The following is a 72,089-nucleotide window of genomic DNA, read 5'->3' on the forward strand; positions in this document are numbered from 1 at the left end:
AGTTCCTCTGCCCATTTTTAAATTGGATGGTTTGGTGGGTTTTTTTTTTTTTTTTTTTTTTTTGCTATTGAATTGCATGAGTTCCTTATATATTTTGGATATTAACCCGTTATCAGATATATGGTTTGCACATTTTTTCTTCCATTCCATAGGAATTTTGTTGATGGTTTCTCGCACTGTGCTGAGCTTTTTAGTTTGATCACTGTCTTCTATAGAAGCTGCTATAATTTCTCTAAGCACACCTGAGCCCTGAGCACATCAACAGTGTATTAGCAGAAGAAGCCAGCAGCTTAGCATGTAATCCCACTTTCCCCATCAGTCCTTTATTTGGAACAAGTAATTTAGCCTCTCGAAGTCCCAATTTCCCTGATCCTGGCATTTCTTCTTCACCTTAAGAGCAGGATCCTATCTTTTAAGTGCTTTAAACCCTTGGAACAAAATGCAGTCTCTCACTGACTTGGGTAGTTTGAAAAGAGGTGCCACTGAAAAAAATGTTAACTTCTTTAAAATGGTGAATATATGCTTGAAAATCAAGACAGTATTTTTTTTTAAGGCAGGGAGGAAGCAAAAGAAATTCCCATAAAGCTACATACGACCCAAAAGGTACTGAGAGACAATCCCTAGAGAAAGGATATCTAAGGCAAATGTCACTGCCTTCACACAATTTCTTCTATGGTTGCTTCCAACTCCACTCCAGCAACTGGAATATGGCCACAGATTTATAGAAGAACTCCTTTGTAGGAATGGTAATTAAAAGCCAACAATTAATATTATCATATGGATAAAGGCTGAGCTTATCTTGATAATATCCTGGGATGGATATTCAATGGCGTTCAGGGCACTTTGTTTCGTGCTTAAATTTGCAACTGACAATGTCTAGTGATCAAGAAAGTTTTCAAAAACAAAGCTGAGGAATGGATGAAGGCCAAGGAGTGAGTGGGATGATCCTTAGGTAAAGAGAAGGATGTGCTTGCTTCCTGGCAGCTGGCCTCCAGCTGATGAAACTGTAATACTGTAGGACAGTCAGGGACCTCAGCAAATCTGAGTGATCACCCCTTTGGGAAAAAATACATACATAATTAATTGAAATTCCCTTCTAAAGCAGGGTCAGAAGAAAATGAATGTTGTCAAAGGGGAGCCAACACCAAGAGATAACCTCAGCTAATAGAGGATGTGATGGCTCAGAAGATAAACAAAATAAAGTGTAGGAGAACTGCAAGAAAAACAAATGAAGGGAAATAGGGAGGGAATCAAACACAGGATGAATTGGAAGGAAGTGACTACTTGGGGACAAGCCAGGGGAAAATATGAAAAAAATAAAAGAGCTTACTTCTCTGGTGGAGGATGATGAAAATGGGGGAGACTCTGCAGGTGTGGGTGCGGGAGGAATATGGGAAATCTCTGTACCTTATGTTCAGTTTCACTGTGGACCAAAGACTGCTCTAAAAACATAAAACTAAATCTTTAAAAAAAAAAAAAAAAAAAAAAAGGAACTTAGAAAAAGCCAATCACACACAACACTGATTGCTGGGGTTGGAGGAGGAGTGTTGGCATTCATTAGAAAAGCATCTTATTCAAAGGCCTGGACCTTGATCTCTTTTTGATTTAGCAGTAGGGACAACTCTCTTGGGATTTGGGCTCAAGGGGAAGAAAAAAAAAAAGAAAACACAGAAACAGCCATGCTGAACAGAGAAAGGCCACAAACAGGGGAGCGGACAAACTACCACAGGAAGTCTCTCAAGAGGGTCCCTCTCTTTCTCTATCCTTAGAGTTCTACCCCTACTCCTTCATATCCTCTCCTTCATGTTTTGCCATGCTTCTTCATTCTTTCATGAGACTGTCCCACTGGTCACTTCTGTTACTTTATACTCCTCATCCAATAGGAAATAGGATAATAGCAATAAAAGCAAAGGTGGATGATAATATATATTATTATATATTACATGTATTATATAATTTATTTATAATATGTACCATTGCATATTATATATCTTAGTACGTATTACTATTGAGGATAAGCATATACCATTCTCAAAAGTCTTCTTTTGACTCCAGATCTGAGTTTTATCTTGGCACTTGAAGGCTCATAGTATTTTAAAGACATTCTAACTCTTGCTGGATCTCAGAATACCCATTTCTGAACTTGTACAATTTCTATGTTACCATTATTTTCAAGTACATATTTCCTACATTATAGTACAATGAAACTGTCAGGCAAGTTATAAATATAATGATACTTTGTACTTTTAAGTATTGTATTCCTGGAGCCAGAATTTCCCAAGCTTCCTTGCAAGCCAGACAAGTACTATGTATTTGCAATTTTATAGCTGAGAAAACTGAAGTATAGAGAAGTTACGAGCTTGAGCCAGTGCCTTACAGCAAGTCAGAAATAAAACTGGAATTTAAGAGAAATAAGTCACACTCAACATTGGATTTCCTGTACAGAGAAACATGAAATAAGAAGGAAAAATTACAAATCAGGGCTGTGAAAGTTTTTAATCAAGTTTATATATTTACCAGTTAAAAGCTAATATTTCATAAGCAATGACATTTAAGAGTACTACTAATAAAGAATAATGTGGTTTTATTTTCGTAATTTGCTTCTTGATTGCTGATGAAAATTTGTCATAAAAACATAAATGTTCATGCTTTTAGTGCAAGTGTGGAGAAAATGAAGTGAGCTTAAAAAACAATTATTAAATTTGTTTCATTCAGGTGTGGATTTACGCTGGCAGATTCCATGTTATCATCTAGCTTTGGGGGAGATGAGAAATCAGTTAAAATGATGTCTGTAATTTTCAAGGGTCCTTTAAGCTGCTATTAAAGGTAAAGCTGCATGCTTTAGATTAAAAAAGACTTTGCCAACAGTCAAAAACATAGGGCATTTGCTTCAAATTCCTAGATCTTATAGTTAGGCAAACCCAAGCATGAGATTGCTAGGCTAACTGGCATTCCAATCCGGAAACTGCTAGAGAACTAAAGTCTGAAGCTATTGTGGAAGGGTGGGGAGGGCAGGGAATAGGGATTTGGAATATGGAATTTGGTCTGGGGTTTGCTCCGAGGTTGTGTCAGACCCACCCAATCAGTGCAGTGTGGCATCGTCCCACCTGTCACCTTCCAGCTTTCACTAGTGAATTGCTGGGCTGCACCCACGAAATTCTGCACCTCTTTGTAATGCACAACGCCTAGCACTAGGCTGTGTTGATTTCTTGGAAAGGACATCAGATTTGAGGTGAGATGACCCACATCTCAATCCCGTCCGGGCTGAGTGGCTTCGAAGGAGTCACTTTGACCTTTTTGGACCCCAGTTTGTCTTCTATACAAGAGGGATAACAGTATCTCACAGAATTCTTTCTCTGTGTCACACTGATGCCTTCTGCTTCTATCTCCCTTTTGCTTCTAGCACTTAACTCCTGAGAGCTCTCTTTAACAGGCTATAAAATATATACTGTCATTGGAGCTGGCTCAGGTCACAGGCCTCTGTGCTAAGTTTAATGCTCTGCTGTTGTCTTCAAGTTCTTAATTTTCAAATACATAGCCTGAATTTTCCATTTTGCACTAAGCACTACAAATTATGTAGTCAGGGCTACCCACTACCTTTTTCTAACTTATGAAAAAAATGCCTGATTTTGGCATTTCTTGGAATTTACTTCATTCCAAATCATCTGCTTTGAGTATCCCTATGTAGCACGTAGTTATAAATTACTATTTTTGGTTAAAATAGTTTGTATTCAATATATGGTTTATACGTGTGTGTGCTTTCCTGATAAAGCAAAAAGCAATATTCTGACCCAATGATTGATTCCAGACTATTTAGATCCTGAATTTCTTTTTTTAAATTTTTATTATTATTTATTTTTGAGAGAGAGAGAGAGCAGGGGAGAGCATAGACAGGGAGACACAGAATTTGAAGCAGGCTCCAGGCTCCAAGCTGTCAGTACAGAACCTGATGCGGGGTTCGAACTCACAAACCGCGAAATCATGACCTGAGCCGAAGTTGAACACTTAACTGACTGAGCCACCCAGGCACCCCTAGATTCTGAATTTCTGGAGGTAATACATTTTGTATTTTTGTCCTAGTGCCTGGCACATTGAGAATACTCAACAAAAGGTAGTGGAACTTATGTATATCATATATACTCTATCAGTCTGTTGTGAGAGACAGTCTCTTTGGATGATGAAAGCATCCTTACAGGGTGATTTATGATTTTATTTCCTTTATTGTGGCTTATTGTTGTTAAAGGTATTTGATTTTCTTTTTTTTTTTTTTTTTAATTTTTTTTTTTTCTCGACGTTTATTTATTTTTGGGACAGAGAGAGACAGAGCATGAACAGGGGAGGGGCAGAGAGAGAGAGGGAGACACAGAATCGGAAACAGGCTCCAGGCTCTGAGCCATCAGCCCAGAGCCCGACGCGGGGCTCGAACTCATGGACTGACGCGGGGCTCGAACTCACGGACCACGAGATCGTGACCTGGCTGAAGTCGGACGCTTAACCAACTGCGCCACCCAGGCGCCCCTAAAGGTATTTGATTTTCAAAATACCAGTTGCTGTATCTTTCTTCAAGTACTTTAAAAAAAATTTTTTTAATGTTTATTTACTTTTGAGAGAGAGAGAGAGACAGACAGAGCACGAGCGGGGGAGGGGCAGAGAGAGCTGGAGACACAGAATCCGAAGCAGGCTCCAGGCTCAGAGCTGTCAGCGCAGAGCCTGGCTCGGGGCTTGAACTCACAAACTGTGAGATCATGACCTGAGCTGAAGTCGGACACTCAACTGACCGAGCCACCCAGGTACCCCATCTTCAAGTACTTTTTAATGTGTCCCCTTAAAATCTTTGACTCTCTAGGAAAAAATGCAAATATACTTACTGTTTTATTCCCAATTACAATAGAGTCAAACCTGATATTTTTGTTAAAGCAAGTTGGGTTGTTTGACTTTTGGGGGGTATGTTATATGGTGATGAAATGACAATCAAATGATTTTAGAGTACAAAGTTGGCTTAGCTCATGGGTTTCAGGTATACATTTGGGAGAGGTGGGCATTTCTGCAGGGGGAAGCAGTAGTAACAAATCAGAAGGCAGAGCTTGTATCAGTTGCCTATTGCTACATAAAAACTTGCTCTGAAACACATCAGCCTAAGACAACATTTATCTTTCCCATAGTTTTAGAGGGGGGGGGGGCGCAGGAATCTACGAGGAATTTAACTAAGTTGTCCTGGCTCAGGGTGTCCTACAAAGCTGCAGTCATCTGAAGGCTTGACTGGGGCTGGAGGATCTGTTTCCAAGAAGGCTCACTCAAGGCTATTGGCTGGAGGCTTCGGTTCCTCCCTATGTAGCCTTTCTACGGGGCTGCTTGAGGGTCCTTAAGATATGGCCACTGACTTCCACCAGAGCAAATTACCCAAGAGTCCAAGGTCCAGGTGTCAGCATGGTCTTATTCTGGTGAAGACTCTCTTCTGGGTTCATAGCCACCAGCTGCTCACATGGTGGAAGGGGTGAGAGATGTCTGTGGGTTTTGTTTTGTTTTTTTTATAAGAATACTGATCCCATTCATGAGGGTTCCATCCTCCTAAGCTAAACACCTTCCCAAAGCCCCACTTCCTAACACCCTTACATTGGCATTTGGATTTCAACATATGAATTTGGGGGAGGGGGCACAAAATGTTCAGACCATAGCAGAGATCCGATGTGGGAGGGGATTATTAGAAGGTGTGAGTATCAGAGGTGGGAATCACTGGGGACTATCTTGGATACTGACTACCACAGAGTTAGTGGGTAGGTATCAGCCTTTTCCCTGAGCTCCACCTAAAGTCAGCTGCAAAAGAGGGGCAATTCACAATGTTTGGCTTCTTAGGAGCCCTGCACAGCAGTCTAAAGGCCGGTTTCCCAGACTCAGGCTTATTTTCAAGTCCAGTCAATACATTTTTATTAGATACTGAATCAGGGGCTGCATTTTACAACCTTGGAAGAACAAGCATCCGTGTAAATGACGCCATTTGAAGCGGCCCTACTTCCTGCATTCTCTGTACTGTGTTAAGTACCACCAGGTCAGGGGCACAGGTTGTCTCAGAGAAAAATAAGCAAAAAAACCAATATGGTGTGATGCATAATCAAGCAATGGAAAGTGCAATTCAGATCAAACACTATAAGGATTTAGGGGTCCCTGCTGGTTTGGAAAAATGCAAGGCTTCCCGAAGGTATAGGTTGCCTGAGAACTGAATAAAGAGATGCCATGAAGAAGCGAAGGGGCCTGAGGGTAAGCGGGGAGCCCAGAGCGTGCCGGGAAGGGGCAAGAGGCTCATTCAGAAGTCTCAGAGGCTTCAGTGAGGCTGGCTTATACCCTCAGGGGAAGGCCAGCGGGTCCCACTCTCCCTTTAAATCAGGAAGTTGGAAGGAAACAGAACTATCACTAGAGAAGAGGCCAAAGCCACGGACACCTATCCGATACCCACCGTGTGCAATGCACTTTCTATGTGATTTTATTTGACCTCCAAATGACTGGGAGAAATAACTTCTTTACAGAAGTGGGTGTTGAACCCAGTGTTTTCTGCATCAAAGCACACACTATTTTCACAAGACACTCACTATCTCTGCAGGATGGATCAGCTAGAACCTGGAAAAACAGATTGGACTCCCTGGTGACTCCGAGTCAGAGGAGGGAAGGAGGACGCTTTGTAAATGGCATTTAGCCATTGGGTAAACTTCCCCCTTTCTGCCCACAATCCTAGAAGGCAGGCTTTGACTTTTCTAGAGACTTCATAAAGGCACAGCTGTCCACAACCTCCACCGTGCCTCCCATTGTTGAGACAAACCCATTCTGGACCAGGTCCAAATGTGCCCCATGAAGGAAGAGGGAAGGGTTCACTTCACACTCCTTTCAAAATGGAAGTGCTTGCTTTAAGCCAAATTAAGTTTAAAATTTTTAATATTTATTTATATTTGAGAGAGAGACAGAGCATGAGTGGGGGATGGGCAGAGAGAGAGGGAGACACAGAATCCGAAGCAGTAAGCCACATTAAGTTTAAAAGGCAGTTTTTCCATACGGAGATGAGAATGACTTATTTCTCACGTAGAGATGAGAGTGGTGTTTATTTTTATTTTTACTTATTTTATTTTAGAAGAAAGATCAGGAGCAGGAGAGAGGGGGGCAGACAGAGACAGAGACAGAGGGACAGAGAGACAGAGAATCCCAAGCAGGCTCCACACTCAGCACAGAGCCCACAACCCTAGGATCATGACCTGAGCCGAAATCAAGGTCCAAGGCTCAACCAATGAGCCACCCAGGTGCCCTGAGAGTGGTGTTTAGAGAAGAGATAACAATTATGTGGGCCAATAAAGTGAAAGGAAGGATCAAATCATAGTTTGGGAAAGAATAGAGAAGAGGCATTTGGTGCTTAGCGTAGTGAAGAAGAGTCAGAAAAGCCAAGTTCAAATTCTGGTTCCCTAAGATTTGTGGCTTAGATCAATATACGTGAGCTCATGGTCTCACCTATGAAATACAGATGATGGTGCTTCCCTCATTAGCATATTGTTTCAAAGGCGATAACATTAAATACTAATACGGATAGCACATAGTAAATGCCACATAAATTGTAGCTGCTTTCATTAAAATGACTTATCAACTACGGTCAGCTTTGGCTAAAAATGTAACATATCTGCTTTCTTAGGTAAACATCTGCTAATGGGGGGGAAGGTGTTCACCTAAGAAGGAAGATGATGCATTCTTAGTGACACTGCACACGGTGGTGGTGGGGAAGCAGCTTTAGAGTAGGCAGGTGCCATGAATACTCCCCAGAGTTAGAAAAACACACAGAACCAGGAGCGGTTAAAAATACTACCATCTTCTGCTCAGAGGGATGGCAAGATGGAGGAAGATGGGGACAGTGATGGTGTTTTGGGGTGTATGGACATGAGCGAGCCAAAGCTAGGGCAGAAGATTGAATGTACCGATAGGTTTGGAGGTAGTTTGTGGAGAATATGTGCTGTGCACATTATCATCAGGGTTCCACCTCAGGTCATCAGTGTCTTAGTGACAGATGCGAGAATGCAACACAGGCTCCCTGAAACCCGTGCCATTTGGGGGGAATATGGATGCTAAACCTCTCTTCTGACATTTCCTGGCTAGAGTTTAACGGAAGCAAAGCTATCTTTAGTGCCCAGTGGGAGAAAGTGAATTAAAGTCTCCCCATGCTGTTATTCATCAGTTTCTCTACAATTATCATTGTAAGACCAAGTTATCAAAGAGATTCCAAGACTTTCCTCAGTGGAGTGCCAACATGGGGTGAGGAAAGAGACTCAACACTTAAGAGAAAAGTTGAAGAGGTTAAAGCTTAGGGAGAGACAACTCAGCCTGAGAACTCTGAGGACCTTGCCTTGAAGAAGGACAGTGTGTGTGTGTGTGTGTGTGTGTGTGTGTGTGTGTGTGTGTTGGGGGGGTGTTCAGTCAACAAAAGGAATCCTAAATAGCTTTGCTTTTGCTGTGTATGTGGAATGAAATAGCTTTTCCCCCCTGTTTTTCTCCTTTTTTGGAAAAATTGATTCTAAAGATGACAAAGAAAATTATAAGCTTCCTAAGGAAGAAGGATTGGAAATTAGTCTCAAAACAACTTTGTAATTATGTCTGTGTATTTTAGGTGTTTTGCCTTAAACTAAAGGTAGCCATCATTATGCTATGATGTCAGCTTAGTTCTATTATCAACACAAACGTGCACACCATATTACAGAAGGTGGGTTCAGTTATGACTTATTTATTAGACTTAAGAAACATGACATAAAGGAATATTCCCGGAGATGATTGAGGTGAAGTACCTGAATTAGTCACCACTTGCAGTTCCTCTTCTAGTATGTGATTACGTAGACCAGGGAAAGAGAATTCCTTACAAAATTCTCCTCATCTAGGACTATTCCTTACACTTCTCATTTTGCAGACAGCTGAGAGGAAAACAGAGCAAAAAGAAAGCTCACTGCTCACCTAGTAGTGTAGGAGTATGAACTAAACTCTCTAGTCTACATCATTTGTATGTTACACCCTCCGGGACTATAAATTACTTAAACAAAAAAGTAGGAATGAAAGATGGAGAATTAACCCCCTTTGTTTACTCCCTGTAACAAGCCATCAGATAATTAAAATCACAACAATCTTTGTCCCACCGGCAGCTCCATTTATCCGAGTGTGTAAATCATCCTGTCACCTCTTCACCTTACCTTGCCAGAGCAATAAGAATTTAATTACCTCCAAATGTCTTGGATGCATTTGCTTGCTTCGTTCTGCCTTATACTCAGAGCAAAGATAAGGCCTGGCAGTTCTTTCTTTCTTTTTCCTTTTCTTTCTTTTTCTTTCTTTCTTTCTTTCTTTCTTTCTTTCTTTCTTTCTTTCTCCTTTTCTTTCTTTCTTTCTTTCTTTCTTTCTCTTTCTTTTCTTTCTTCTTTCTTTCTTTCTTTCTCTCTCTCTCTTTCTTTCTTTCTTTTTCTTTCTTTCTTTTTTGAGGGTGGGGGAGAGAGAGAGTGAGAGAGAAAACAAATGGGGGAGGGGAAAGGGAGAGGAAGAGAGAGAATCCCAAGCAGGCTTCATACCCAGTGCACAGAGCCCGATAAGGTTTCCATCTCGTGACCGTGAGATCATGACCTGAGCCGAAATCAAGAGTCAGACGCTGAAGCGACTGAACTACCACCCAGGTGCCCCAGTTCTTTTTTATTTCTTAAACCCAAAGTTGAGCATCCCATAAATGCAAAACACTTCCAAAATATATAGCAAGAAAATGAATGTATGTTACATTTAGATTAAACATGCGATCCTAGGACAACTTTAGAAACATTTTGGAAGTTGAGGAAGTAGAAAGAAGAATGTTTATTTATTCGTAGGACTTATGCAGCTTACCTACAAGAAATTTCAAATAATTCTTCTCAAAACAAGAACATGTGCCCAATGCATTCCATCACGAGTTATAAATGTGAGTTTGGGAAGGTAGAAAGTCACACAGGGTGAGACTCTTCCTGGCATTCATGAAGAAGAAGGTGTCAAGACAGTCAAATCAGATGAGAGTTCCATAGGGCGTTGACCTTTGTAAATTCTAGTTCTGATGGCAATGGCCGCCTCTCCTTATAATTTGATTGTGTCTGATCGCCACAGTCCTGGGGGTACACAGGCTTCTCTCTGGTCTGACTGAAGTACTTCCCTGAAGACAAGAAGTTGGAGCAGCTCCCAGAGCGGGAAGCCCAGCCTGATAGAACTCTTGCATTCCAAGTATGGCAGATATGTGTTATCATCCCCCAGAAGACTCTCCCCTACCTGTGGCTAGGTATAATCTTGTGACTAAATTCTAACAAGAGAGATGTCAGCAAAAAGGTTGTAAGCTTCTGAGTACCTTTCCAGAAAGATAACTACTGTGCACCCTCGAGTTCATTACACTTTTGTAATTACTCTTTTGTCCCTTCTTCTATTTGGGACTGGAAGGTAAACCTCGTGGATGACCCCCACTCTAGTAGTGATGTCCAAGAGGAAGACTAGAGGAATTTGAAGTCTTGAGGACTTTGTGAGCCTACTATTACAGCTCTATACCTCTTATACCGCCTAATTTCATTTAGGTGAGAGAGAAATACATTTCTCATTTAAGCCACTGCTACCTTGAGTTTTCTGTAACTCGCAGCTAAAGGTAAAAGGTAGGTAAAAGGTGAGATTCAGTTGTTTGTTTTTGCCAGTTTTGAATACATCAGTGACAATCCCAAGAGACTGACACCTGATAGGCACATGAGAGAGTACAGTTTTGTTGTAGGCCCATTCTTGGGATTCTAGGAGACTCTCCTGATCCATGCTAGTGGGGAGCTTGGAGTCACTCACAAGTTTTCCTTGGGACCAGACTACTCCTGGTAAATGTTAAGAATTTATAATGAAGAGTGGCATGTCAGCAACTCTTTAAATATGTGTGTGTTAAGACTAATTAGGAATAGATGGGTAAAAATTAGAATAGGTTACGCTCTTCGGGGCAGTTATTTCCGAGAAGAGAAGTGAACTGAGAATTAACCACTATTCCAAACGGTAGCTCCTCAAATGGTGTCAGCAAACACATGCGAGAGTTCAAGATTCTTTTGTGAGAATTAAACGATTATTATCCAAAATTTAAAAAGAGGGGAAATGGGAAGGGTACCGAACTTATTTAGATAAACTCAACCGCAATTTTTGCAATTATGACGAAACCACAGTTCATTGCAATTATTTTGCAGCTTCTTGTGCCTAGAACTTCTTTTGTGCTCACGATAGTATGGTGTTTCAGTAGGTCTGGTTCTGTCTTAGTTCTTCTTTTGAGATATTTACTTGTCATTGGAACTCTCAGCCACATTTGACATCTCATCCTTGATTAGGACTCTATCTTATACGTTGCTTCATCTAGCATAGGGGTTGGCAAGCTGTGGTTCATAGGCCCAATTTTAGTTCAGGGGCTAAGAATGTTTTTTATGTTTGTAAATGGTTCAAAAAATTTAAAAAAGGATAACATTTTACGACAAGAAAAGTATATGAAACTTACATGTTGGTGTCTATGAATAAAGTTTTATTTGAATGCAGCCATATTTGTTTATTTACGTGTTGTCTATGGCTGTTTTCACACTATAATGGTGGAGTTAAAAGTTGCACCACAACGTGCGTGGCCTGCAAAGCCTAAAATATTTAGTATCTGGCCCTTTACAGAGAAAGTTGGCTGAGTTCAGATCTAGCATAATGTGACACTTAGTTTTGGAATTCAGAAGTAGAATCATAGAATTCAAGAGTTGAGAGGGTATCAGAAAGCCTCTTGTCAACAACTCTGACACATCCCTCGCCAAAGTCAACAGTCAGCTATTCCATTCTTAGAAATAGTTACTTAAAAGGCAATTCTTGTGGTCATTAATTTTTCCTAGCTTTACTCTCTGAGCATAGCCAGGGGTTGGCATGTAATAGGTGCTTTGAAATAATTATTCAACAATTACTTAGCACTTTCTATGTGACAGCATTATTCTCAATACTTTACAAGTAATTCATAGAACACTATAGGGTAGGCGCTGTAATTATCTTTACAGTGGAGGACACTGAGGCACAGGAAGGTTAATTCAGTTTTCCAAGGACACATAGCTTCCCAAGAGCTTAAGCTGGGACTGGAACTTAGTCTGACTCTGGATTTTGGGTTCTCTGCTGCCATTTACTGCAGCACGAATGGGTAAACATTTGATGGTTGCATTCTATGTGTCAGCCCTTCACTAGGTACAGGTGGCTACCAAATTCCTAAAATATATGTATACAGTTCCTCCAAAAGCTGAAGCCATATAACACTGCAATATGAGAAACAAGGGAGCATATAGTCTTGCTGTATTTTCTGTTTTTGCTATGTAGTTTTTTTTTCACTTCTAGATACACTGAGGATAGTTACAGGATCTGGAAACCATCTACTATAAAGCAATGTTGAAAAATCTAGGGATATTTAACCTGGAGAAGAGAACTCTGGTTGGAAAATGACTGGGGCAGTTCTAAGCTTTCCATGACATTCATGAGATCTAGAGGAAGAAAGAGCATTATCTCCAATGCGTTAAGAAGAGCAAAGAGATTTAGTTCCTGGGAACCTCCAGCAACCCCCACCCCCTGTGTAAACCAGGGTTCTCCAAGAGCTGATATCAAGGTAGTATCATATGTGTTGAGCTTTTTGTTTTTTAAGTGTATTTATTTTGAGAGAAAGTGTGAGTGGGGGAAGGGCAGAGAGAGAGGAGATCTGAGAATCCCAAGCAGGCTTCATGCTGTCAGCTCAGAGCCCAATGCGAACCAGAAGATTCTGACCTGAGCCTAAGTCAAATGCTTAGAAAGCTGAACCACCCAGGCACCCCGGTATGTGTCAGGCTTTCTTTTTTTTTTTTTTTTCAACGTTTTTATTTATTTTTGGGACAGAGAGAGACAGAGCATGAACGGGGGAGGGGCAGAGAGAGAGGGAGACACAGAATCGGAAACAGGCTCCAGGCTCGGAGCCATCAGCCCAGAGCCTGACGCGGGGCTCAAACTCCCGGACCGCGAGAGATCGTGACCTGGCTGAAGTCGGACGCTTAACCGACTGCGCCACCCAGGCGCCCCTTGTCGGGCTTTCTTAAGGGAAAATGCACTGTGAAAGGAAAGAGCAGTGAGCCCCTGATGGAAGTCTCATGTGGAGTGAAAGAAAGAGGGAGAATGTGTTTTTTACTGCTGTGCAGTCTAAGCAGAAGCTTAGAAGAATCCTTTAGCTGAAATCAGCTGACAAAAGAGTTCAGAGTCTCCCAGAAACCAGTCTGTCTTAGTACCCTTAGGATCTGAAAACTTGGGGATGAAGTTCAAAGTGCAACACCGGGGCCCCCGGTCAGTGACGAACCTGTGATGGGAAGTGTGTGAGGTGCATTCTCACGGCCACTACATCTCTCCTCACGTCGTGTTGGTCAATTATTAAATCAGTCTTTGTGACGGGATTAAATGCCCTGATTGGCTGAGGCCTGAAATTCATGAACCAATCACTCTGACCACGGCGATGGGATTTCCCAAAGGCCCATTAAGTCCACTGTCAAGGTGAGCTTCCCCTCCACCTATGGGTTATGGGGAGGAGGGGCTAATACCTACATAAATGTCTGTGTATCCTTAGGAAGGGGAAAGGGGAATAACGTCTATGATTTTGCAGTTCGTCCCCTGGGAGACGTGATGCCAAAACCTGTGCTTTGCTTGTCTGTACCACAGCATCTCTTACAATCTAGGGTGACCATAGTTTTTAAAAGTCTTGGTGTTTGGGGTAGGAGGGTGGGGATCAAAGTCAATGCCACTGAAAAATCCTTCTGTTATCTATGAAATATGTGTCGCCATGACTAGTTTCAGATCATTTCATAAATTGTTGATGAGCTGGCATCTTGTAGGAGAAATATAACAATCATGAGAGCCAGTATTTCTGGAGCAATAAATATATCAGAGGGTTAAGAAACTTTCTAGAGAGCACAGCAAATAATTCAGTGGCTGATTGATAGCAAACGTGTAACGTTTCCTCCTCCTCCTCCTCAAGTTCTTACTATGACTGTCTCCACTCCAGCTGTTGAAGGCTCTCAAGGCTGGCATGATGCCATCTGAGACAGCAAGTTGCCCTTAACATTCAGTCATTGCAGGTAGCCAAATACAACTAGGCGCTACGGAATTGCAGCATTTGGCTGACTTTGTAAAGAGAACTGTTTTACGCCTCCATTAAAGGCTGCTTGGCTCTGCACTGATAGGCACCAAGATGGTGGGGAGCTGGCGTTTTAGGGAACGAGAGACAGACAAGGATCAGAATAAGGAGGGCCACGGAGAGAATTTCAGCGGTTATCTCAGTGACAAATCATTTTTTTTTTCAACGTTTATTTATTTTTGGGACAGAGAGAGACAGAGCATGAACGGGGGAGGGGCAGAGAGAGAGGGAGACACAGAATCGGAAACAGGCTCCAGGCTCTGAGCCATCAGCCCAGAGCCTGACGCGGGGCTCGAACTCACGGGCCGCGAGATCGTGACCTGGCTGAAGTCGGACGCTTAACCGACTGCGCCACCCAGGCGCCCCGACAGTGACAAATCATTTGATTGCTGTAATCCCTACCGTGGGTAGGCCCTGCTTTTTAAAGAACGCAAATTAACAACACAGATCAAAGGGTGATTATCCACTTGAAAAGGCGTCATGAATTTACAGAGGGATTCACTATAAAAGTCCCTTCAATATCAATAAAATGCATTTGAAGGGCAATCCATTACATATCATACTTCATGTTTTTTTCAATAGGCTAAGCACGGGATTAAGGGCTATTCACATACATACGTTTTGAAGAAATTTATTCAGGTAGCTTCAGCAAAATCAAATTTCAACACATTTTGATGTCCCTACTTCGAAGAAATACTCATTAAGGTCCTACTCTGTTCGAGGCACTATATATACTACCCTGTGCTAATACTTGGTCTCGGGGGGAGACCAAGACCCAAGTTCAGTAGGTCTGGCGGGGAGAGGCTCAGACTCTGGATTCCTAGCACGTTTTTAGACTACGCTTTGAGCAGCAAGGGCTTCTAGAAAATCAGGCTGGGAAATTAAGCAGAGACGGAGGGAGAGATGTGAGGCCTGGAGACTCCCAGCCCAATCCCCCTGATGGGTGAGCCTGCGGAGGCTGCTGGTCGCGCCCAGCCAGCGGGCAGGTCTCCCGGAGCATCGCGGCCACCAGCGCTAACAGCCGCGTGCCCCCAGCTCCTTCGGTTGCTGCTGGACACTGGCTGTTCTAGTCGCTGCAGCTGGAATGAATTCCTAGTTGCAGAAATCGCTGCAGTCTCCAAGACCTGAGTGGGAGCCCCCGGTGGGCCAAGCCTGGGTAGGACACATCGGCGCTCTCTTCCTTGGAGGGAGAAAAGTCGCTATCTGCTCTTTCTGCTTCTGCAGCGGAAGGCCGGCCCTACTTCCAGCCATGACTCACAGCAAAATATTCCCCAAACTTAGTGAAGAGGTTCAGAGGCTGGGCAGCCAAAAAGAAAAAAAAAAAAAAAAAAAAAAGATGCATATCCCCTGTGAACGACAGGAGTTTATGTGCAAAAAAGTTGGTTCTGCAGCTCAGCTTTACGCCAGTCGTGGTACAGAGCTGAAATTCCCAGGAGCCAGGTGGGATAGCCTTGGGCCCACCGCTCCTCTCCCCAGCCTCGGATGCAAGCCGCGGGATCTCCTGGGTTACCTGCCGCGATCCTTGGCCCTTCTGTTACTTGGGGTACAAAACGTTCGGCGGTCCGACTCTCCTTTGCTCTATTTCACTTCTCATTTAACTGCAAATTTGTCTCGTGTCAGGAGTTTTTTTTCTGGATTGGATGTGTGACGGTTGATGAACTCCCAAGCTATCTAGTTTATCTTCCTGATGGGATTTACAGGGTAATTTCTCCAATATTAAAAAAAATAAAGTTAAATCTTAGGCTGTGGCTAAGAAGAATGAGAAATGTCAAAGTGTATGCCTGTTTGTTCCCCTTTTAGGCTCACTAGCCCCATCCACTGCTGTATGCTGGTTTTCATTAAAATGTGACATTTATCTTCCCAAAGTGAATTTGTCTTGCTCTGATAGGAATAGCAAAATGTCACAATTTACTGCAACAAAAGTAAATACAGGAAAAGACAAATGATAATTTTCAATGAAAACCATAATTTCAAAATAATGGGTTTCTTAAATGTACAATACTCTAATAGAGGCAACACTATTGTCATGAGAATTCAAATAAAATAAATTCTGATGTCTGGTGATGGGAATATATTGCACAAAGACGCTTGTTGCCAAAACACCGCAACGGAGACTTTTATTGCCACATATACTCTCCCATTAAGAGTCATGTAGGGGGGGCGCGTGGGGGGCTCAGTCGGTTGAGCGTCCAACTTCAACTCAGGTCATGATCTCGCGGCTTGTGGGTTCGAGCCCCGCGTTGGGCTCTGTGCTGACAGCTCAGAGCCTGGAGCCTGCTTCTGATTCTGTCTCCCTCTCTCTCTACTCCTCCCCTGTTCATTCTCTCTCTTTCTCAAAAATGAGTAAACAGTAAAGAAAATGTAACAACAACAAAAAAAAGAAAAAAGTCATGTAGGGCAGGAATCACAGACATTTCTTGCCTTGGAAGTGAAGTTGGTAGCTTTCGACTTTGCTGGCTGAGACAGGGAAAAGGATGCCCAGGACAATCAGCCACTTGGTTGAATTCCCCCACTTAAAAAAAAAAAAAATTATTTATTTGAAAGAGAGAGAGGGTGCTTGGGGGAGAGGCAGAGGGAGAGACAGGGAGAGAGAGAATCCCAAGCAGGCTCCATGCTCAGTGCTGGAACCCGACATGGGGCTCGATCTCACAAACTGTGAGACCGTGACCTAAGCCGAAATCAAGAGTCGGACACTTAACCACCTGAGCCCAGGCACCCCTCAATTCCCCCAGTTTTGAATCACATGTGAATACAGCCATCAATAAAAGGGTCCAGCTGCTGGAGGGGCATGACTCCTCGATGCTGGACGGACTGTCACGGACCACGGGTTCCACACCACAGGGGAGACAGAAGAGATCTTCACTCTTTTCTTCCCCGGAGAAAAGGAAAACACTGAGCCCACCTAATTTAAAAACTGACCGTGGATACTGTAAACATTTGCTTCATAGCTGCAGCAAAACAGACACGTGTTGGTCTTGAGCTTCGAGGACCTGATTCGTTTTTATTCTGACACTCTTTCCCCATCTGAAGAATAAGAGGGTTGGAGTAAAAGATCACAAAGATTTTTTTTCCTCCTTTAAGACTGCATGGTTCTCAAGCTGAGACTCATTTACCTCTACAGCATGCTCTGCTGGAACGAGAGGGGCAAGACTGGGAAGGGACCTCATCCACAGATGGGGGAGAGATAAATAAATTTTAAATAGACAGAAATAGCTGGAGAAAGAGGGACATAAGGAGGGGTCTTTGGGGGGTGGACATTAAGAGGACTTGTGGTCAAAATAAACCGTTGTTGCTTTTTCCGCTCCCTGAGGCTGTGGAAGGAGAGACGCTTTGACACAACCATTAGCTGACTGTCCTCAGCAGCTTCAACATAAGTGTCTGACTGAGAGCGTCGCATTAATTCAGCTGTAGGTGAAACGATTTTCGGATTACCGGTGGGGACAAGGGAAATCAAGTCCCACATTACAGTTTCTCTTCCATTGATCTTTAAGGCGCTCCTTTTGAATGAAGGGCCAGCAATTCCTATACTTAGAGTTTGAAACAGGATTCAGAACCAGGGTAGGTAGACATAAGAATCAGGAACCAAAAGGTAGCCCCAGCCACTGCTGTTAAGCGTCTAAGGGAAGATGCCTGGCTTTTGTTTTTCAACATTTTTTTTTTTTCAGTATGGTTAATAGGTTGAGAAAAAGAAAAGAAGAGCCTGGCTTTTTTTTTTTTTAATGATTTTATTAATTTTTGAGACAGAGAGAGACAGAGCATGAGCAGGGAAGGGGCAGAGAGAGAGGGAGACACAGAATCGGAAGCAGAGCCTGGCTTTTAACTAAAAAAGTAACAGTTAATTCTCCGATAGTTGAGACCCGGATTAGAATAGATTTACGTACTGGTTTTGGTTCTTCTTCTTTTGGTTTGAGTCGGGAAGGGGAGCAATACCTACATATAATGCTTTGTAAAGCCCCACGGTCTGCCGGAGGCTTTCACACACATGACTTAGCATTTGCAAAAACTGTGAGATTGGTCCAGGATCCCTCATTTCGAACGTGAAGGTGGCCCCTCTGAGGTGTACATGAGCCTCGAGTTTACACAGGGGTCAGGCTCCGGGCTCCTCACGTCAAGCCAGGTGTGTGCAGAGCTGTTACTCAGCTTCCGAGCTCATCCGGAAGGAGCTTGGCTGTAAAACAGTTGGCTGAACCGTAGGTCAAGACACCAGCAAAGGTCTGGAGCCATACTTGCCCAGCCTGGAGCCATCAACGTGTATGGGCACTGTGTGCCCTGTGTGGGGCAATGATGCGCCTCATAGCTTTACCGGTTGAATAACCGAATGAGTGATGGGGCGTGCAGAGTCTTGTCCAACACAACGAATCTTCCTAAACACAAGAAATTGAAATGTTAACACAAGGAAAACCTTGGATTGAGACTAACGTGTTCCAGGAGTGTTCTGCAAGACGAGCAAACGTTTCTAATAAATTTTACCTTGATAAACGAGCGATGTCTTGCGATATGAGTAGTGTGTGACGTTGAATGTCACACGATCACAACCTGAGCCAACGGTTCTTGAAATTCGCTTTGAGGGGCGCCTGGGTGGCTCAGTCGGCTGAGCGTCCGACTTCCGCTCAGGTCATGATCTTGCAGTTCACGGGTTCGAGCCCCGCATCAGGCTCTGTGCTGATGGCTCAGAGCCTGTAGCCTGCTTCGGATTCTGTGTCTCCCTCTCTCCCTGCCCCTTCCCCACTCGTGTTCTGTCTCTTTCTGTCTCTCAAAAATGAATAAACGTTAAAAAAAATTAAAAAAAAAAAAAGAAATTCGCTTTGATATGCACAAGTGCTGCATGCTTCCAGAACAAATTATGCTCGCAAACCAAGGTTTTACTATATTTTGAATTGGGCTTTTTGTCTTACCTTCTGGAAATGAATTTTGACCTAACTAGTCAGATTGGTCCTATAACTTAGGTAAACTGCTGAACCTTTTCCTGGTCCTATAACTTTGGTAAACTGCTAAAGTATTGTTTTAATGTTTATTTATTTTTGAAAGTGGGAGAGGAGCAGAGAGAGAGGGAGACAGGGGATCTGTCTCTGACAGCAGAGAGCCTGATGTGGGGCTCGAACTACAAACCTCACACCCATGAATCATGAGATCATGACCTGAGCCAAACCGAAGTTGGATGCTTAACCGACTGAGCCACTCAGGCGCCCCACCAGGAGTTTACTTTTGAGGATTGTAGTACAATGGTGAATGACCAGGTGCACTCCACAACTTGAACCCACTGACTTGTGAAAAAGAGACTTTCTACAGGGGTGAAACTGCATATTCTTGCATAATTTGTCAGAACTGCCAAAACAAAAACTGCCAAAACAAACCCAGATCAGCAGTTTTCTGTTAGCAAGTGAATTTTGAACTGTTTGCTAAGTAGCAAAGTCAGTTAAAAACAGTTCTTCGTATTCTAATAAATACGAATACATTTCTCATTTCTGTATTTCATGTAGGTAACTTTACCTGTTATCAAGAAATAAGAGACTCACTTAAAAAAAAATAAATAAATCACAGGCATCCAACAACGCATTCAGAATTGAACAGAACTAACACTGTCATAATTTGCTTTCTCAACTACGAGAGATTTCAGACAAGAGTCCGTCTTAAGATAAAGCAGGGTTTACACATCGGTTTAAAAAAATAAAGAAATTGTGGGGGAGAAAGAGTTCAGTAAATTTATAATTGTGCAACGTTGGGAATAAACATCAATCGCGAAGGGACAAGTGGCTACTAAGTCATCATGAACTATGATGATGGAGAGTCATGTCTCTCCCTCCACCCTTTACCTGTTGCCACACCATCCCGCTTATGCACCATACTCTTATCTGGAAGGGAAAAGAGGACATAATGGGAATCACAAATGTAGAGCTATCTTTATGGGCATGGGAAAATGGCCAAACATATTGCTGACTGGAAAAGCCAGGTTCTAGGACATTATGTAGAATTACATCTTCCTGTACATATTCATAGAGGGATATCGCTAAGGATATTCAGCAAAATGTAAATGGTGTCTATCTTCAGAGAATGGAGTTTCAAGTGATCTCTACTATCACATTTGTAAATTTCTGCACTGTCTGAATTCTTATAATGGGCATGTATCATATTCACACTCAAGAAAGCAAGCAGGGAAATGTGTTTTTCAAAAAGAGTGATAGTCGTAAGTAGCACTCATCAGCAACTGGTTTTAAAAGCTTACCATTTTTTCTCAACAGAGTATAAAACAACAAAATTTTAAGGGCCCCACAACTTGGTGGTCATGTGTTTAATCAGCTTCCTACCATTTGAGTGGCATGTATAAATACATGCTCTGAACAGATTCCACCGAGATGGATGAAAAGCGAGATCTGAAGTCGTGATCTGGGCCAAACATCTGACGCTTTAGTCTGAAATAATACCAAATGTCTGTTTTCTATCATTTGCTAGAAGTATGTAAATAATGCAGTTTTCATTTGTCATGCAGACATCGTTAGAATTATTGAAATGCAGGCTTGAGAGCAGGGGGAGGAGGCAAGGGCATTTGGTTTTACACCTGCTTTCTAGGGGACATTTGTATGCAAGAGAAATCACAACATCAGTAACATCTCAAGCACAAAGGACATCTAGACATACGGGACACACCAGATGTCTATTTTAGACATAGCGACAAATTTCAAACGGCACTTCACTGTTAGATTAACATACCATGTTCAGGTACTAGTTTGGGCTAAGATTTATTAAGTGGCTCTCGTTCACTGTCTGTATTCAGAAACTTGGCGGGTCAGAATTTAGCGTTAGGGAGCTCAGCAGACAACTGAGATGAGAGAGAACTAGATCTGAGATTGAGCAGGAATGACTCTCCTCCCTGCAGACTTGTGATTCTCTGCAGTGAATGGGTGTCGGCATTAGAACGCCAGACCCCATCACGCACACAGAATCTTCACATTCGGTAAGCGGTTACAACTGCGGTCACCAAGTGCCGAAAGTCTGTCTGCGGCGTGCGTGTTCCCAGCCTCCTTTAAAAGTAGTGCAGCTGGTGCCCTCATGGATGAGAATCGAGGACAGTATCGAGGAACGGAAATTGGTCAGTTTGATTAGTTCTAGCGGATGTCATCTTCGAAACGGACTAATTTGATAATACTGGAGCCTTTCCAAGGGAAGAAAGGAAATGAGGTTAATGTGATGTAAATAGATTATTATTTTCATCTCTGGTGACATAAACGATTCTAGAGGCAAAATGAGGGAAATAAGAAGGTAAGAAATGAGGGAAGCAGCCCCTTCTGTCTGTGGATAATCGTACGGTGGGCTGACAGCTCTGGGCCAGGGGATTGAGAGCGACCCTCAAACAGGCTGGCTTCCCCCGGATAATGGGAGCAGTAGCTCACATTCATGGAACGGTTAATGTGTTCCAGACCTTTTGCTAGCCGCTTCACATAGATTAGATGGTTTAATCTTTGCCACCACCCTGCAGAGTAAGTAAGGACTGTTATCACTGTCATTTTACAGATGTGAAAATTGAAGCTTAGGAAAAGTTAGGTAACTTCTCAAGGTCACACAGTAAGGAGTGGAGCTACGTTTGGACCGAGGGAGGCTGATGCCCCCTCAGTTCACCATTGGCTTGTTTCCCAGTGTGTGTGAGCGAAACAACCCGCCAATGCCCTTGTCCTCAATCCCAAATCCACTTTCTCCCTGGGAAATTGGGAATTAAAAAAAAAAAAATTTTATGGTTTTAGGGGCACCTGGGTGGCTCAGTCTGTCAAGCGTCTGACTCTTGATTTCGGCTCAGGTCATGATCTTACGGGTTCGTGAGTTCACGAACTGTTGCTGTCAGCGCAGAGCCTGCTTGGGATTTTTTCTCCCTCTCTCTGCCACCCCCATCAAAATAAATAAATAAACTTCAAATAAATGTCTATGCTTTAGAAACGCGTTCCATTAAGTCCCATCAAGACCATTTTCATGCTATTATCTTTGAAATGCCCGCTTTCCACTTGCCTTCCCTCCCCCCACCCCGCCCCGCCCCACCTCCAGCCTACCAGTATTTCTTAAAATCTACAGAAGAGTTAAATACATACCTAATTAGAAAGTAAGAGGGAAAGAATGGGCGTGGAAGTGCTTAGAACTAACATGTGGGTGTTGAACTGTCTGGCACTGTTCTTCCTTACTCTGTCTAGTGACGTCAATATGTCCAGCAGACGTTAAATATTCCCGGAGATTTGAATCACTATTAGTGCTCACCTTCTCCGTGGTTCAAGTTCTTTTTAAAAATGAGACCAAAGTTTGGGGCGCCTGGGTGGCGCAGTCGGTTAAGCGTCCGACTTCAGCCAGGTCACCATCTCGCGGTCCGTGAGTTCGAGCCCCGCATCGGGCTCTGGGCTGATGGCTCAGAGCCTGGAGCCTGTTTCAGATTCTGTGTCTCCCTCTCTCTCTGCCCCTCCCCCGTTCATGCTCTGTGTCTCTCTGTCCCAAAAATAAATTAAAAAAAAAAAAAAAAAAAATGAGACCAAAGTTTACTCAAGGTGGTAAACTAGGGGTAATGCATTTTCAGCACTCAGGTCAGGCTTTGATGTCTCCACTAACCTAGAGGAAGGTTGTTGGGAGTGTGTGTATGGCATTGTCTTGCTCCCATCTCCCCCTTAGAGGGGAAATCAGGTGTTTTGTCCATAGACATTCTCCTCTCAACTCTTTCCATTTTTAAATGAAGGGTTTAATTATTTGCTTTCATCCTTTGAAATTTGAATTCATTTTGAAATACAATGTCAACCACTTTTATTACTATTGTTTATGTATCTGGACCAGGACGGTACATTATTCATTAAGGGTAAGCAACAATAATAAACCATCAGAAATACTAGAATTCATTCGTAGAGAAAATTTCAGGTGTACTCAGGATATCTTCAAAGTGGTCACAATCCTTTTAATAAATTTAATCAAAATCCGTGCTAGATCATTGAGAGCTTAGATAAGCCATCATTCTACAAAAATTCGGCTGCTGAACGTGGAACAGTTGTTTTCAAAGATAATAGAGATTTAATGACATAGCGTTGAGCAATGGAACTCTTAAAACTCGCATGCATGATTATTGGATTCGACCGCGAATGCACTGAAAAACTTAGAGTGTGAATGGATAAACCATTGTGATTTACATTAGTAAAACAGAAAAAGTAACTGAAACATCTTTGCACAATTGAAGAGATCTTCCTTCATCTTATTCAGCTTCCATAATGAAACTTGTATTACCACTTCAGTTTTTGTACCTTATCCAGATTCTTACTCAAAATATTAGCCAAATCATGTCTTACCAGTGCTTCTCACTATTTAACGAGGTTCAAAATCTAACCATTTTATTAAGCACAGATGGCTTCAAAGGCCGAGAATCGCCAATATGTCTGCATAAAAGACTCTTGGGCAATAATGAGCAAGGGGAGATTTTCATTAGGAAGATGGAAAAATTGAATTAGTGAGCTGGATCTATATGTCTGTTGCTAAGTTTAAAGGTCGCCTGCTTCATGCTGGTATTAGAAGTCACTCAATTAAGGGACGGGTTTTTGTGAGCATAAAATATTCTGGGCGAGGTGATATATGAGGCATAGTGTAATGTACACATACTCTAATTTTAAGAATTCAGGGGATTAGAAATATGTATCTAAAATATTGTTAAAACGATATGGTAAGTGTGAAATGTCAGTGTGCACAATCAGTGCTGAAGAATTTAGAGAGGGAGGGTTTGCTTCTGGTTACAGTAAGGGGGGGGGGAGGCTTCATGGAGGAAAGGAAGCTTGAAAGGAAGCTGTGGTGGGCAACACTGGTTGCCTAACCAGGCATCCACTCACCCTTCTTTTCATGTTTTTCAGAAACCCTCCCCCCGCATAGGACATATGTATCAGGGTAAACAAACTCCATTTTTAGCTCCAAGGGAGAATTTTGATTAGTCCCATGCTAAACCATTATGGTAATCCCACCCACTCTCCCCTGCCCTCCCCCATGATTTATTCAGGGAATTAGGCTTAAGCCAACAAGTGGATGGCATTTCCGTAGCAATTACTATTGGTCTAGGGGTAGGCACATGAGCTTAGTGGGTCCAATCCATCTAAAAGGAAAGACTTTTGTTTCATAATCGGGAAGAAGATTTTTATTCTCTCCCCTGCCCAGGAAAAGGATGTTGGTTGCCCTAGTTGCTTCTGGCAGTCATTCTGAAATCATGAGAGACCCTGGCATGAAGACAAAGCTGGCACATGGAGAACGGCTAAGGCTGGAGAGAGAATAAGGGAGATCCAGAGTGGGAGCCCCATTTGTACTATGCCCAAAGCTTGATCTGTCTCTAGATCTCTTATTATGTGACAGAATACGTTTCTTCAATGTTTAAGCCAGTTAGAGGCAGGTTTTCTGTAACTTCCAGCCAAAAATCATCTAAACTGCTACCAATTGTCGAGTTGGTTCCTTTCCTAGGATATATTTCCCTTTTTTCATAACAAAGGAAGTAAGTACTAGTTTTGGGGGGGGGGAGGGAATGGGAGGTGGGGCAGGATCTCTCATCCACCATTTGCCTTGTGGTTTAAGTGGGAGTGATGATCTCTTAGTCCCAAGTAGGACTGGAGGCAGTGATTGATTCAGACATGGGCACAGAAGATACGAGGAAAAGTTGCTGAGCCTTTTGAAAAGAAGCTTCTCTTTCCCATGGAAACTACCAGGTATATCTTGGTCTACTCCCCTGCATGACAGGGTGGGTAGAGGGGGCCTGTGTTCGTTCCCCAGGGCTGCCATAATAAATGACCACAAACTGGGTGCCTTAAAACAACAGAAATGTATTCTCTCAAAATTCTATAGGCTAGAAATCCAAAATCAAGGTGTTGACAGGCAATGCTCCTTCTGAAGTCTTTAGGACAGCATCTTTCCTTGCATGTTCCCAGTTTCCAGTGGTTGGTGGTGGACCCTGGCATTCCCTGGCTTGTGGCCCCATCACACGAATCTCAGCCATCATCTTCACAGAGAGCCTCTCCCGCTTCTCTCTGTGTCCAAACTTCTTTCTTCTTCCTTTTTTTAAGTTTATTCATTGAAAGAGAGAGAGAGAAGGGCAGAGAGAGAGGGAGAGAGAGAGAATCCCAAGCAGACTCTGCACCGTCAGCGAGAGCCTCATGAGGGGCTCGAACTCATGAACCGTGAGATCATGACCTAAGCCAAAATCAACAGTAGGATGCTCAGCCAACTGAGCCACCCAGGCGCCCCATAATTTCTTTCTTCTTATAAAGACACCAGTCATTGGATTAGGGCCCATTCTAAACCCAGTATGACCTCATTTTAACTTGATGGCATCTGCAAAAATCACATTTCCAAATAAGGCCACGTTCACAGGTTCCGGGTGGATGTACATGAATTTGGGGAAAACGCCATTCAACCCCGTACAGGGCCTCGAACTGCTGCAGCCAGCTTTGCCATCCTGGAGGAAGCCAGCTTGAAAATGAAACCAGCACGCGGAGCCATACGGAGGCAAGATGATCTCAAAGTAAATAACTTTGGCCTCTGGATAAAACTCTGCCTAAAGTTGTTTTACTTTGGACATTTAATTTACTTGAGCCAGAAAGTTCTTTTTGTGTAAGCCTCTTTGTGTTGGATTTTCTTTTGCTAGTTACAAAAAGACTTCTGATAGAAATTGATAGGACTTTGTTGAGACGGGGGAGAGAGTCGTGCAGGATAATAGGGGATGGCAGGAGAAAAAAATTGAGGTTAAAATAAAGGGAGTGTTGGAGTAAAGGTCTGGCTAAGGAAGAGTATTTCTTAGAGGAGGACAGGGGCTTGAAGCTGTATAGACCGGTTGGCGTAACTTTTTGGAGGTCTGTAAATGTCAAGCTAAATAACTTGACCTTTTTTTTCTGTAGGCAGATGGTATATAAGATGATTTTTGGACATGAAGGTTCAATTAATTAACATGATATTTTAGGTTAATTAACAGCGACGTGCAGATTATATTGGAAGGGGACAGAACTCAGATCAGAATATACTGCCTTGATGTTCATCAGTTTAATCAAGGGTACGGTGATGGCTGCGAATTTCTGGACTGGGATTCTTCCATGCCTACTCTGAACCCATTCCAATCCATTTACCGTATCTGGCCTTCTTCCTGTTCCTGGAACAGACCACACTCGTTCTGCTTTAGGGCCTTTGCATTGGCTCTTCCCTCTGCCCCAAATGCTTTTCCTACTTGATTTTTGCATAGCTGGTTCCTTCTTATCATTCAATACTGAGTTCTACTGTTGTATCTTCAGAGAGGATTTCCCTGATGGGTCAATCTAGAATAGCCTTTTGTTGGGGCGCTTGGGTGGTTCAGTGGTTTAAGCGTCCGACTTCGGCTTAGGTCATGATCTCACAGTTGATGGGCTCAAGGCCTCCATTGGGCTCTGTGCTGGCAGCTCAGAGCCTGGAGCCTGCTTGGGATTCTGTGTCTCCCTCTCTCTCTCTGCCTCTCCCCCACTCATGCTCTGTCTCTGTCTCTGTCTCTCAAAAATAAGCATTAAAAAATATCTTAGAATACCCATTTGTCCTTCTCTATCAGAATGCCCTATTTTGATTCTCAGGAAACAACACCATACGCTGTAGCTTTTTGTTTATTTATTTATTCATTTTTGGTGACCCCTCCACCTCCCCAGCTTCAAAGGAAGCTTCATAAGAGTAAGAAGCTTGCTGGTCTTTTCGCTGCAGTATCTCGAGTGCCCAGGAGGGGCTCAATACACACACGTGGTATAAATGATTAATAAATAAATGTGGCCATGATGTTTTAAAATTACTGAAATCTTGAATCATTAATTTAAACAACTTTGAGATTACCCAAATGAAATCATTTAGCCAATCGGGAGAGAAAATATTTCAAAAATAAGTTTTGCTCGAAAACCAGGCAGGCGTGGAAGAACTGAAAGACATGAGGATTTTTCTCGATGTCCCAAAAAGGCAAGGTTAATTTTCAAAACAACACTCTTGTCTCGTGAAGCTGTTTCCACCAGAAATGCCTTGGGCATAAAGAAAAGCTCTGGGGAGCTCCGAGGGAATATGTTTAAGCTTTTCTGTTTCCATTTTCCCTCGTGGCACTTGCATTTTGAGACCAGCATTCTATAACTACCTCTAGGTTTCTAGAGCAATTTCTGTTTCTAAAATGATTCGGACTGAGAATCGTTCTCTGTTTTAACTAGAACTGAGCCCTCTGATTTGTTCTCTCGTAACTAGAAACCTCTAGGTTATTTGCTTCCACCAGAGTGCCTTTGACCTCGGCATGAAGCTCTCTCACTATTAATAATTATCATTTTTTTCCTTGAAATATGCCACAGTGCATTCACAGTCCATTATGAGAAATCTTTGTCGCATAGAGTGAAGACCAAACAAGCTTCAGAAAAGTAATGAAGGAGCACATTCTGTGGTGCAGAGAACTTTCTAAGCCAGCCCTTCTCCGTTACTCTCCCGGGGTGCTATTAGTTATAATATACCCTTGTGACTTTTTCTCAGATTACAATGAATGAGTTTGTGTACATTACCAATCTGCTTCTTTTGACTGAATTGGCTGGTAAATTATTTGAAGTTGCCTATTGAGGCCATGTGAAAAATAGATCAGTGTTCACTTGAAAGAATTGGCCAGTCTGGGTAAATTAGTGACTAAATTCAAACTACAAATATAGTAACAGCTCAAAAGGCATGCACGTCTTCATTTACGGTCAATCAGGGTTGGGAATGAAATTCTAAGGGCCTGATAAATACTTCTGATGTACTAAAATTTCTGTAGTGAATGCTATTTGGAATTACTGGGGCATTTGCTGGAATTTGGAAATCTATGTCACCCAGAAATGTTTTTTTTTCTCCCTTTCCTCTCCCCCACCCCCCACCCCCCTCCCCCCTCCCCCTCCCCCCTCCCCCCTCCCCCTCCCCCCTCCCCTCCCCCCTCCCCTCCCCCCTCCCCTCCCCGCCCCTCCTCCTCCTCCTCCTCCCCCGCCCCTCCTCCTCCTCCCCCGCCCCTCCTCCTCCTCCTCCTCCTCCTCCCCCGCCCCTCCTCCTCCCCCGCCCCTCCTCCTCCCCCGCTCCTCCTCCCCCGCTCCTCCTCCTCCTCCTCCTCCCCCGCCCCTCCTCCTCCTCCTCCCCCGCCCCTCCTCCTCCTCCTCCCCCGCCCCTCCTCCTCCTCCTCCTTCTCCTCCTCCTCCTTCCTTTCCTCTCTGCCCTTTCCTCCTTCTTGTTAATAGTTTTATTACATAGGGTATTTAATCAGGAATGTCTTTTTGTTTTTTTGTTTTGTTTTTTTTTTTAATTTTTTTTTTCAACGTTTATTTATTTTTGGGACAGAGAGAGACAGAGCATGAACGGGGGAGGGGCAGAGAGAGAGGGAGACACAGAATCGGAAACAGGCTCCAGGCTCTGAGCCATCAGCTCAGAGCCCGACGCGGGGCTCGAACTCGCGGACCGCGAGATCGTGACCTGGCTGAAGTCCGACGCTTAACCGACTGCGCCACCCAGGCGCCCCCAGGAATGTCTTTTGAATAGGTATCCTTTTAAGGAAGGCTTCTTTTTAAAGTAAGAACCTCAAGGAAATTAATGGAGTAAAAGAATAGTAAAGAAATTTTTATAACCGTTTGCATAGTTTAACATGTTTGGCCAGCACCATACATTTTCAAATTAGGCAATCTTTTTTTTTTCCTGGAAAATATATAGTTCTCTCATAAATAATTTGTAAAAGTTGTAATGAACCACTTTTTAATTAACTGAGAAGCATACTGGAAAACATAATACACCACAAACTAAATACGCATAAATTTATTATAAGGTATGCCTGAATTTAAAATTATCTCAGCAAAATTTGTGCATTTAATTGAGTGGTCACATTGGGAAACCATTCATTTATTTCAGTGATGATGCCTTTCCTAAAACATTTTTGGACTGTCTCTTTGGAATTAATTTAAGGACTCACAGCACATTCTTTTGAATACCGTTAGCAGTGGCAGACCTTCTTCTATTAAAGGCTGATGCAAATTTTGGAAATAGTCAAAAGTCTTTTCTTTTTAAGTCAGTTTCATAATGATCAACTTGTGTTAGACTCTTTGGGATTATGAAACAAGGCAGTACCAGAAGATGGGATTCTAAAGCAATTTGATTGATTTTCTTGTGTGGTTCAGTGCATCTGAAGTCACATTTTGCAGTGCAATATACATTTCTGTTTCTAATTTGGTTTATGTCTAATTTACTTCTACTTTGCAGCGGGAAGTGTTTCAGATTCTTCGTAATCGTTTGACTTAATTGCTCTCTTGGGGCTTAGGAACTCCCTCCACCACTGCAGGACAGAGAAGAGGTCATCTGTAGGCATTCTGGGGTTCATTTGAAAGGCATCTCACTTCCCATCCCTGCAGAACCCAAATTTATGTAGCTGCAAGTAAGTGAAGAATACAAAATGAGGTAGACATTAGCTGTTAACTCCATGTCCCTGAGATAAATATCTGTCCTTTAAATATGCATCACTGAGTGCTCAACAATGTACACAAACTTATAGGGGACTGAGACAGTTCATTGGTGAAACAAAGAAACAGTGAGACATTTATGGATTGCAGACACAATCCAAAAGAGAGAGAAGACCATACTTGAATGAGAATAGAGACACCTGGTTTCATGGGCTCCCTTGATTCATTTATTCAACAAACATATTGAACATCTCCTAGGTGTCAGGCACTGTTCCGGCGGCTGTGACTCTGGTGGCAAATTGACTAGAACATATATTTCCCTTTCCTCACAGAGCTGACGTTCCAGAGACAAGAACAGATGTGTGTGTGTGTGTGTGTGTGTGTGTGTGTGTGTGTGTAATAAGTCTAAGTAGTTATAAAAGCTATGAGGAATAGTTCAGTGAAGTAAGAGACAGAAATTGATGAAGGCATTATTTTAAGAGCGGTTTTAGAAGTGAAGCCTGTATGACATTAGGGACAGTATCTGGAGGACAAGCATTCCAGGCAGAAGCAATAACACAAAAAGGCTCCGAGGTGGGGGCCATGCTTGGGGTGCTTGGGGACAAATAAGGAGACCAGTGTGGATAGAGTGGGAGGAGCAGGCAGGGGTTAGTCTCTGGTGGGAGACAAGGTCCAAGATCATAGTAGACTCAGATCCTGTGGGGTTTGTGGGTCTTTTATTGACTTGACATTTCTCAGAGTTTGAAGGGGGAGCCATTGCAGGGATTTCAGCCAGCACACAATCTGATTTCACTTTGTAAAACCCTATTCTGTTAACTTTTTGCATTTTTAAAGAAATTCCCTGCATAATAATGATACTTCCTGACATTTATTATTTGCCACATGCCAGACATTTCAAGATGGTGCTTAAAAATAAAATCTAAGCTGGGGCACCTGGGTAGCTCAGTCGGTTCGGCGTCCAACTTCAGCTCAGGTCACGATCTCAAGGTTCATGAGTTTGAGCCCTGCATCGGGCTCGCTGCTGTGAGCACAGGGCCCACTTCAGATCCTCTGTCTCCTTCTCTCTCTGCCTCCCCCTCCCCCCTCCCACTCCACTGCTCACATTCTCTCTCTCAAAAATAATAAAATAAAATATTTAAAAAATAAAATACATTAAAAAAATCTCTGAACTCTCTGTGTCCTCTTATGGGTTGAATTGTGTACCACCCCCCCCGCCCCGCCACAAGAGATCTGTTGAAGTCCTAACCCCCCCCCCCCCCCCACCTCCCACCTCAGACTGTGATCTCATTTGGAAATAGAGTCTCTGCAGAGGTAACCGAGTGAAAATGAGATCATTAGGTACATCGTAATCCAGTAAGACTGGTGTCCTCGTAACAAGGGGAGTTAGGTCAAGAGACACAGGGACCTTGCCATGTGGGGGTAGAGGACAAACCAGGAAAGCCCAAGACAGACAGCAAACCACCAGAAGCTAGGAGAGGGGCATCAAACAGATTATCCTTCGCAGCCCTCAGAAGGAACTGACTCTGCTCATACCTTCATTTTGGACTCCTAGCCCCCCAGAGACCTGTGAGACAATCTGTTCTCTTAAGCCATCCACTCGGTGGTACTTTGTTACAGCAAAGCTCTAGGAAATTGATGCAATATCTTTGCCCTTGGTCGGTTATAGCCGGTCCCACTGATCTTTGCTTTTCCTGCTTACAGCCTCATGCTTGCCATCCTTTGCTTAGAGTGAACGCCCCAGGAATTATACATGGTTGGCTCCTTCCTGCTCTTCAGGTCCCGGTCGAACAGCCCCTCCTTATGAAGCCCTCCCTGATCTGATCTAAGTTCGCTTTCACTCTTCTCCCTACCTCTGTCTTGAAGGACTCATAACACATACCTTTGAAACCATTTTTTCCCCATAATCCTTTCTACTCTCTGAAAAAAGTCTTGTTCGTCCCTTTCTTTGTTTGTTTATTGCCTGTCTCTCTTGTCTGTTTTTGCTCTGTGCCCCGCCCAAAAAGTAAGGTCAAGGGGCGCCTGGCTGGTTCAGTCAGTAGAGCATGCATCTCATGATCTCAGGGTCATGGGTTTGAGCCCCATGCTGGGCATAAAGATTACTTTAAAAAGCAAAAGAAAATGAAAAAGAAAGAAAGAAAGGTCAAGTGCAGGAAGCCTGCCTTATTCAACACGGTCACCCCAGTGCCTTTAAAATATCCTGGTACACAGTAGGCACTCCATAAGTGTTAACTGAGTAATCCAGATACTAGTTACTCTTTGAGATTTAAGTTAAATCAGTTGAGGCCTGTATCTCACAACTTGCAGAAATTCCCAGGTTCTCCTTAGGTTTCCATGAAATCTCATTGGATCTCTCAGATTCTATGAATCTGAGAATTCATTCTAAGGGACACTTGTGGCTTCAAATTTCGGTCTGATTCTGTCTAACCCACACTAATGTGTTGCTGGCGATTTCTCTCTGCTCTGGGTGGGGTGAAGGATAAACTGCCCCCTCCCCAAGTCATTAACTCTTCATACAAAGGCCACCGCTTTGTGACATTGCTCAGCAATAGCATCCCACCTCATGACCCTTGGTCACAGGCAAAGTGCCACCTGGGAATAGAGATCTTACTGAAAAGTGAGTATGTTTTCAGAGTCAGGATTGAAGTTACCCGCAATGGAAGATGCTGAATAAACTATTGGCTGTTTTAGTAGCAAATCCTTGCTTGTTATTTATAGATGTATAGGCAAGGCTCAATAATACTTCAGTCTTGGTAGTATATATGAAGAGACGGGTGTGAAATTTGTATGCAGTTAATCCTTCTTGCATTAAAAATGCTTATAAATATCTGCCTTATGGGATTCGTATATATTTTACTTCTCAGTATGATATCCTATACTCGAAACAATTATTTTACCATTTGTGTCCTATGAAACATAAGAAATACTTGGGAAATGATTTGATAAAAAAAGAGAGGTGGGATTTGAGAGCTAGAGAATTAGTTAGCAAATTCGGATTTGTCCAGAAGACAATTGGATTTAAACCCAAAAAACTACAGTTTTTTTATGTCAATGGGTATGAAGGTAGATAATCCCTAGATTAGCTACAAACTTAAAATGAACCGTTACTTAAAATCAGGATTTACAAAAATGACGGATGAACGTTTTTCCGGTCCCCACCATGGAGAAAGTGCCAACGAGCAGTAAAGAGAAGGAAAGAGGAAGATTGGAGCCCAAGCCCAACCACCACTGGGGAGGTTACACTGTTCATTCAGTAAGTGGGAAAGCCAGTAAAAAGTCCTCCATAAATCGGAAGGATTTAGCTGTTTCTGCTATTGTTATTGGTGTTGTGTTACCTTCAGTGGTTCTCTATTTCTGAGAGCAGATTGAAAAGGATCAGGCTTAAACTCTAGTGGGTATGAGTTAGGAGAAAACTGAGCAGGGATTTTTTTTCTCTCTCTCTCTCTCTAAATACCAGGGGTAGGGACGCCTGAGTGGCTCAGTCAGTTAAGCATCTGACTCAGGTCATTCGGGTCATGATCTCATGGTTCCTGAGATCAAGCCCTGTGTTGGGCTCTGCACTGACTACGTGAGCCTGCTTGAGATTCTCTGTCTCCCTCTCTCTCTGCCCCTCCCCTGCTTGTTCTCTCTCTCTCGGCAAATAATAAAACATTAAAAAAAAAAATCAAATCAAATCTCCGGATTGTTTAAACAACACATGAACTAATGGCAGCCTCGGAGACATATTCCAAGTCTGTGTTTTTCTGAGATGGCTTAACTGCAGGCCTGACTGAAGGACGGAGGCCAACTCTTCAGGGTGTGATGACCTTGATATGCTGAAAATCATCCAACTTACTCAGAATCAAGATACACGCCTCGAATGCTGAAATATTAGAAGAAAACGAAGTATCGTTTTGCCTGTTTTATAGAAGACTACATCTTTTGAAAGACTCTTCCGAAATGTGAATCACCAGACTGACCACGACATCCAGGAGGCCCTCTGAGGCTGTCACCTGCACTCTGCACCGGGTGAGAGGAGAAAGACCTTTGATGCTGGAAAGCTCTTCTTGTATGGAGAAGCACACGTATTGGGCACAGATACCCACACGCTACTGTAAGACCATACTGTGTGTCATCCCTGAGGGCTGTGCCTTTTCTCCCAAAGTTCTTCTTGTTCCATTAAGTCAACAAATATTTCCTTAGCAACGACCATATGCAAGACTGAGTTAGCATCTGCAGAAGACACATAGGCATAGGTTATGGAACCCTTTCTACAAGAGCTCAGAACTAGTCCAGGGTTTCCCACCCTCACTCTGTTGACGTTTCTTTGTTGTAGAGGGTTGTTCTGTACATTGTAGGCCGTTCAGCAGTCTCTCTGGCCTCAACCCACTACACGCCAGCAGTACATTTCCCCATCCCCCGACTGTGACAATCAAAACTATTTCCTGACACCGCCTCTTGGCTGAGATCACCTGGGGGGCAAAATCATCTCTGTTTGAGAATCACTGGTCTAGTCTTCGGCCATACCACCCTGAACGCGCCCGATCTCTTCTGATCTCGGAAGCTAAGCAGGGTCGGGCCTGGTTAGTACTTGGATGGGAGAATCACTAGTCTAGCAAAATAAACATGTATAGAAATAACACAGGGATAGCAAATGATGACTGACAAGAAAGAAGTACAGATAAATGCTATTGGATATTCACAGGAAGTAAAGATTAAGTTGAAGGCTTCCCAGAAAAGGGAGCATTTATAAGAAAACCTTGAAGAATTCCCAGAATTTGGAAATACAGTGGAGAGGAAGGCATCCCAGGAGGAGGCAAAAGCAGATGCCAAGGAAGGCAGGCAGAGATGGAATCGTTAGCTGTGTAGGAAATCACATCAAGTCAGGATATCAGGGCAGATCCTGGATGGTCACTCACCTCTTGTTAAGGAGGCTTGGTTCTGAAGTGATGGGCACACACCCCTGTGCTTCAGTTCTGCTTGTCAGGGTCCACTGTGGATACACTGTGGGTCAGGTTGATCGGAGGTCGGAGTGGGATGCTGAGATCTGGATGGGTAGGGCTGGCAGGGGCAGCCTGGGCTGTCGAGAGGCCAGGAGAGAGGGTGAGTAGCAGCACTGGGAGAATATGGACCTTAGAAAAATGTGGAAGGTACACTCAACAAGGCTTAGGAGAAAATGAGTGAGAGGAATCCAATCTGACCTAGATGTTTGGAGCTTGGTGGTATTATTAATAGAAATGGAAAGTGTTGGAGCAAAGCAGAGTTAAGATCAGAGGAAGATAAATTAACTTGGGCCATGCTCCACTGGAGTTGCCAGAGGGCTACTCCAGTGGCTAGATTCGACAGAGAGGCGGAAAACCCATTTCTGGAGTTTGGGAGGGACATCAGAGCAGGGGGAGGATTTTGGAATCATTATGCTCTTGTGGCTTTTTCTTCCTCTCTTTCCTGCTACTTCTCACTTTCCTTTTTTTAGCTCCTCTTTCTCCCTCTGAATCTGTGGTCGACACTTGTTACTTCCCTCTCTCTAGATTCGTTCTCTGAATGATGATGAACATAGTAACAGCAACAACAACAACAACAGCTAGCATTGAACAAGTGCCTATTCGAGTTCAGACAAGGAGGGATTGCCTCTTGCTGGTCTTTTCCCATCCCCCTACCGACATGTCCCTTCAGCTGATCCCAAGCCCACCAGACTCCCTTATCTTTTAGGAAATCCGTTATTGGTACTGCTTCTCACTTGATCCCTACCTTACCGTTGCAAGACCAAAATCATTCCCACTTTCAGCTAAGAAGATAGTGGCCCAAAGATATTAGTCACTATGGCTCCCAGCTGGTAAGTGACATAGTGTTCACATACTGGTCCTACCCTGAGATTATTCTGTTCTGCTACATTCGGAGTGAACGAATTACTGCCTGTGCAGGCCACACCCAGCCCCCACCTGTTTTTCGAGAACCTGTGAGCTCACAACGGTTTTTACGTTTTTAAGTGGTTGGGAAAAGAATCAAAGAATAGTATTTTATGACATGGGGAAATTATAGGAAATCCAAAGTTCGCTGTCCATTAATAACATTTTCCTGTGACTCAGTCATGCTCATTTCTTTATGAATCGTACACGGCTGCCTTGGCCCTACCTACGGGGCATGTGACCAGATGCACCCAGTGACCACATGGCCTGCGAGGACAAGAAATATTTACTGTCCGGTCTTTACAGAAAAAGTTGGCCATTTCTTGTGCAGCATGCTGTTTCTGGACATGTCACCTAATCTACGGATTCAACCCTCACCTCTGTGCACAAACTCCCGTGCTGGGATGAAAAAGAAAGAAGGGGCAGTGGCACCTCCATGTTATAATAGTCCTATGGTGAAATCCCAACAACCCAGGTTGGAGACACATTACTTCCGTCAAAAAAAAAGTGATAGCGTATGAGACGTGAGAGTAAATGAAATCCGCCATAGTAATTGTTCAGCACAGTTCATCAGTGTGTCTGTGTTTTTCCTGAGGTAGTACAAACATCAGAAGTGTTTTCAAGATGCAAAATAAAGATCTACGAAATCTGTGATTACTGGGGAGAGAAAAACCAATTTCATTTCAAGAAAGGACCTGCACAGTCCTTGTGGCATGGCAGGTCTGGAGTAGGAACTCAATAAATATTTGGTGAAGAATGAGTAAGAGAATGAATGAATGAATGTGTGCATGCAGAAAGGAGGGGCTAAACCAATGCAAAAGTCAGCATAAGGGAGGCGAATATTTAGGAGGTGACACTCTACGTCTGGGACCTTCATTTCCTAAGGGTTGAGGGAAGCCAGTGGGCTGGAGAGAATATGGCAGGACATATTGGTGGGGAGGAGGCAGAACCAGCAGAAGGCAGTAATGAGCTCCAGTATTCCAGGCACAACATTAATATTTCAGTTTCTGACATTGGCCTCCCAGATGCAGAGTTTGCCTCTGAATGAAGCTTTAATTTTCTACTCTCTCATCTTCCTTCACTGAAGACAATTTGTTCACATTTTTTTTTTTTTTGGCAAATGAAATGACAGAATGGGATGCATATTCTAAAGGCACACTTGAAAAACTGCCTCCTCTCTAGTTTTAGGTTTATTCTTAAGCTGTTTTAGAGCCTGTCCCTTCATATTTGCTGCAGAAATGCTGCGTAAATATTAACGGATGTGTTGCGTCCCATTATTGCCCGTAGCTAATTTGCTGCCCACTTTAATAACTGAATTTTTCTAACACCTATATTGAAAGATCATTTTCCCCATAAACAAAATTTTAATCTTTTGCAGACTTCACTTAAAAAAAATACAATCAATTCTTTTGCTTGGCATTGCCACGTACTTAAAGATAGGTTACCTGGGCAGCTTGTGTGAGGCAGAAAAGACTGGAACCTTTGGCACCCAGAAATCTTGACAAGGTTTTTCTCAAACATGTTTTCTTTCCCTTTCTAATCTATTTCATTTCTTTTTTCAAAAAGAAGTAATTCTTTTTCTTTTTTGTTTTTTTAAATATTTGCTTTTGAGAGAGGGAGAGCACACGCGAGAGGGGAAGGGACAGAGAGAGAGGGAGACAGAGGATCTGACACAGGCTTTGGCTGACAGCGGAAAGCCCAACGTGGAGCTCAGTCTCACCAACCATGAGATCATGACCTGAGCTGAAGTCTTACTTAACTGACCGAGCCACCCAGCGGCCCCTATTTTCTTTCTTTTCCTACACCTTTTCTCTCTCTGTTTCCTCTGTCTTCATTTCCTTAACAAGGGTGACGTTATTCATATTTGCATACCACGATGCTCACATAGTAGCTGTTCAGTAAATGCTTGACCTCGTGATAAGTGCTTTCACTCTTCCGTTTTGTGGACGTTCATTCTTCTGCTTCCACATACTTCTCCCTTTCTGCTAACAGGGAATAATATATATCTATCAAGTCACAACTCTAGACCCTTCTAGAATTTTGCAGAAGAACTTTGCCCCAGGATCCCTTCTGGTTTGTGTCATCTTTTTGGTCACGCCAACCTTCTCCCTGGGACTACCCCATTTTCCTAGCTTCTGTCCCTAAACCAACATTCCCCAATACGTGTTCTGTGGAGCACAGAAGTGAGCTGTTAATGTGTCCAATATAAAAAAAAAGAATCCATAGTCAAACTGGTTTGAGAAATACCTGATAAAACAATTAAATGAGTTCTTTGGAATGAGGTTTTCCAAAGCCTTTAGTATGCCAACGAATGATGAGAATTTCAAGGGCAGGTAGAGAATGCAGTACTTTTCAGATGTTTGACCAAAGGATTTCTCTCCCTCTTCTCTTGAGCCAGAATCATTTAAGGGGCATATTTTGCAAAATGCTCCCCACCCAGTTTGGAAAATATCCAGGAGAGGGTACTCTTCACTTAGAATTTAGGCATCTTCTGGATGGGTTCATCCCTTGCGGAGAGAAGGGACACAGGATAATATAGAAATTTGAGAAGAAAACTAATATTTATTGAGGATCTTCCCTGTTGCAGACACCACACTAGGGATAACGCTTGATAATATTAGTAATAAGAAAAATTATAACAAAAATAGACATTGACATGTTTTATCTTGTTTAATACACATCACTCCATTAATACCATGAGGTAGATACTATTCACTTCATTTTATAGATGGTGAAACAGTGATTCAGTTGGTTGACTTGGCCATGGCCAACTAGTTAGTAAGCAGCAGACCCAACATTCCGGACTATGTCTTGTTTGAAACCAAAGCCAGAACATTTTGCCTCACACTGGCTACTTGAGCAACCATGGCAACCATCAGCTGATCTATCTCATAAATAATAGTGAAAATAGGCACAGATGCATAAAAGAAAAAGCCTTAGGCAAAGAGTGGACAAGGAATTAGAGAACCAGACAGGACGCTGGGTATGGTTATTCAGGTTGTGCGCAGTACCATTTGAGAGAGGCCATGTGAATGGCATTCCCTAAAACAGTGTAGTATTCAAGGTCAACAGATATATACGCCAGCTCTGGAACAGGTAGAGAGTGGAAAAGGTAGCCAGATACCATAGCACTTTGAGTTTTCAGATGTAAATGTAACTTTTGAGCAAGAACTTAGGACAGAATGGTTACTAGTTTTAGGAAAACAATATATCATACCCAAAAGTACACTAGAAACAGATATTAGAAACTGGCATATAGTGCATCATTGACCAGAGAGAACGGATACTTCCAGATAAACCAATAATCTGGGGAGTCATTTTGTCACTCTCATAGTAATCATGTTCCTAATACCTATGGACTCCTTCCCCTTCCCTTTTCCCTTCCTTCCTTCCTTCCTCTCTCCCTCCCTCTCTTTCTTTCCTTCTCTTTCTTTCTTTCTTTCTTTCTTTCTTTCTTAGCATCTGTCTCTTCTCAGTATTTCCACTTGAGATGCTGTGATCTCCACTGGTGGCTGAGACAGTCCTGACTAGGGCAGGAAGGGATATCAGTAGCCCCACACATGCCATCTGGTAGAGTCTAAAAGTCATACTTTGGTCTTCCACCCAGCATTCAATGTGTCAGGGATTAGCCTCTTTACATTCATTGCAGCCTCTCCCTTCTCCTCCCACATCAGCCCAGCCATACAAGAGGCTCCCCACACCAGCACACAAATTCCTTGCTGAGATTGGCATTCTGCAGTGAAAACCAAATTTCTTGTTATGCTTTATCCTTGGTGCATCCTTGCTTGACTTCTCCACGGGACTGGAATATGATTGCATACCTTTCATTATTGGCCAAGACTTTTGCTGTGCTTATTGGAAAGCACATATTTTGATGTCAGACCCTCCTAGGTCCAAATTCCAGCCTTGTCACTGACTAGCTATGTAAGCTATGTAACCCAGGCAAGTCACTTCACTGTGTTGGTCTTCACCCTCTCATGTATGAAAGGGGCACATTATGGATTCCTTCACATGAGTGAGATCATCCATGAGGGCTCTGATGACTCTTCCCTTTCTTCTCTGAGGAAGACTCATGAGGTAGGTATTAGTTGAGATGTTTTCAGTTGTAGAGAATGATTACTCGACTCAAAGTTATTTAAACAGGAAGGACATTTATTGGCTCATATAAAAATGAAACCCAGAGGCAGGTGAACCTCAATATTTGTTGATCCCTACCATTTAATTATGGCATCAACAACCTGGACTCCTTCTATCTGTCCATACAGCCATCTACAAAGAAGACCTCATCCTAAGGTGAATTCTCTACTTGGTAGTTTGGTGGTTTCATGTAACAGTTGGTGCCATATGCTTTTCTATTCTCTTTGGGAGAGGGGGAAAAGGGAGGAGAAAGAGAGAGTGAGAGAGGGACAGAGAGAAAGGTCACTTCTCCTTACTCTTTGGAACCCAAGTCCTTCCCATTCATTTGCTTGGGCCGATTTCAGTTGTATGCTTTTTACAGATCCATAATTATTAATGGGAAATGTTAGATGCTGACCAGTCCGAGTCTGAGTTCCTGAACCATCACTGGTCAATGAATTGCCATGATTGACTAAGGCCAAGAAGGGCCATTTCTAACTCTAGTGGAGGTATCTATGAGGATACCTAGGACAGGGTCTAGTGAATCAATATTCTGATTCTAGAGAATCAGACTCCGTGGGATAAAAAACCCTGAGCTGTGGTTCATATCCCAACTCTGGCAATTACCAGTGGGGTTACCATTTAAGAACTTCAGTTTCTCCCTCTGAGAATTGGAGATAAAAATAGTACCTGTCTTACTCCCTGGTTTTAAGGATTCAATGAAATATCCAGTGCTGAGTGAAACTCTTAGCAGGGACTGGCAGGTGTATTATTGTTATTAACGGTAGTGCCTACAAATTCTAGACGTTATTGTAACTCTACATGCATAAAAATGTGGTGCCACTTTCCTCAAGAGTTAACTGTTATCGGATTCCTGAATCTCTAGCACAGACCCCTCTGCACAGGAATGGGTGAATCACATCTGACGGGATGCTTCATCACCCCTAGACATTGTATGTCTGACTGTTCAGCTGCTCACGAGGTGTTGGCTGGATTAGTCTCTCTTCCTGCTGTCTCCCATCACTGTCTCATCCGATTTAGATTTATATCCCCTCCCTGGTAACGTAGGATACTGAGATGCCAGCTTGCTTTATTTCCAGAGCCCAGTCATATTTTGATAATTTTCTTGTTAACCAAGAAATGATGAATAACAAGTATGGGCAACTGGCTGGAAAACCATGGGCTTGTATCTTGGGCCAGCGCTAGATAGAAAACGTCTCCTCGAGTTGGTGGCCAAGATGCCTACTATCCAGAACTGAGTATTTGTTTGACATCTTCTTTTAAGCTAAACTGCTTTATTAACATCCCAACCAATATAATTACTGGTTTTTAGCATCTCATTTCTTCTTAGAAATAGCGTTTAAATATTACGCACCCTCAGATGTTTTAAAATTCCCGTGGGTTCTACCCCTTCTTAATTAGGTTTCTTCCCCTTCCGCCATGCTCTCGTTATCCACAAATATTTTTTAAATCCCATTTTGTTTTTTCCATTTGTTTTCTTCGATACCATGGAACAATTTCTTTTTCAATTTACGCAGTGGCATCCTGACAGGCATAATGCACTCCGTGTGTTTGCAAAACGTTCATATTTTAATTTCTGCTCCTTACTTTCTCTTTCTTGGTCCTCACCATGGAGGCTTGGACGAGACACACAATGTGCAGCCCTTTAAAAAAAAAAAAAAAGCGGCCTGTGCCTGTAGTGACAGACAGCTCATGATAATAGCGCTTGGTAATTCAAAAAATTCCAAGAGGAAGCTGGAGGTTAGTCTGTCGGGAAAGTCCAAGAGACCCAAAGGCTACAGTAGCGGTTCCAAGCTGGCATATGGGTTGGAGTAAAGGTTACGAACAGATGGTAACTGGAGTTAGAAGCAAATATTTTCATTTTCAAAACAGCAGACACAGCACCAAGGCCCCTAACGGCAGCATATCCCATTACAGCGGGAGAAACTGGAGCTCGGCTCTGGCATCAGGGAAGAAGAGGCACAGGGAGCTCCAGGAAGGGAGCGCTTGGGGGGGCGGCCCTCCTGCCCGGGGCCCTGAGCGCAGATGTGGGCTGCTGGCGGAGACCCTGCTGGCGGAGACACGCGTCTGGCTGGGAGGGAACCGGCGCTGCGTGCAAAGGCTGGGCTCTGCCTTCGGCCACAGATTAAAGCCAGAAACGGCAGCAGACAAAGGTGGCAAAGAAAGCCCCTCCCATCCCCAGCAAGATGTCTTAACGCAGGATACCTCCTACTTGTGTCTGTGAAGGAGAACGCACACACTCTAGGTGACAGATAGGCTGGATTATCATCAGAGGACCGGCGGGAGAGGGGGACTTTCCTGCCTTTAACGTACCGGTGTCACTTTCCTCACTGTTGACGGTCTTGTGTGCAGCTGCCCTCGGGAAGGGAGCCGGTGGCCTGGCGTCCAGCACTGTCTGGGAGCATCGCAGCTGGGCGCGCTGATAAAGAAAACAAAGAGGGAAGGGGCGTCCGGTGACAGTGGTTGGCGTGTGTTTGTGCACGTGCATGTGCACGGGGTGGGGGGCTGGGTGGGAGGGGTTGATGCCCTGCTCAAAAGCAGCCTGGCGGGGCGCCTGGGTGGCGCAGTCGGTTAAGCGTCCGACTTCAGCCAGGTCACGATCTCGCGGTCCGTGAGTTCGAGCCCCGCGTCAGGCTCTGGGCTGATGGCTCAGAGCTTGGAGCCTGTTTCCGATTCTGTGTCTCCCTCTCTCTCTGCCCCTCCCCCGTTCATGCTCTGTCTCTGCTCCCAAAAATAAACAAACGTTGAAAAAAAAAATTAAAAAAAAAAAAAAGCAGCGTGGCCCCTTCACGTGGCTTTCTGTCCAGCTGTGATGTTAGAAGGCTTCCCTCTCCTTACAGATTGGAATCTAGAAGCATTCCTGTACCTCTGTCCCTAGCGTGTCTGCCCCCAGGGTTTTTGCTGAAAGGATTTCGCTGCTTATCTTGCTGACTCCTGATTGTGCACACAGCCTCTCTTCTGCTCCCCTGTGCACCGGGGGCTGAGCTTCTGTGACTCCTGCCCGCCGGCCACCGCAGACTCTATAAGCCCTCAGGAGACACTGAGAGGATTAGGGGTGCGTCTCTGAAGTTGTGAGAATCTGGGGCGCAGGGGAACCAGGCTTGATTTACATTTGTGCTTTGTTGGAATCATTTCCCACCGACACATTCGGGATGCTGTCAAGAGGCTTCCTCCCTAATGTAACTATTTCGGAAAGTTAATTCACCTACAGTATTTCCCTCCTTTGGAACTCAGGATAGACTTGGAATTTGCCTTTTCAAAATGACCCACATCCTGGGAAGCGGGGAAGACAAATCCTCATCCATTTTTTATTTTGGTACCCTCATTTTTTTTTCCCCTTCAATTCACTTGATAATTAGTAATTTAACTCTCGGCTTTTAGAGTTATTAATGTGCATGTTTTTTAATTGCCTGTTTTGTGCAAATTGCTATGGTAGGCACTTTGAAGAACACAAAGAAGTAGAAAATCCAGTCACTGACCTCAAGGAATTTGCAGTCCTAGTGGGATTATAAAAGCTGACATGAAAACTGGTGCAACATTTCAGATTACGTTAAATCCCAAGTGACCGGAATGAGTGGTAAATGCCCTGAAAACTTCAGAAGCACAGATTTCCCTGTCAATTGGGGTGGTTCTGAGCCCTGTTTTCACTCTCACCACTGTGCGACCTCGGACAAATCACCTGCCCCTCTCTAAGCCTCAGCTGCTTGTGTTGCAAAAAGGGGGGGGGGGGGGGATAATATAAAAATAACGAAAACTTAGGAGCGGAGCAGATATCATATTTTCATGTGTAAGAAGCATTTAACACCGTGTCCGGCACGTGATGAGCTGTTTGAACTGTTAAATACCTGGCAGTTGTTACTGTCCCTTGCTGCTGTGGGCTGGCCTGCAGGTAAAAGCTCACAGACACAGGCTTTTCAGAGCCATCTGGTGCGATGGATCGGAGACAATATTTAAAGTCGGAGTCTCCTCGCTTCCTACCCCCTCTACACTTTAATAAACGTGGGGTTAAGGATCCTACGTAGGGCTGATCCAAGGCTTCGCCTCGCGAAGTGCCCCGGGGCCTGGACGGGTGGGAAGGATGGAGTGTGGGGGAGGGGCTCGTTCAAACTCTAGGAAGGAGGTTTCAGGAAACCAGCCCCGATCCCTGCTTAACAAGGAGGGGGTGACGCAAGAGAAGGGCCTTACAGGGATTCCTGTGTCTTATTTGTAGCTGTTGCCGTGTACTTTTCCTTTTCTTAATTCAGGAGGGAGCCTTTGATGGCAATTTTAGTGCCGATGCCTCAGGAACAGAGCCCGCGAGGGCAGAAATCTCCAAGACAGGTATCCGTATACGTAAAAAAAACTCCCCTTTCTCGTGTTTTAAAACTCCCCTAAAACTCATCCCCAGTGTTTTGTTCAGGGCTGGGCTTGGTGAGTAACTGTTCCACGGGACGGTTTCACTTTGCCCTTAACAAGTTCGCCTCCGGTGGGGTCCGCCTCGCTTAGCGCGGCCGCTGCGGCCGCGGCAGGTGGGGAGCTAGACAGCTCGGGAAAGCTGATCCCGGTTGAGCTTTCCGTAGTGCTCCCCTGAAGGCTACTGTGGGAAAAAGAGCCCAAAGTCGGAGGCCCCCACAACCAGGCAGTTCGTTTCCAAAAGGCATCGGCCTGTGAAATTGTTTCCAGGCCGCAAGGATTTTCCCTTCTCTTCCCAGACTGTGAGCACCAGCGCCAGGCAGGAGGAGGATCAGACTCACGCGGTGCTCCCACCCCAGACTCTGTGGACGTGCGGTCTTCACTCCCGCTCAGGACCTGTTTACTTGTGCGAATTTTCAGCGCTGCTTCATTAGCGTTCGCCCTGTGGCCTGTCACCGGAAGGCCAGAGGGACACTTAGCATTGTGGGACACCAGAATCGGCCACCCCAAAATATGCCGCTTGGCATAAAGATTATTTTGAGCTCTTTCTTTTGAGAAACGGCATACAAAAAGCTCTGAAAACAGAATAAAAGTTACCTTTTTGTAAGGAAAATGTATACTTTTAAAGAAAGATTCCATTAGTAAAGGTGTCTCTTTTTCTGTACCAGGAAGAGAAGGAAGAATCTAAATCACAAAAGGCTTACCAGTGAGGTCACCAGCTTAAATCTGCACTGTTACCCATGTTTACCATTTTTATGGACGTGGTCGCCTTTCCACACCTCACCTCCCAACACAGTGATTTCTTTGGTTTGGCTGAAGTTTGTATTAAATCTAAATTCCAAGCCAGCTCCTTAACTTACTCAATTTCTTAGGTTTCTCCCACGGACATAGGAGATACCCTTGTTAATAAACTCAGTGTTCTCTCTTGTTAATCTGCTTTTGTTGTGTGGGTCCCAGTCAAAACTTAGAAGGATAGAGGAAAGATTATTTTTTTCATCCCCTGTAGTATCAAAATCGTGAGGCACCTTCCATTTACATGTTTACCATAATCTCCAAATGGACATCTAGCCAAAGATAAGGGGCTTCAGGGACAAGACTGATACCCACACAACACATCGTGCGTGGGTGTGTGTGCGCACAGAATTATATTAATTTCTTGTGAGTAGCACAATTAGATTACATTGTTCTGGGAGTGGGGGGGGGGGGTAAAGGTATTAAAGTGTTAAATGCCTATATTGAAATCAAACTACAACTTTTGTAACCCTGATTTGCCTGTTTAAAAAATATAATATACATGCAGCTTCAAATTTTGAGAGTGACCTAGGACCTCTTCTTATGTCTAAGAGGCTTAGATATGCACCAAAAATTACAGCGATCTTTAATTATGCTAATTATAAACCAAAACCATGTGGTGCCCAGTATGATAAGTATGAGGATATTTATGGAAACGAGGGAAAATTAATAGAAATTGGACCTGTCTTGGAAAATCTGGAAGGAATGTTGTCATCATATAGATGTTTGGAAATTTCCTCTTCAAAGTGCACATTACTCTATGACACCCTGGGAGAGTTCTTTTTTTTTTTTTTTTTTTTTTTTTTTAATTTTTTTTTTTTAACGTTTATTTATTTTTGAGACAGAGAGAGACAGAGCATGAATGGGGGAGGGACAGAGAGAGAGGGAGACACAGAATCGGAAGCAGGCTCCAGGCTCCGAGCCATCAGCCCAGAGCCCGACGCGGGGCTTGAACTCACAGACTGAGAGATCGTGACCTGAGCTGAAGTCGGACGCTTAACCGACTGAGCCACCCAGGCGCCCCTCCCCTGGGAGAGTTCTAATCAACCTTTTCCTCAGCGTTGACATGCCATTTTAACCTCTTTAAAATTATGTAATTTTTACATTTATCCATTCCTCGTGTTATGTAGGACACCACGGTCATAAAAGCTTTGCAGATTGTTTCGTTCTATTAAATGTTCATCACCATTAGTACTGACCACACCCAACGGCATAACCGTGGCATCACTTGTTAACCTTTGACTACGCATAGCCAAAAATCTCAGACTGGAACTAGAAGTAACCAGAAATCTGTGATGTTCTGATCTTCTTATGTCAAAAGAAGATCTTCTTTGATCGGTCTTCTTCTAGCCAAAACACTACTGGGGAAAGCCGTTTCAAAACAGCTCCTTGAGAGAGGCCTGGAGCGGTTGCCCCTTCAGTGCACGGAGCTGAGCATTTGGCTCTGAGAGGTGTTTCGGAAATATTTGAATTGGCCTGAATTCCCATGTTGGAGGCAGCACTGCGCGCCCTGGATGTGGACTGTTTGTTGTGGTTGCAGTTGCCAACACTGCTTGTCAAACTTTGAGAGACATGTCAGCAGATGACAGGATTCTCATCTTCTGTGCGTGCTGAAGGAAAAGGCCATCCGCCACGGGGAACGGGCTTGAGAGCAACGGGTCTGCATGTCTGGAGTGAAGGGACAATGAAAGGCGGGGTGACATCACCACTCTGAGGAGACCCCTGGTACTTTCCAGAGAGCAGATAAAATGCCCTCTCAGGAAACAACGGGTCGACTTCAACCATGAGCTCTGCAGAGATGCCTTTCACCAAAGGAGGAACTTCTCTTTGTTTAAGGGAGATAAGATTTAATAAAGGTCCTGACTCCACTTGTGGCCCAAGTCAGTCCCTACTTGGGACCCACCATGAACAAAACTCTCCCGGTCTCCTGAAGTGGTCGGCGAGCTGAAGCCAACCTTTGAGGGTAATCAGAGATCTGAAAGGTGGCCAATTAAGTGAACTGTAAATTACATGTTCTGGAAAAAGATGTATTGAGACTGTGGATAAGAAGTAATGATTACTCGGGGCGCCTGGGTGGCGCAGTCGGTTAAGCGTCCGACTTCAGCCAGGTCACGATCTCACGGTCCGTGAGTTCGAGCCCCGCGTCGGGCTCTGGGCTGATGGCTCAGAGCCTGGAGCCTGTTTCCGATTCTGTGTCTCCCTCTCTCTCTGCCCCTCCCCCGTTCATGCTCTGTCTCTCTCTGTCCCAAAAATAAATAAACGTTGAAAAAAAAAAAAAATTAAAAAAAAAAAAAAAAAAGAAGTAATAATTACTGGGATGCCTGGGTGGCTCAGTCCATTGAACATCTGACTCTTGATTTCAGCTCAGGTCATGATCTCATGGGTCGTGAGTTCGAGCCCCGCATTGGGCTCTGCGCTGACCGCACTGAGCCTGCTTGGGATTCTTTCTCTCCCTCTCTCTCTGCCTCTCTCCTACTCATGCTCACTCTCTCTCTCTCAAAATAAATAAATAAACTTAAAAAAAAAAGATACAAAAAATAATCACACAGCTGAAGAACCAAAATGAAAAGAAAAGGGAAATTGGTCGATTTATCCCGTTACAGATTTAATGCCTTTTTGCTAACCCAATTTGCTTTCTTCTCTCACTTGGTCTGCCCTGCCCTGCGTACAGTTATACACCAAAGAGTAAATTGTGACATGCATGGGGGTGTCATGAAAATTAGAGATAGGACACAACCTTCTGGAAGCTTCTCAGGGGAGGCAGGGAGCTGTAGTTTTGAGTAGGACGCCAGTGTCACACCCCTTCTCCTTCCCACTCTCTCATTCTCAAATATCTGGGGCAACATTCTCTTAGCAACGATCACATGGTAATAATAATAATAATGGCAATGATAACAGAAGAAGAAAGAAACAATAATGGCTTGGGGCTAGAAAAAGGCTTAGTACTAAAAAAGTTTTAACTTGCACAACAACTTCAGCATTGCCTCCTGCGAGATCTTATCTTGTAGCGGGACTTTTTTTTTTTAGGATGCACAGTTACTAATTATGTAACTGGAGAATTAGACACTAGGACATGTATCCAGTCTCTATTACCATCCTTCCGAGAAACAGAACACGGAATTGCAGTCCTGAATGTATCATTTGGAGTGCTCCACCAGCTCTTCAAAGGAAAGCATAATTTCCAGGGCTGAAGAAGAAGCTACTAAAATCACAGCTTACATGGGAACGGTTTGATCACGGTCTAGGTTAAAATGGGTCATTCTCTTGGTTTCGTTGTTGCTGCTGTTTCCTTTCTTTCCCATGCTGGTGCCTCACTGACCCTGTGTGTATGTGTGTGTGTGTGTGTGTATTTTCAATCGTTTGCACCTTTGTGTCTGTGGCGTGCTTGTCTAGTCATGACCTCCTCAAGGCCATCATCTAGAGCTGTATAGGTAGTGCACTGCACAACTCCACTGGATAAGGCGGTGGTGCCGTGAGTAAAAATCATGACGGTTGCCAAGTCTAATACAGGCTCCTAACTTTATAGGAAAGAAGAGCCGCCCTCCTGTGAGCAGGATAAATAGGTAAAGTAGGGACAAAGTTCATAGACAAGAGGGAAGGGATTTGGCAGGGGGGAGGGAGGAATCTTTTTATCTTTGCTTGTGGGTATGGGCTTAACAAAGAATCAAAGGTACATGCCTGGGGCCTCAGGTAAGTGAGGTGATTTCTCCGGTCTGGTTGCTGCCCGAGAGTTTCCCAAGCTCCCAAGGCAGTTGTGAAATTAAGCTCCAGTCTGACCTCAAGCAAGTTAGAACCCTGGGGCGGGAGCAGTGGAGGGCGACTCGTCTAGCTCTGCCTCTTTGGCTGGGAACCCCTGGTTGTGAACCCCCTCTGAGAGTGAGAGTGTGGCCAGGGGAACCCAAGAGACTCATCCTCTGCATTCGCTTTGCATTTCCTGTGCTTACAGTTTCCCCAAACTTTTGATAAACACTCTACTGGGCCTTCCAGTTGATGGCAGAGATTCCAACTTGATTCTCTGATGGCTCTGGGGGTTGTGCCTGGGTATCTGTATTTTTCAAAGGCTCTCAGTTGATCTCAGCATTTATGTAGGGTTGAGAAGCTGGGGGTGGAGTCCAGGCGGCCCGTTCAGGGCTCTCTACTTTCTATGGTCGCATTCTGTGTTGTGGTGAGCTCCCTCCCACTCTTTGGTCATCCCACACCTTCACCAAACCCCGGCCTGGAGACCTTTCTTGGCAACCAGAAACATATGGATGGAGAAGGCAGCTTGTCTGATGTGCTGACTGCCTTCGTGTGACCTAGCGTTCCTTCCAATGGCACACACAAGCCAGTCTTTCCTTTTCCATTTTAGTCGCCGCCTTCAGGCCAATCTCTGCCTTGTAAGGATGTTGTTGAGGTCTGCGCCTGGACCGAGAGGATTCTCCTGCTGTCTGGATGACCATCCTAATGACAGCACCCCCTCCGTATCGAATGTTGGACGCATGCTACATATGCATCAAAGCTGTCGAGGAACGGGCCGACGGTTTGCTGCTCCCCCTGCACTTAAGAGAACGTGACCCGAGAATGGAATTTTGCTAACCTGAGGAGCAAGAGTGGAAGTTATACTAAGGGGACAAGTTAAAGGTTGGGAGAATCTGTGGGTGTTGGTCTTCTGACCACAATGCTGGAGGTTTAATGACTGAGACGTCTACGTTAGGTTCAATACTGAGACGCGTGGCTATGTGGGAGATCCCAAGAGACTAGAACATGTGTGGTCAGTACGGGGAGGCTCCGGAGGCCTATGCTTCACCCCAGCGCCGCTGATGGCCGTCTCCGGCCTTCTGTGGCTCTGCCCCATCTGTGTGGTGTGTCAGAGATAATGAAATCAGACAGGCCCGCCGAGACCTCTTCTCCCTCCTCACAAATTTTTGATCAACCTCTTTGAACAACAGAGCGGGGCATCTCTGAAGCCTGAAATGAAAGCGGTAACACGGAAGGTTACTCACTCGTCGGCCTGCACCCAACTGCGTCCCCAGTACAAATTCCAGGGGAGCTTTTTCCAAATCTGCCGACAACGTGAGGCTCTCCATCTGGAGCCTTTTCTTTCTTATTGTTCCTAGGGAGATACAGCACCGAGGCAGAGAAAAGAGACACTTCATTCTCTGCCGCTAACAACACGTGAAGCGAGCCCTGAATCGGGTCTTTCACGAAAAGCGATCTGGGGAGAGGATCGCTTTTGAGTCAGTGAGTGTCCCCGATTCAGACTCGCCGAGGCAACATGTAATCACGGTTGTTCATTCTGTCCCCACCGCTCCGCTCATCCATCTGCCTTTTGGGAGGAACGGCCTCCTGGGTTCCGGGACAGGCTGGCTTCCCGCGTTCACCTCCGTCTCGCTGCAGGCTCTCTACCCGGCACGGGGGGTGGACGTGCAGCACGTCCGGCCTCGTGGGGCACACCTGCCAGAGGGCAAGGCTGACAGCACCCAGGCACGTCGGTCCTCGATGGAAGGTCGGGGCCTGCCGCGCGCCCTGTCACGGGGTCCGGGGTATGGAAGGCTGGGATATTTTAGCGCGTGTGGAAAAGGCCTCCGAGCTCCAGGTTGTAAATTAAGTATCTATGTAGGCTGGCCCCTTTTTCAAAGCAAAAAATCTTGGCATTAATTCTGCAAGTAAAATTGTTCAGTTTTCTTAAAAAGAGACTTTATTTAGCCCTGGCTGAAATTTAAGAAAGAATTAATAGCTCTCTCATGTTTTTCCCCTTCTTCCTCTCCACTGCTCTCCCCCTCCCTCCCTTCCCATCTCCCCCTCCTCTGCACCTCTCCTCTCCCCTTCCCTCCCTCTCCCCCTTGCGTTTCTCTCCTCTCCTACCTTTCTCTTTGATGTTTCTTTTATCTTGACTAGATATTCATAGCCAGAAAGAAGAATAAATGAAAATTGTTTCTATCCCTTTATAAACTGGGGGGGCTATTTCTTTTCTTCCCTTTCTTTCTTTCTATTTTAGAGAGAGAGAGAGAGAAAGAGAGAATCAGTGGGGGAGACGGGCAAAGGGAGAGAGAGAGAATCTTAAGCGGGCTCCACACTGAGCATGAAGCCCCATGCAGTGCTCGATCCCACAACCCTGGGATCATGACCTGAGCTGAAATGCAGAGTCAGACGCTCAACTGACTGAGCCGGCCAGGAGCCCCAAACGGGGGGCTATTTCTGCATCGTAAGTTCTCTCGGAGCCAATAGGAAAGCTTGCTACAGCTAACTTCTGCCTTCCCTCACCTTCTGGCTGGGTTCCCCCAGAATGTAAATCTCACAGTGGATTTCTGGGGGCTCTGGCCCTGACCTATAACATACATATTAAAACGCATGGGCCTCGTGCTGAAAATGCCTCAAGAACATGGTGGCTTGCAATCTCGGGTCTGTAGTAATGTCACATCATTTTCCACATCGAGGCACTGAATCTAAATGAGGGACCCCTGGTGTACTGTGACCCTCTGCCTCAGAATAGAGTTGTAGTCTTTTTTGAGAAAATGTATTCAGGACTCTATGGGTCTGTGTTCTGGCAGGAAATACAGTTCCACTCAAGGAGGTTAAGTGGAGAGAATGTAATGAAGGGGCTCCTGTGAGAGGTGGGGGAGGGAGCAAACCGTGGACAAACCACGGGATGGCAAGCATCCAGAGATTAGCCAGAGCAGAAAGCCGTTATCACTTCCAGGGCTGAAGGGAGAGGGCAATTGGGTCACAGAGCCCAGTGAGAAGAGAGTCCCAGAGCCAGTGACCTGACATGATGCCGTCCGTCAGCGAGGAGTGGAGCAGGGGCGGGCAGGGAGGCCACGAAGCCAACAGCCTCTTCCAACTCTAGTCTCCACCCAACCAGAAGCCGGGCGGTCTGGGGGCAGGGACAGTTTGTCCCTGGGACGCAGAACGGGACAGGGCAAGGCAGAGACGGGAGCCTGAGGAGAGCAGGTGCACCATCCGGAGCAGAATGGTCTCACCTACCACTCACCTGCTTATTAGACGCGGTGTCTGCATGCTTGTCTGCAGCGGCTTCTACAACATTCGATTCTTCCTTCCTTCCCTCGGTTGCAACAGCCAAACGGTAAACAATGTCACACTTGCTAGATGGGCTCCCTGATCAAAGTGCTAAGGTGACCTAATTTAATCCCATCTCTTAACTTAATCCATTTTCAGTGATTGGTCTTGATCTGGTTATGTGTCCAGACCGTGGTCTGTTCCCTCCCCAAGCCCCTCTTTTGTCTTCTTGTAAGAAAAGAGCATTTCTAAAGAATTTAAGCATTTCCTTTTTAAGTGAACTCGTAAGAATTTCCTCTTTGATTCAGTTTTTAGGGCCTGTCTATAATTTTCTTATTCCTTCCTAATATTTTCTTTCATAAAGAAATTTAGGACTTGAAAGTCATCTTAAGGCCATTTTCCTGCAATAGAAACCATAAAGATGGGAGCACGGCTATTGGGGGCCCCTTGTCACAGCCTGGTTCTTTCTGAAGCCTTTCCACTGACCGTATTCACTGGCTCTGGCTACAATTATTTCATGGGTTACATTACAGGCCATAGCAGTTCCTTTCTTAGCTGAAATAGTTTCCTTGGCCTTGGCTGAAAAGTTTTTTTTCCCCCCATGAAAAAAGACAGCCCTTCAGAACTTGGCCAAAGGCACCTATTCACACAAACCTACCCAATAAATCTGTGTTTAAAAAATGTAATGGTTCAGCTAATGTTTATTGTGAAAACGAGTTGTTGTCTATAACTTAACCCGCTTTGAAGAAACAGATCTCCCCGCTGCTTCCTGGAAAGAACCCTTTCCTTTGTTGTGTTCCATGTGTGAACAGAGAAAGACCACCTTTAAACTGACATTGATCCACGGGCTTTACCAAGTCAAAGCCCTACAAAGAGCATGTCAACTCATCTTAAAGCTGAATAGCATTACTAATTAGACCTGGGATTTATGCTTCTGTTTATTGGATAGTGCTCCCCAACCACTTCCAATTACCCTTCTTTGTAGCCTAAGAGTAAGGAAGGCATTGTGAAGGAAACCTCATCAATATTAGGTTTCCTTGAGACCCTCATGGCCTTATTATAGCGTGGAAATTATGTCAACTCTGTTTGTAGCCCTGGAAAATTTAGGTGGTCAAACCTGAAGAGAGGAGCTCCACGCACAAAAACCGATCTTCAGGCCATTCCACATTCAGTATGATTGGTCTCCTGTCTCTTTATCTGCCAACTCAGCAGAAGTTAAGTTGGACAGGGGCATGGAAGAATCCAGTGTAAATATTGTCACATAAGCGCTGACAAGATGTGGTGTCGGAAAGTGTACAAAAAAGCCATCAACATGGTAGCCGGAAGCAGAGGGAAGAAAGTCCACCCAAAGCACAGCTGTTGGAATCATTCTGTTCCTTGTGTGCTGTTTTATTATCAGTCTGTTCCCAGGTCTGCGGTCTGAAACAGGGAATGTTCTTGTCTGCCCTGGTCTGGCTTTCTTTGTGCAAACCTAGAACACAGAACCTGGTACCAAGGTCAAGGTAATAGTTTTTCACTATAACTTGGTGGCCAGTTCATCTATCTGGGTTGGTAGCAAGAGCTATTTACACTCTTGAATATAATCAGGAGGATCCTGCTGATGGCTGACCCAGACGGGGAAAAAAAAAGAAGAGCCTTCCTGCCTGGCATGTTCTGGGATGTGCAGCAACTCCTGAAATGACTCAGTTCCTGGTGGTGCAGAATTTTCAGACTTCAAGAGACTGGAGCCGTAGAGCCTCTTGAGTGGCTAAGAGGACGTGCAGACACACCCAGCAGGTATCTCAGTGCCTGCACGGTCGTCTCTTTGGTGACAAAAGCTGTCATTATTAATTGTCAGAGCAGTATCTAAACACTGTTGACATTGAACCTGGAAACCAGATCACATTCTTTCCCTGCTAAAAATCCTTCCTGTGCTTCTTCCCTGAAATTAGAATAAAAATCTCAATGTCAAGGTTTTTTCTGAGTCTTCCCTCCTGGCCAAGTTCACTTCTCTTCTTTTTCTCCCCGTTCCACTGGGCTCAAGCCACACGCTGGTTTTGTTTCTGTCCCTCAGACGTCCTCAACTGCTTCTTCTATCTATCAGCACCTTGGCATTTCCAGGCCTGTCTTAACTCCAAATGTCTCCTCGTCAGAGCGGTCTTTTGCCTTGCACCCTGCCTTGTAAATAGTACCCCCACTGCAGACACCCTCACACTCACCAGCTCACTCTGTTTATTTCCTTCAGAACGATGATGACATGGTTAGGTTTTGTTTGTTTGTTCGTTTGTGTTTGCTTTTGTTTTTTCTTTTGGTCTGTTTCCTCCACCCGAAGCTCCAAAGGTAGAACTTCTGCCTTGGTCACTGTACTATCTCCATTAGCAAGAACAGAGGATGACCACGCAGCAGAACTCAAAATATAATTGTTGAATGAAGCAAGTGAATCCTTTCAGTTAATATCAAGGTCCAGGATAAGTCATTTGTAAATGGGAGCATGGTAGGTTCCCAGCCCACATTGTTCTTAGGGCCTAAGACGACTGAGATGCACCCCTGGGTGGGGCGGGGCACGTGGGCTAGGGTTAAGTTGTAGCTTCAAGTTTATGAATGAGTGAGGTTAACCGTGGCCACTGCAAGAAGAATTCTAGAGAAATGTCCACCTTCCTCTCTCTTTCTCCCACTTTAAAAAAAAATGTTTATTTTTAATTTTGACATACAAAAAGAATGTGGGCATTCTTTTTGCGAGGGAAGGTCAGAGAGAGAAGAGAGAGAGAATCCCAAGCAGGTCCCACACTATCAGCACAGAGCCGGACTTGGGGCTCAATCCCATGAACTGAGAGACTATGACCTGAGCTGAAATCAAGAGTCAGAAAATTAACTGACTGAGCCACCCAGGTATCCCCGCCCTTTTTTCTTTTTTTACAAAATGCTCTCTTTTTTTTTTTTTAATTTGTGTTGCAAATATGGGCAGTGATACAAGTTCTGATAAAGAATTTTTAATCTAAGTTTTATTGAAAATGAAGTAATGCTTTTTTAGCGTTCTCTCAGTGTTCCTTTTCTGCCAAATGGATATCATTTATTTCTCTTGTAATAAAGTCTATAGACCTTTCAACTGGTATGAGAAAAAAGATCTTATATATTAATTTTTATACTTTTCTTCCTTCTTCAAATTTCCTGACACTTTTTGTAGTAGCTAGAGGGTCCACATTGATACAAGGAGAGTTAGGATTATTGTATCCAAAACAGTAAAGGAAAGAAATAGTTAATTGCAGGCTTGTTTGTTAATTGCACGTTTGTTTGTTTCTGCCCCCCAAACATCCTAAACTGGTTTTGGCGCCAGGAACCAATTACTAATGGGGCTTAAATGTGAATCAAAAGCAAAGGTTCTGAGGGGAACTGACCACCCCACTGATGCGCTTATGCAAAAACAAAGCTTGAAGAGAAACCAGGGTGGGGGGATGTGGAGGGCGGCAGGATAGCAGAAGATCCTGCTCACCCTACCCCTCCTTGGAGATGGAAAGATTTATGTGGGATGTGACCTGCAAGGGCCAAACAGGGATTTCAGGGGGAGAGGCTAAAGTGCAGGGTGACAGAGGACAGCTAGTGGCCAGAGAGCCATTTGGAAGCCAAGCTAAAGCTATGGGTGGCCATCTTTCTATATTCATTACCCAGGCAAAAAGCCAGTGAGGTGGGTCTCACCTGTGTCAGGAGAGGTCTTACCTACCCCAGGAAGGGTCTTTCCTCCACAGCTGCCTGGAGCTTGGCCCTCAGCAGAAGGACCCCATCTGCAACATGAGACTTTGCAGAGTTGCCATCTAATGATCCCCCTTGGGCACATAGGGTGGGGTCCTTGGCCCCTCAGAAAGGCGGCAAAAAGTGGAATAACCCATATCTGGGTAGTGCTGGACAGCAGGGAAATTCATGCCTTGCACACAGACATATTTCACTAGGAAATGATAATATATAGCAGCATATTGGTCCGTGCCTTGTGTCACAAATAAGACTCAACCACTGTAGTCTCATTTCCAATTTAGGGACCTCCTCTAATGTGCTTCTTAGAGGACTCTGGTCTTGAGAAAGTAGAACATGGGAAGCAGTTTTCATAATGTAGGGTTCAAAAGGTAAAGAAGCACGCACTGTTGGCCAGCTGGTGACGTCATCGCGGCAGCTGAGCGACGGGTGAGCGGCAGATCCAGCCAGTATCTGAGATGGCTCACGTCTGACCCTTCAGGAGATATATACTTTATATTGTTTGTTTGTTTATTTAATGTTTATTTTTAAAAAAAAATTTTTTTTTCAACGTTTATTTATTTTTGGGACAGAGAGAGACAGAGCATGAACGGGGGAGGGGCAGAGAGAGAGGGAGACACAGAATCGGAAACAGGCTCCAGGCTCCGAGCCATCAGCCCAGAGCCTGACGCGGGGCTCGAACTCACAGACCGCGAGATCGTGACCTGGCTGAAGTCGGACGCTTAACCGACTGCGCCACCCAGGCGCCCCAATGTTTATTTATTTTTGACAAAGAGAGAGAGAGAGAGCATGAGCAGGGGAGGGGCAGAGAGAGAGGGAGACACAGAATCTGAAACAGGCTCCAGGCTCTAAGCGGTCAGCACAGAGCCCAATGCGGGGCTCGAACTCACAAACCATGAGACCGTGACCTGAGCCGAAGTCGGATGCTCAACCGACTGAGCCACCCAGGCGCCCCAATACTTTATATTGTTTCAAAGAGTCCTTACCCTCCCTGGCCTCCTGGAGACCCACAATCCCACCAAATTATGGAAGCCAGTGGAATACTGACAGCTATCATTAGCATAATGAAGATCTCTTGAAGCTTAGCTTTGTTTTATTACCCATCATCCCCTCTTGAAAAGGAACCCACTGGTCCTGATAGCCCTCTTATTGGCAAGTTGCTTTGGTGGTGTTTCTTTCCCCCCTCCCCCCAAGGAAAAAACACAAACACTCTAACACTTTAGCAAGTTATTAGGAGCATTGATTGTCTAAGCGCTGGCTGACTCTTCCTTGTTATTCTGGCAAAGGCCACTGTCCTTTGGCTCTTGGTAGATGCTCTGAAACACTGAATGGCCCCGTCCTTGGGATGGCGGAGTCTGTAGCGTGCTGGGAAGAATATTGAGTGGCCCTGGATCCTACGCCCTGCATTGTCTGCTTGCTTCTTGGATCTGTTATGAAAAGCCAGCCCCGACAGGCGTTGGCCTCTTCTCCTTGGGCAGCAGCTGCTATGACAGAGCAGACACACAGTCTGAGGGGGACGTGGGGGGGGCACATACTTGTCAGGCCCTCCGCTGCCCTATTTTCTACACTCTTGCCCACCCTCCTGAAAATGGGTTTTCCTTTTCCTTTATTTCTCCTTTCCTGTTTCATTTCTGTGCCCCATGGGATTTAGGCAGCTCATTTTGCCCTGCTCCCTTGATTTTAATGCTTATTGTCCGCCTTCCACGAAAGGGTTAACCTTGGTGTGTGTGTGTGTGTGTGTGTGTGTGTGTGTGTGTGTGTGTGTGTAGCACAGAGCTGGTCTCTCTCCAGGGCGCACAGGCTGATAGGCTGCAGGGCTGACCATATTAGGAGTGTGTGAAGTGAAGATTCAGCTTCTGGGGCACACAGCAGGAGCTCTCCTGTCAGTCTGAAATGCAGGCGCTATATTTAGTAACAGGCACTTGGGAATAGCAGCTTCACGTGGGAGTGGGTTGCTGGAATACAGATGCGTGGTGAGTCTCTACTCCAGTCCCCACGGAGGCTTTGAACTGAAGCCTTAGGCGACAGCTGGGCTCTTCCTCCCTCTGCCTCATCCAGAGTGTCTGGATGGCATCTTTTGGAAGTCTGGGAAGAATGATTCAGTCTCTTTCATCTCTGCTGCTTTTTCACGTGGGTGGAAGGAATCCTGATCCAAAGAGCCATCACTCAAAATGTCATAAACAGGGGCGCCTGGGCGGCTCAGTCGGTTAAGCAACCAGCTCTGGCTCAGGTCCTGATCTCACAGTTCCGTGAGTTCGAGCCCCGCATCGGGCTCTGTGCTGACAGCTTGGAGCCTGGAGCCTGCTTCAGATTCTGTGTCTCTGTCTGTCCCTGTCTGTCCCTGTTCTCTCTCTGTCCCTCCCCCACTCATGCTCTCTCAAAAGCTCTGTCTCTCACACACACACACACACAAAACACAAACATTTAAAAAAATATTTTTAAATTAAAAAAAACCCAAAATGTTGTAAACAGTGACTTCTCTCCCTCCAGTCCTGTCCTCTTCTCCTGTGTCACGTTAACTAACCACTAATAAGATGAGTGGAATAATTTTATTGCCTTATGACTTCTTTCCTTAGGAAATAAAGGAATCACCTCCCTTTGGTTTTGCAGGAAATGCATTTTTGGTGACATTACAGAAACCCTTGGGTCTAAACATATGACTTCTTTTATAAAATATATCTGTATACATAGAACATAATCACTATGTAGGAATGGATTTCTTGTAAGTCCACACAAGTCTATACAATGTAGTAACATTCTAGAGAGTAAACATCCATAAAAAACAATCTTGTAGATGAAGTTGTTAACTCATTTGGTGATGCGGAAGTAAGTGCCCTGTTTAATCAAGTGATGGTAGCTCTTTTTCAGGGTAATTTGTTGATCCAGGAATAATCAGTTCCAAGGGCATCGTTTTCTCTCTTTCTCTCTCTCTTCTCAATGTCTCTCTCTCTCTCTCTCTCTCCCTCTCCCACTCTCTCTCCGCTAAATTTGCCTTTTCAATTGACCGAGACTCTAGGTTAAACAGATTGGCCAAGGTCGTTTCTAATCGTGAGGCTTGGGAAACATTTAGAAATGGGATTCTCCTTATTTCCACATATTTACATATTGACATCTGCTGCCAACCCACTAATCTCCTCAGATTATTTGGTAGTTAGCTAGAGAGTTCTAATCAAAATATTGCATAGGCCTTAGGTTTCTGGTTGGGAAATTCACTTTAATAAAAATCAGAGCCATAGCATCTTTAGCCACCATCCAGTACAGCCAGAAGGCTTTCCCTTCAGAGCTCCACTTAGGATGAAATGATTGGGCCATTTAGATGGCTTTGGTTGAAACTAACAAATTGTAGTATAATCTAATATGTGTGATCTGGTTAGAACTGCCAGCAATCTGGTATGGGGCGCCTGGGTGGCGCCGTGTATTTAGGAACCCAACTTTGGCTCAGGTCACGATCTCACAGTTCGTGGGTTTGAGCCCCACGTCAGATTCTGTGCTGACAGCTCAGAGCCTGGAGCCTGCTTCAGATTCTGTGTCTCCCTCCCTCCCTCCCTCTCTCTCTCTCTCTCTCTCAAAAATAAACATTAAAAAATTAAAAAAAAAAAAGAACTGCCAACAATCTGATAAATCGAAGACCTTTTGGATGCTGCAGAAGGATATCTGGGGATCCTTATAGGAAAGTAATGTAACTAGGTCAGCACCCTCTTCTGTGTGCAGTTATAGGACTGATCATTACTATTCAGAAGTGTGCACAGCAGGTATAAAATGTACATTGTGGCCAGATATGGAAAACAAACAAAACAGACAAACAGGTTAACCATGGCACTTCAGCAGACCCAGAGGCAGCTAGAAAAGCTGAGGTGGGGCAGTTATTGGGGAGGGAGGCAGAATCAACGCAGGAGGTAAGGAAGGCTGAGCCTTGCGTACTGACAGCTCCAGAGGGAAGCTCAGGAAGAAGCTGGAGTCGGGATTCCCGCGGGGATGGCCAGTCTGCAGAGGCGCGCAGGTGAAGTGTGGTAACGGGGAACCTCCGGAAGGCAGTGTGTATAAATCAGCCACTTGGTGCCAGGGCTCGGCCCCTGGAAGACCAGACACCTTGGGGCGGGGTAGTCATTTGGAAGCGGTTGGGAGAGATGCACGGGCGTGGGACGGATGCAAGGCAGAGATGTACTCCATGAGGAAATAAAATACGATTTCAAGACCAGGGTTCAGGCATAGACAAATCAGCAAGAATCTAGCTTCCAGATAATTACAGTTCATAATAATGACTATGATAACTATTGCTTATTGCTCGTTATGTGCCAAGCCCTGGAAACACTGAGCTAAGCATGTTGCATGCACTGTCTCGTCTATCTTTACAGTAACCCTATGAAGGTGATTCTCTTGTTTTCACCATTAAACAAACGAGGAAACTGAGGCACGAGGAGGCACTCGGTTAATAAGTGATAGCGCTGAGGTTCAAATCCAGGTCTCTCTGATTAGAACCCCCAAACCTAACGACTTTATCACACTGACTAGCCAAATGCTACAGATCTTGAAACAAGTTTAGGGCTGGATCTTAGGAAAGAAGTAGAAAAGCTCTGTTTCTAGAGCTGTTATTTTTCGCTGTACGAATCGGATCTGATGCTGTTTATTAAATAAAGTATTTATTCTATGTAAGGCACTGGGCTAAGTGCTAGGCCTATGGAGATAAATTTCACACAGTCCCTCAAGGAATATAGTGGTAGGCAAATACATAAGTCAAGCACAATGCGGTTAGTGTTTAAAGGGCTAGATATTAAGTGCTGAGGGGAAAGCTAAGGAAACCAGAAAAAGCTTGAGGAGGTGATACGGAGGAGCTTTGAGGGAGTAAGAACAGTTTTGCAGGTGGACAAGTCAATGAAGTATATTCTCGGGGGAGAGGGGAAATTATTTGGAAGTATGAATCATCAGGGACCTGTAAGTAGCCTGGCATAGGTGGGTGGAGTGCTGGGAAATGATTCTAGGAAAGTAAGCAGAAAGCCGTATTATAAAAGGCCTAACACGCCAGGGTAAGGAGGTTAGGTTCCACTGAGTTCTAAAATAGTGTTCCTAAAATCTCCTTGTACTAAGGTCAGGGCTGATCTCAGGGATGATTCTGCAGGCCCGTGCTAGAAATAGTAGCTTGTGGGTAAACGAGAGATCCTGAGATAAGCAACCAGGATATCCTGATGAGATTCAGGCAAACAAAGTCCAATAATTTGTCCTGCAGGGTCATAACTGTCTTTTGGAATAAATAGATAAGCCACCCACCTTTGCTCGACAACACCCTTCGCCCATTAGTTCGAGTTTCTAATGAAAACTTGTCTCAGTACTCACAAAGATTTCCAATTTCCTTTTAACCTTCAAGAAGCTGATTAAATTAAGCACTATTGACATCCAGGCTCTTAAAATAGAAACTCATTTAAAGGGATCGCAGTCAGAATAACACATCTAGTGTCACCCTCTCCTTTCCCTTTCTGCCCCCCTCCCTTGTTTCTAGAAATAAGATCTTTTTCCTGGATGAGGCTCTATCAACTTGTAGGTTTCCCCGGTGAACCCCACTGTCTGCGTTCTGAGTAGCTACTTGCTGAAGAAAATCGCAGAACCAGACCGATTCCTTTAACTCTGATTTTGGATTGATTGCTTCCATTTTAAATTCTGGATAAAAACCTCAAATGGGCACTTGACAATGGCCAGTAACCTACTGTGCTTCCATAGGAAATACACTCACCTATTCTTCTAGATATTTCCTCTTCTGGCTTCTCCAACTTCCCACACATGACCTCTTCTCAACTAATGACCTCATCTTATCATCATTAGGATAACAGAGACCCTCAGAGGGGAAAACCTGATCTTCCTTCAATCTTCTCTCCAGATCTGTCACACCTGTGCCCGTCAGGTCAGCTCCTGCACTGTGCTCTACATTCTACATCCTGTTACCTCCTTAAGGACTTCACCCCCTCCCATCATCCCCTCTACCTTCTGCACCATTTTTTTTTTTCTTTTCTACTTGGTCAGTCCATTAGTGTGCAATCATACGCTAGTATCTCCCACCTTTTTTTAAAAAAAGAGCTTTACATTTCCCAATCCCACAGTCCTTCCAAATATTGCATCATTTCTGTGCTGTGTTTCACAGCAAGGCTTCCAGAACAAGTTGTCTCTACCTGGGCTCTGTGCTCCTCACCTCCTATTTTCTCTTCGAGTCATCTCAGCCCGGCTTCTTTCCCCAAATTCCTCCACTGAAACTGCTCTTGGGTCTGTTCTGCACCTGCACGGGCGTGGCTGAAAGGGTTTGGAGAGAAACTCACAATCCTGCTGCCTGACTTCGCTTTGAATTTGTGATCACTACTGCCGGGTCCGTAAGCCTGCCCCACATTTTGCTAGTTTATCTACGCACCCAATCTCCTGAGTGTTTTATGCTTTCTCTTCTCTCTTCAGTCCTCCAACACTTTCTCCTTTGCACTCTGGTAAATCACCTTGCTTCCTACTACCTTCCAATTTTACAGAAAACTGAAGCAGCCTGCAGTGAAATTCTAGAGGTGCCCACAGCTGACTACACCCATTGTTTGCACCAGTGCCCACACTTTTTTTTTAATGTTTATTTATTTTGGGGACAGAGAGAGACAGAGCATGAATGGGGGAGGGGCAGAGAGAGGGAGGGAGACACAGAATCGGAAGCAGGCTCCAGGCTCTGAGCCATCAGCCCAGAGCCTGACGCGGGGCTCGAACTCACGGACCGCGAGATCGTGACCTGAGCTGAAGTCGGACGCTTAACCGACTGAGCCATCCAGGCGCCCCGACCAGTGCCCACCCTTCTGCGGTGTTAAATCGGGTCCTGAATGTTGACCTGGTGTCACGAAGGTTGACCCCTCCTCTTGGGCACTAGATCCCTCTTCTCTTTCCTACCCACTCACTGTCCTGGCAACCCTGCCCTGCCCTCTTGCATGATCAGTTTCCCTCTCTACTATGTTTTTCCTAGAAGCCTACAAACATGCGCTACTTCTTCGGTGGAAAGCAACAGCAACCACAGAAACTTCCTTTGCCTCTCCCCTTTCCTCCAGCTACTGCTCCATTTCTCTTCTCCCTTATATAGCCCATCAGAAGCGTGGGCTATGCTCCGTATCCCTTGTTTCTCTCCTGTTCTCTTGGATCCATTCCAATCAGGCTTTTATCCCAAGCTAGCTCTTGATCTACTCCGAGAAAATTCTTCTTAACGAGATCAACCGGTGGCCTCTACAGACCTTGCTAAATCCAAAGGTCAAAGCGCTTGTCTGACCTATCAGCATTTGCTCCACCTGGGAACCGGGCCTTTGCCTCGCCTAGTTCCCCACCTACCTCTCTGGTGGCTCCTATCAAACTCCTTTTCAGGTTCTTCTTCATTGCCTTAATGTTGGAGAGGAAGCGAGGACCAGTGCATAAACCTTGTCTCCTTCCTTGCTAAGCTTACCGTCTTGCTGGTCTCATCCAGGCTCTTGGTTTTAGATCCCATATATGTGCTCTGATTACTTCCGACTTTATATCTTCCCCTTGTCCTCTTTCCTGACCTCCAGATTCATTCATGTGTCCAAATGCCTGTTCAGTTTCTCCATGGGGATAGTTCATGACCACGTGAAACTTAACAAGCCCCGAACTAGTCTCCATTTCCTCCCCACAAAAACTGCTTCTTCTGTAGTCCCCTTCATCTCCGTAAATGACAACCCCATTCTTCAAGTTCCTCAGACCAGAAGCTTTGACGTCATCCTTGACTCCCTGTGTTTCTCACATCTCCTCTCCACTTCATCAGCAAGACCTGTTGGCTCTACCTTCCAAATATTGCCAGAGTTGAACCACAGCCAGTGTCATCCTTCATTGCCTAGATTATTGTGGTACTTCCTAGCTGGTCTCTACTTTGTGTTCTTGTTTTCGTATTCTTTTTTGGCCTCTACTTCTCTTCTTCTTTCATATAGTCGATTGTTAACATAGCAGCCAGAGTGATCCATTAAAGATTTTTTCTAATGTTTTTATTTAGTTTTGAGACAGACAGAGCGTGAGCAGGGGAGGGGCAGAGAGAGCGGGAGACACTGAAACCGAAGCAGGCTCCGCGCTCTGAGTTGTCAGCACAGCGCCTGATGCAGGGCTCGAACTCACGGACTGTGAGATCATGACCTGCGCTGAAAGTCGGACGATTAACTGACTGAGCCACCCAGGCACCCCAGAGGGATCCATTTTAAAAACTCAAGTCAGGTCATATAAACCCTCTGCTCAACATCTCTCCATCTCACTCTGAATCTAAGTCCAAGTTCATGTTAAATTTACAAGACCTGCCTATTGTGACCCCATTGCATTTTTGCTGTCTCCTAATATTCTTCTTGCTTCCTCTACTTGGGCCACTCTGACCTTCTGACTGTTCTTTCACAGGCCAGGCACATTCTTGCCTCAGAGCCTTTTCAGTTATCCTCCCCTCTGGCTGGAGAGCTGTCCCCTAGATATGTGTAGGACCCATCCCTCACTTACGGGTCTTACTGAGAAGTCACCGTCCTGTTTAGGTCTTCCCTGACCAGTCTGTCTAAAATTCCCCTCCCACATCCACCCAACGCGCCCTTTCTCCATTCCCAGCTTTATCTTCCACCTGAGCACTTACTACTATCTTGCATATTATATATTTTATCTTAGGATCTGCCTCTCGCACTGAAAGTTAAGCTCCAAAGGGCAGCACTTTTTCAAATATTTTATTCACCGGGCTATCTTCAGGTCTAGTTTTCTTGACTGTTAACAGGCTGAGGGAGATAAGGACACTGAATAGGCAGAGTTGTTTGTTTGTTTTTGAGAGGGAGAGCTTGAGCGTGCACCCATGCATGTGTGCGGGGGGGGGGGGGGGGGGAAGGGGCGGAGAGAAGGGGAGGAGAGAGAGAATCCCAAGCAGGCTCGGAGCTGGCAGCACAGAGCTAGTGTGGGACTCGATCTCACAAACTGACATCGTGACCTGAGCCAAAATGAAGAGTCAGACACCTAACTGACTGAGCCACCCAGGCGCCTGAGCAGAGTTGGATTTAATCAGTGTTCATCAGCAAGCACTTCACTCTCCCAGCCTCCCACTTAATTATCTGTAAGACTTTGGAAAAATGAACATCTTCATGTCTCAGTTTTTCTAACCACAAATGGGAATCGTAAAGTATCTACCTCCATTATTAAGACGAAAGGTTAATACACGTGTAGTACTTAGAACAATGCCTAGAACAACACAGTGCTCAGTAAATGCTATCAGTCATTACTCTCATACCCCTGTTTGTTACTGAAACACTCTCCCCTCTACTTCCGTAATACCACGTGTTTCTTGTTTCCCCGTACATTTCTATGGAAATCTAGATGTGTGTGTGTGTGTGTGTGTGTGTGTGTGTGCAGGTGTGTGCTTCTTAAAATGGATAACACATCTTCACTCAACTTTAGAATAAGCCCCAGCGGGAGCACTGGCATAACTATAACTTTTAATTCAGAGGGATAAGAGAGAGGAATGAGTCCCCACTTAAAAGAAGCCCCACGAATTTTATATAACCAGGTCTTATCAAGCAACCTCTGAACTTCTTGCTTAGGCAACCAGATTTCAAACATGTGATCTTGTTTCCTAGTTCCTCAAGCACATGCATATAGTTTGCTTGTATGTATGCAGATAGGGAATGCTAGGTTGTCCTACTGTTGACACTGTAGGTTGTCAAAATGCACTTATATATGATTTTTTAATGACATTGAAGTATCAGTATGACAGGAAAAGATAGGATAAAATAGAGAGGGAAGGATTAGGACCTGCAATCCCTGGGTGGGGAAAGACATTTCTGAACAATGTTGGGAGTATCTGACCACAGCAACCACCCTCCCTCCCCAGTGTAAGGTTCCTCTTAAAAATGTAACAGGGGCGCCTCGGTGGCTCAGTCGGTTGAGCGAACGACTCCGGCTCAGGTCACGATCTCGCAGTCCGTGAGTTCAAGCCCCGCGTCGGGATCTGTGCTGACAGCTCAGAGCCTGGAGCCTGTTTCAGATTCTGTGTCTCCCTCTCTCTGACCCTCCCCCGTTCATGCTCTGTCTCTCTCTGTCTCAAAAATAAATAAACGTTAAAAAAGAAAATTAAAAAAAAAATGTAACAGATACCACCGACTCCCCCCCCCCCCCAGGTATCCCTCAGGAATTGGACAAAAGACCTAACTAAAAATAAGTAGTAGACCATAAAACCTATGACCCACAAGGAACAGTTTGGCCAAAGACCACCCCTCATGCAATGGAAATGAACCAATCAGGAATGGACAACGCAGCACCCGGAGTTGTCCAGCCAATAGGGGTAGAACCTGAGAAGGAACAAGGGGGAAGGGAAGAGGGGGGTAACCAGAACCTTACAAAACAAGGACCCTTGCCTATAGTCCTCGGGAATTCACTTTCAAGTGTCCCCTCTCTGTAAAGTGGACTTTCCTACTATTCTATCTTTCTAATCTTATACTCTAAAAAACTTTTGCCCGCTGCTCATTTTGTGTTGACTTCTTCATTCTTCGAGGTGGTGAGACAACGAGTCCTGGGCATTGTAGTAAAAAATCCGGCAAGATCAGCTTAACTCAAAATCCCAGGACTGACTCAACAGGAAAAACAGACTGGCCTTTGGTAATTCGTTGGCTCAGACATAGATCAATGATGCCTGGGAATAGGAGTCTTTTCCCCCCCCCCCCCTAAATAAAAACTGTCTAACCCACTGTCCTTCACTAAAATATATTGATTTTAATGGAAAAATAGCAACTAATTCTGATTCCAACTTTGCTGTACGTGAGTTTTTTGACAACCATGAAAGTAAAAAAAAAAAAAATCAATTTATGTGTAAGTAAAAAGAATGATAAAAAATTAACATTAATGAGAAAAATAGAATCCTGCCAACAAAGTTTCATTTGGGGGCAATTCTTTCTAGTCTTTGGTTTAGCAAACTTTTAAAGCTCCTCTGCTTAGAGGCAAAAGAAGAAGTTTTCAGCTTCCTGTCTGTATTATACAAAAGGATGTCCTAGATCCTCTGATCTTCCCCAGGACGCGACCCCACCTAAGTCTCCAGGGAAAGGTCTTTTGTCTTCGATTCCAGGCCTTCCCTTTTGCAGTTTCCTTCTGACTTCACCTTAAGACAACGCCTTCCTCTCCCTCAGGCCTTCTGTGTGCTCATGTTTCCTTCCACTCCCTTCCCTGACCCCCTTCCCGGTCAGACCTGCCCTTGAATAAACATATGCATCCTGAAATATTATTGATTGATTACGCTTCTTATCTTGTTTCTAGATACTTAGCATTGTATCAGAGGCTAAGTCCCCTTTGTGGTTCAAGTCGATGAAATAAAATCTGGGGCAAGTGCTTCTCTGGATGGGAGAGTCTGTCAAAATTTATGACTGTAGGAAGTACCTTGGCTTTGGAGCAAAACAAGCTTGGGCTGATCTTCCATACTGCCAGCTAAGTGGCCCTATGGAGATTACTGAACTTCACTGAAACTCAGCTTCATTGTCTATAAAAATGAAATTGAAATGTCTAGCTCAAGGGTTGCTGAGAGGATTAGGTCAGATAGTACATGGAGCCTTTCTAGCACAGATTCTGACACACAGTTGGTATTCAGAAGATGAATGTCTTTCTCCCCTACTTTCCCCTATGCCATTAGACAGGGATCCATGGCATTTCTTAGGACTCCTGCCAAGCCTTCCACAATTACTTAGAGCTCACTAGAGAGAAGCCGAATTGAAATTAGACTGATTTCTGTAGTAGGCAAGGGTCTAGGTGAACTTCTGTGGCTGTGGTTGCTGAAGGACTTATTTTGAGGGGCAAAGGTGATCCAATCAAAAACTATCGGCAACTGAGAATAAAATATAGAGCAGGAAAAGGTCCCATTGGGTGACTACAATGCAGTAATGAGTAAACTAGGTAGAAAGAAGTTCAGGGACCTCATCAACCGTATTCATTGCAAATCTTCTGTGTGCTAGGCACTGGGCAAACAAAAAAGAATAAAACATGGTTATTGTGAAGGCAACAATTATAGCACTATATAGCTGTAACTAGGGACAGACTGTGGAAGGTATAGATAACTATTCTAGCATTGGATATTCCAGATAACTAAATGGTATTATAATTGGGTATTTCAGTTATCTGTTGCTGTGCAACAAACGACCCCAAACTTAGTGATGTAAAAAGAAGATCCTGGTATTTGGCTCATTGGTTCTGTGGGACAGAAATTTAGATAAGGCACAGCAGGGATGGCTTATCTCTGCCTCACGACGTCTGGGGCCTCAGCTCGGATGGCTGGGGTGACTCAGACAGTTGGGGCCAGAATCATGTGGTAGGTTCTTCATTAATAAGAGTGACACCTGGGCTGGGCTCAGCTGGTACTGCACATCTTTATGTGGCCTCTTCATGTGACTTGAGCTTCTCATGACGCGGGTTTCAAGGCGGAACAAACTGCAAGTCAACATTCCAAAAGAACCAGACAGAACTGCATGGCTTTTAATAACCTGCATGACAGGATAATACTAGTGAGCAGCCCATTAAGAAAAAGACAAACTGTTTAGTGGGCTGGACTCCCGTGTAAGGCTGATAAAGTGTTGGACTAAGAGTCTAGGGAGTGTGGCTAGAAGGAATCAAGAGTGACGTCATATGCCTAATGAGTTTGTACTTTGTTTTGTAGATAAGAGTCATTGGAGAATATTGAATTTGACAATCTTCCATAAACACCAGGATAGAAGCATAAAGGACGGTGATTTGAAGGAGGTTGGACTGGATGCAGAAAAAAACCACTTAAGATACCATTGCAATTGTGAAAGAGAGAAAGGAATAAAACCTTAAGGCATTGGCAATGAGAACTGATAGACAGGGGCAGCTTCGAGTGTTAGTGGGATGTAGAATTAATAGAGCACAGTGGCGTAAAATGTGGTGCTAGGAAGCGGAAGGACCTAGAATGGGCTCCCAGGTTGCCTTTTCAGGTGCTAGAGTGAAGAGCAACGCGATATGAAGAAAATGAGAATGTCAGAAATGACCTAGTTTTAACTGAGGGGGAGGGGGAAAATGGGTGATGGGCATTGTGGAGGGCACTTGTTGGGATGAGCACTGGGTGTTGTATGTAAGTGATGAATCATGGGAAGCCAAGAGCACACTGTATATACTGTATGTTAGCTAACTTGACAATAAATCATATATATATATGTATATATATAATCTATATATAATCTATATAATATATAGATTATATATATATATAAGAAAGAAATAGACTTGTTTTGTGGAAAAGATTAATTCAATTTGGGGTGCTTTTAGTTTGATGCACTTAATGGGTCACCCAGTAGAAAATGTCCAACAGACAGCCGGACTTATGAATCGGGAGCTCAGGAAAGACATAGCCTGGGACAATAGAATTGAAAGTCATCTCAGTCGGTGGTAGTTAATACCCCGAGATTCAATTCAATTGTCTAGGAAGAATGGGGAAGAAGACAGAATAGATGGTTCCTTCAAGACCTCTAATATTTCCACAATGGGCGAAATTGAGATGGTTTCAGAAAACATTGAGAAGTGCTTAGAGCGGGAGGTGGGACAAGAGTGGGAAAACACTGAAGTCACAGAAGTCAAAAGAAAAGACAAATTCAAGAAAGAGTGCATGGTCAGCAGTGTTAATGCTTCAGAGAGGGCAAGTACAATCAGAACCAATAAGCATCCTTTGCCACATCCACAGTTGTCGGGCTTAATCTCTAGGGTAGAATATGGATCAAGTCATGGCAGGCAACCTAACTTGGGATAGAATGTGATAGGTATATGTTACCAAAATAGAGACTCAGGAACAGGGACCAAGAAAGATGCCAAGGACACAAGTTGGTGGCAAAGAAGAGGAGGGTCTTGAGCCAGGTGAGAGCACATTTTTCAAATAGATGCTCAAGGTTGGCAGTGAGTAAAGAGCAAAGGTGAATTGACGTGAGGCCTCACAACTGCTTAAATATCTTCTGTCCTGGAAACTATAACAAGGCCAAAACTACAGGTGAGAGTCAAATGATAAGCTTCTTGGGAGCCATCTTTTCTACTTAAATTATGTCTTTGCATCTTGGATTCGTCAGTGCAATTTGCATTGAAAGTGCTATAAACCCAACTCAAACCAGCTAAAGTGAAAAGAGAAAAATATTAGAAGAATATTGGTATATCTCTCGGGGTGCCTGGGTGGCTCAGTCAGTTAAGCGTCCGACTTCGGCTCAAGTCATAATCTCATGGCTCATGAGTTTGAGCCCCATGTCAGTCTCTGTGCTGACAGCTCAGAGCCTGAAGCCTGCTTCAGATTCTGTTTCTGGCTCTCCCTGCCCCTCCCCCCTCCCCTCCACCTCTCTCTCTCTCTCTCTCACACACACACACACACACACACACACACATTCTCTCTCTCTCTCTCAAATATAAACATTAACAAATTTTTTAAAAAGTTAAACAGAATATTGGTATATCTCTCATAAATAAAAGTTCAAACAACCAAAGCACAAGAAGCACTCATATGCAGCGAGTGGAGAGAGCATCAGCAAAACTGAAGCGAGGGAGTCAGGCACCGCTGGGGTTCTTTTTTTCATTGCTCCTTTGAGTTGACTTCATTCTTTCTACATAGACCACCCTCTCACCAATAGCACTGAAGTTTTATATCTTGTAGCTGTCACTCTTCAAGAGGGCCAGTTCTAAAAATATCTCAGGGACAGACTCTGATTGGGTCTGGTGCCCACTTGTGGATGAATCAAGAGTGACTAAGAATCACATTTCTGGAATGGACAAAGTGGGGAGGAGCCAAGTTGACAAACCAATTGATGCCCAGTCTACATATTCAGCTTCGAAGATGATTTATTATTCTCAGAAGGCCTGGGCTTCTTTCTACTCTAAAAGCTTATTAATAGGGTGACCAGATGTCCCAGTTAGTCTGGACAGTCCTTTTTACACCTGTTGTCTTGATGCAATTATTAATAGAATCCTTTTTACTTTCATAAATGTCCTAATTTGGAAAATAGATTATACGATCATCTCATATATTGGTGTTGTGACCCTGAACTGGCCAAAGTACTGGAGGAAATGGGCTTTAAATTTTTTAAATATTTTAATTTTATTTTTGAGAGAGGGAGAGACAGAGTGTGAGCAGGGGAGGGGTAGAGAGAGAGGGAGACACAGAATCTGAAGCAGGCCGCAGGCTCCAAGCTGTCAGCACAGAGCACAACCCAGGGCTTGAACTCGTGACCCGTGAGATGGTGGCCTGAGCCGAAGTCAGACACTTAACTGACTGAGCCACTCAGGCACTCAGGAAATGGGCTTTAAAGCGTGGTTCAAATTACAGATTGTAACCCCCTTTAGGGTCGGTTATTCCGCATAGGGCACCTCAGTACCCAGCACATAATTGGCATTCAGTACATGTTGAATCAAGGATCAAATGCTGTGAAAAGGTTTTCTCTCCCAAAGTATTTACAAAGTCACATTTGACACATTTTCTCATTTGTGTATCATAGTGCGTAGACTAATAGCATCCTAGACTCTCAGGACTGAAAGAAAATTTGAAGAATTTTTTAGTCCAACCCTCTTCCGGCATGATGATACACTGTGAGTCCAGCACTTGTATTTGCCTTATTTAATGAAGGCTGGACGCACAGTAACTGGCAAGCAGTAGGCATTCCATAAACATTCGATTCTATGTTTCCAAAGCTTGCGTTCTTCAACCGCGTTTCCATCATAGGAACGTGTGACAGTGCGACAGTTCCTCCGCTCTGCTGATGTTGGGAAACTTCTCATGCTTGATGAAACAACCCTCCAGTCCCTGAGCAACTTCTGTATCAGCAAGTCCTCTCTCTCTTTTTTTTAAGTTTTTAATGTTTATTTATTTTTGCGAGACAGAGAGAGACAGAGGCACGAGCAGGGGAGGGGCAGAGAGAGGAGGAGACACAGGATGCCAAGCAGGCTCCAGGCTCCGAGCTGTCAGCACAGAGCCCGATGCGGGGCTCGAACTCACAAGCCGTGAGATCATGACCTGAGCTGAAGTCGGAGGCTTAACCGACTGAGCCACCCGGGAGCCCCTCAAAGTCCTTTCTTTACAGTGAGCTGAAGTCTGACTGCCTGTAGTTTTCATCTGTGCCCCTGATTCTCTGCTCCTGAGGCCAACTCTTCTTCCACGACACAATCTTTAGTCTTCTTTCTCCAGGTTAACCACAGTTCTCTTTGCATGTCTGATATGATTTCCAGATCCTTTATCATCCTGCTCACTCTTGTCTGGATACACTCAGTTTGCCCAAAGACCCATAAGGCAGAGTTCAAAGATGCATTTTGACTATGATTTAGGAAAAAAAAAAAAAAGGTAATAATCTCACTTCCCTCCTTCAAGAAAATTATTTTTCTGTTAATAACAAGCTAAGATTATTCAGGCATTTTTGGCCACGTCTCACGACTGACATGTAGTTTCTCATTAATTATTTTTAATTAGGTGCAGCCTGAGCATTTGAAGTCTGCGTGGAAAAAAGAAGTTTTTTATACTTTTTTTTGCTAAGTCAAGTCTCTTCTACTGTTTTTAACATAATCGCAGTTTTTTTTGACTTG

At 44.3% G+C, this 72,089-nt stretch overlaps 1 long non-coding RNA gene across 2 annotated transcripts; it reads right to left on the reverse strand.

Moving 5' to 3' along the window:
• Positions 1-17,932: 17,932 nt before the first annotated feature.
• On the reverse strand, positions 17,933-43,606 carry LOC125170731 (uncharacterized). 2 transcript variants are annotated; one of them, XR_007154079.1, is made up of 4 exons: positions 43,475-43,606; positions 41,943-42,048; positions 34,506-34,666; positions 17,933-18,552 (listed from the first exon to the last, which is right to left on the reverse strand). It is a non-coding gene; the product is annotated as an uncharacterized LOC125170731 (long non-coding RNA). The 2 variants fall into 2 exon arrangements; XR_007154078.1 differs by lacking the exon at positions 43,475-43,606 and having other exon boundaries at positions 41,943-42,081.
• Positions 43,607-72,089: the final 28,483 nt, after the last annotated feature.

Source organism: Prionailurus viverrinus, chromosome B4 (genome assembly GCF_022837055.1).
Source record: "Prionailurus viverrinus isolate Anna chromosome B4, UM_Priviv_1.0, whole genome shotgun sequence".
In the NCBI taxonomy this organism is placed as follows: domain Eukaryota; kingdom Metazoa; phylum Chordata; class Mammalia; order Carnivora; family Felidae; genus Prionailurus; species Prionailurus viverrinus.